Source organism: Gossypium hirsutum, chromosome D08 (assembly GCF_007990345.1).
Source record: "Gossypium hirsutum isolate 1008001.06 chromosome D08, Gossypium_hirsutum_v2.1, whole genome shotgun sequence".
NCBI lineage: Eukaryota > Viridiplantae > Streptophyta > Magnoliopsida > Malvales > Malvaceae > Gossypium > Gossypium hirsutum.
In genome coordinates this window covers 224,029-295,653 of record NC_053444.1, presented here as the reverse complement: position 1 = coordinate 295,653, position 71,625 = coordinate 224,029, and the positions used below count along the sequence as shown (strand labels likewise).

The following is a 71,625-nucleotide window of genomic DNA, read 5'->3' as shown; positions in this document are numbered from 1 at the left end:
CTCATTAGCCTATGCGGCTCCCGAAAGAATTTCTATGGTTAAAAAGATAAACCTGAGACTAATAATACGATAACTCCAACAATTCAATTGTTGAGTCAATTGATATCTGTAACAATTTTTAGAATAAAGAAAATAAGTGTTCAGTAAAACATTGCTTATTTCATTCATGTATTGGAATTTTTCAAATGAAAATGAAAAATTATTGTTTTCACCATTAATTTTTATGGCCTTTCGAAATGTAATGACTAGAAGACCTACCGATAATACTGATCCACGTAAAAGAGTTGCATAGCCTAATACCATCATATGGTAAATATATATTGAGATCTAATAATTCTAAATACACCTACTAGTCTAAAAAATAGAAAATATATAAATTTTAATCTAATGATATGATAAATTAATGTGCAATTTAATGTATGAATTTTGATTTACTGCAATATAATTATAAATATAAAATGATGTTATACTAATCATTGTTTTAATAATTTGTAAGGATTGTATTAAGTGGTTTGAGGGCTTAATTGGAAAAGATGTTAACAAGTCACTTTACTAGTTTTAGTTTCAAAATTAGGCATCAGCCACCAAATTGGATTTCACAAACTGGTGTTTTTAACCACCATTGACGATTTTGTTTATCTTGAAAATCTTTGAAAGTCACAAAAAGTATTAGATACATCAAAACAGATATAGATAAAATGAGTCGATGCGAACACAAAAATTTGAATCAACAAAAACTCGAAAAATACGACTCAAAATGAATTTGAGAAAACATGAATCCTCTCCGAAGACGTCCCTCGCAACAGAACCCTGAGATAATACACTGAGCAAAAATTATTATATGGGGAAAAAGAAAAAGGTGTCCGATGAAGAGAACAATGATGATGGATGTGGTGGGGAAGAATGAAGAGGGCTGGGGGTGGAGCAAGAAAAAATAGAGAGAGAAAATAAAAAATGTCATAAAACCTTATACTTTTATTAAATTTGAAATTTGGTCCCTATAATTTTATTTTCAAGAATTCAATCTCTCTATTTTTTAGATTTCAAAAGTCAGGTCCAATTGTTAAAAAGTATTTTGTTAAGTTTGTTGGTTGGATATTTTGAAATAATAAAAAAATACTCACTTAGTATCCATGTAACTAAAAAAAATAACATTGTGATGAACCAGAATTTAACAAAAATTTTAACAATGTTAACACAACAATTGCATCAGAATTTTGAAATCTAAAAAGTACGGGCTTAAATTCCTGAAAATAAAATTACATGTACCAAATTCCAAATTTTGTAAGAGTAGAGGGACTGATGCCATATTTTAACCTTACCCAAACTATACTAGGCTAGGCTAGATCAGTAGTTAAATGGATTGGGCTCTTGGAACAAAAAGCTTCTATAAAGAACCACCATGGCATCCCAAATCGGTTCATCTCTCCCCTAAAGGCCCACGACCCATTGATCTAAATTAAATAAATTAGAGTTTATAATTTTCTTATTCTCCACGTAACTCATACATAAATACCCAAATTCTGACCATATTTATGGCGGTGTAATAATTAGCTTTATATTGATATAATTATAACCTCTCAAGAACCAAAGTGAAAACCCTTGCAAGCAAAGACTGACGTGTAAGCATGGCAGAGATGGCGTCATCAAAAGTCTGTTGCTCATTGAAAATCTATGAAGCAAAGGTAAACTATCTATCTCCTGCTGCCGCTATCGCCCTCACCGGCAGTGCCGTTATTCAAATACGTATCAATTTAAGGTATCATCTTTTTGTCAAAGCCTACGGCATTGAGTTTTTGGTAGACGAAATCATTACCCCGGAATTTGTAACTCGTGTTGTCGTGCCGTTGGATTTTTTGTTGTCCGGGTTGAGCGCGATGATTGTCTCCGACGCGCTAGCGAACCTCAAGGTGGATGCTAGAGTGATTGATTACTCGAGTCCGAGGATCGCTAATTTCGTCGTCGATATGGCCAAACTTCGAGGCATAGCCATTTCAGATTTTATTACGGTGGCCGAAGTTTTGACCAATAAAATCGATTATATTGGCGAGGAAGAGTTTGATAGGATATCAAGGACGTTGAACTTAGAATATGTTCACGGTTCAATAGATAATTCATTGCTTGCGATGCAAAACGTGAAATCAGAGGACCAAAGTTCTTGATAAATTAGTCAATTTCTCTTTAAAAGGAGAGATTTTTTTTGAGAATGATTTTAATTTTCAACATGGTAACATTTAGTTTCTTGGAATGCAAGTTATTAGCATAAACATTGAAGTATTTGTTGGGTGCATCCCTCCTTGGAAATAAGGGAGGTGAACCTTATCGCAAGAGAGATGTATCACGTGTTTGGAGGATGAATCATCCACATTCACGCATGTTATTAGTTCAAAATTATATTTCTAAAATTCATCCATTTATGGTGGATTTGTCTAGATGCTATGAATGACATTTCAAATTTGAGTTTTCCGTGTCAATAAAATTCCATATATTCTTGTTGTCTTTAAATTTTATCTATTATTGTCCATTTCAAATAATATCACATAAAAGAGGGAATGAAATATTCTCTTACATACTCAGTTTTCCCAACAGTAGTAACACTAGTGGAGGTTAATTGTTGTAGATTATTGTATATGCGTTTAATCTCTTAATTTTGATGAGCTATAATGAAATTCACGAGTAACATGTGTCCAATTTTGCACTACTTTGGATAATCCCAAGCTGTTTAGCCACGAGTATAAAGGGGTAAAACGGTAAAGTCGAATGCCTTAGAAGTTGAAAAAGGATCTTTCAGAGTCTCAATTGAAGTAGAATTCTTCTTTTAACAGTTTGAGTTATAAAATCATTAGTGTACGTATAGATAAATATAATAAAGGAATTTGGATATTTCAAATTTATTAAGGAAAGGAAAAAAAATTACTTTATATATATTTTCCAATTTTAACCTTTACATAAATAATATACAATAACAAAATTAAATTAAATATTATAAAAAAATATCATTATTCTGCGTAAAATATTATAAAAAAATTAAAGACTCCTAATAATCTAACAAGTTTAAAAATAAAATAAGGTTGTTAAAATTTTTAAAGATAAATAGATAATGATCTAAAAATAAAATCTAATGATACGGTAATAATATATTTAAAAGAAATTAAAATTAATATTTTAAGTTCAAAGTTTTTAAAAATTAAGAGATAATAATATAAAATATAATGATACGTTAAAAAAAATAAAGATTCATATTTTTTTTAAGTTCGAAATTTAAATATTTAACAGGTTAAGGCAATAAAGAGTTTTTTTTTGTTGAAAATACACTTAAAAAATAAAGAGTTATTAAAAAAATGGTATTTTAAATATTGTAAAGTTGTTTATATTTTATTTCCTCTCATTTTCCACCAAATTAAGTTATTAAAAAATCAAGTAAAATTAAAGGAAGTAAAGGGTTTTTAAGTTATGTTTGTTTCACTGAAAATAGTTTCAGGAAAGTGATTTACTTTTTCTGGAAAAAGTTAATATTTTTTTATATTTTGATAAATAAACTATTTTTTGTTGTTTAGCAGATTTCTTGAAATATTTTATAAAATTTGTTTTCAATTAAACAAACATCCATTTGAGATTTTACTATCTCTCATTGTTTAATCGAGTTTATTTCATAAAACTTATTTATATTTTAGTTAATCATGTTTACTTAGTTAATTTTAATTATTAATTTTGTACATTAGGAAATACAAATTTATGTTTAATTAAGTTGAAAGTGGTAAATATTTATCTTGAATATTATTTGGATGAGTAAGTTGAAAATTGATTAAATTTGATAGAAATTGAAGTAAGGATCAAATTGTAAAATTTGTAAATTTTCAAATTCTAAGGGTTTGAGTAGTGAAATATGAAACATTGATGTAGTAACTAAATTAAATGATTTTGAAATATGAAATTTTGGAAAGTTGAGCATAAAATAGTAAAGTTTGAAACTATAGGGGTTAAATTGTAAAAATTTCAAAACTTGAGTTTTAGGAATAAGTTACATTATTTGATAATATAAAATTTTGAAAAATAGAATATGAAATTTTAACTGTTCAAATATCAAGGACTAATTTTTGAAAATTTTGACAATTTTAGTTGTAAAAACTAAATTATAAAATCAGGAAATTTTAGAAAAGAGACTAATAGCAAGATAAATTCGTATTTTTTATATATTTATTTTTTACTAATTATCAAATGAAATCCTATTAAACTTAGATTTTTCTTATTAGGAATGAAGTTGGTGTGTTAAATTCAAACTCTTCTAAAAAGTTTATATAAAGACCCACCATGGTATCCCAAACAAGCTCATCTCTCCCCTAAAGGCCTACGACCCATTGATCTAAATTAAATAAGTTATAGAGTTAATAATTTTCTAATTCTTCACGTAACTCATACATAAATACCCAATTTCTGACCATATTTATGGCGGTGTAATAATTAGCTTAATATCGATATAATTATAATCTCTCAAGAACCAAAGTGAAAACCCCTGCAAGCAAAGACTGACGCATGAGCATGGCAGAGATGGCGTCCTCAAAAGTCGGCTGCTCATTGAAAATCTATGAAGCAAAGGCAAACCATCTATCTCTCGCTGCCGTTGTTGCCCTCGCTGGCAGTGTCGTTATTCAAATACGTATCAATTTAAGGTATCAGCTTTTCGTCAAAGCCTACGGCATTGAGTTTTTGGTAGACAAAATCATTACCTCGGAATTTGTGACTCATGTCACCGTGCCGTTGGATTTTCTGTTGTCCGGGTTGAGCATGATGATCGTCTCTTACGCGACCTCAAGGTGGATGCTAAAGTGATTGATTACTCGAGTCCGAGGATCGCTAATTTTGTCGTCAATATGACCAAACTTCGAGGCATAGCCGTTTCAGATTTTATTACGGTTGCCGAAATTTTGACCAATAAAATCGATTATATTCGTGAGGAAGAGTTTGATAGGATATCAAGAACGTTGAACTTAGAAAACGTTCACAGTTCAATAGATAATTCATTGCTTGTGATGCAGAATGTGAAATCAGAGGACCAAAGTTCTTGATAAAATAGTCAATTTCTCTTTGAAAAGAGAGATTTCTTTCTTAGGAGCATGATTTTAATTTTCAATATGATAGCATTTAGTTTCTTGGAATGCAAGTTATCAGCATAAACATTGAAGTATTTGTTGGGTGCATCTCTCCCTGGAAATAAGGGAGATGAACCTTATCGCAAGAGGGATGTATTGCGTGTTTGGAGGATGAATCATCCACATTCAAGTACGTTATTAATTCAAAATTATGGTGGATTTGTCTAGATGCTATGAATGACTTTTCAAATTTGAGTTTTCCGGGTCAGCAAAATTCCATATGTTCTTTTTATCTATTATTGTCTATTTCAATTTCATAAGAGAGGGAATGAAATATTCTCTTACGTACTCAGTTTTCCCAACACTAGTACCTCCAGTGGAGGTTAATTATTGCAGGTTATTGACTCATCAGAGTCTCAGTTGAAGTAGAACTGTTCTTTTAACAGTTTGAGTTATAAAATCATTAGTCTATGTATAGATAAATATAATAAAGGAAAATATATATATTTATTGTTTGGATATTTCAAATTTATTAAGGAAAGGAAAAAGAATTATTTTGCATTTTTATTTATACGGTAATAATATATTTTTAAAAATTAAAATTAATATTTTAAGTTCAAAGTTTTTAAAAATAAAGAGATAATAATATAGAATATAATGATACGATAAAAAAAAATAAAGATTCATAATTTTTTTTAAGTTCGAAATTTAAATATTTAACAGGTTAAAGCAATAAAGAGTTAATTTTTTTTCGGTTGAAAATACACTTAAAAAATAAAGAGTTATTAAAAAATTATATTTTAAATATTGTAAAGTTGTTTATATTTTATTTCCTCTCATTTTCCACCAAATTAAGTTAGTAAAATTAAAGGAAGTAAATGATTCTTAGGTTATATTCGTTTCACTGAAAATGGTTTCCAGAAAATGATTTATGAAAAATAATTTACTTTTCTGAAAAAAAGCTAATATTTTTTTTATATTTGGATAAATCTATGTAAAATATTTTTTGTTGTTTAGCAGATTTCCTGAAAATTTCATAAAAATTGTTTTCAATGAAACAAACTTGCATTTAAGATTTTACTATCTTTCATTGTTTAATTGAGTTTATTTCATAAAAATTATTTATATTTTAGTTAATCATGTATCAATTTTAATTAATCTTAATTTACTTAATTAATTTTAATTATTAATTTTGTACATTAGGAAGTACAAATTTATGTTTAATTAAGTTGAAAGTGGTAAATATTTATTTTGAATATTATTTGGATGAGTAAGTTGAAAAATGATTAAACTTGATAAAAATTGAAGTAAGGATCAATTTGTAAAATTTGTAAATTTTCGAATTCTAAGGGTTTGAGTAGTGAAAAATGAAACATTGATGTAATAACTAAATTATAAGATATTGAAATATGAAAATTTGGAAAGTTGAGCATCAAATAGTAAAGTTTGAAATTATAGGGGTTAAATTGTAAAGATTTCAAAACTTGAGTTTTAGGAATAATTTATATTATTTGATCATATAAAATTTTGAAAAATAGACTATGAAATTTTAACTGTTCAAATATCAAGGACTAATTTTTGAAAATTTTGACAATTTTAGTTGTAAAGACTAAATTATAAAATCATGAAATTTTAGAAAAGAGATTGTTTTGCAAAATTGTACAAAACAAGGTTTAGGACTGAACTGTAGAATAAGAAAATCTATTTCTGAGGAATTAAATTGTAGACTAGTAAAATTTTGGATTTCAGGGACTAAATCATAAAAAAAATATAATATTGGAATATAAGGGGTTGTTTTCTTCGACGGTGAAGAGAGCTTCCCCTCTGTTGCTCTGAAAACTTTCCCTTTTTGTTTTTTTTTCAACAGTGAAGATAGTGAACAGAACTTTAACAGAACTTTATCAATTTAGAAAATGTCTTACGGGAAAAATAATTGGTAAGACACTTTTCTTAAAAAAAACATTGATATCCTCTTTTTAGAGAATGATTTCCTTTGATAATTTATTTTATACCAAATAAACACAGTAAAATAATGAAAATATTTTGCGAAAAATATTTTTATATATAAACAAATGAATCCTTAATTTGGATTCTTTTCCCTCTCATTATTAAAAATAATTTATCCAAACAAAAGAAAGGAATACCTTTCCTTCACTTGGCTTGGCTTTTCCTTTGTGTTTTTTCAATCCAAGAATGCTGGAGTTTTAGTTCAAGTGGAACTCTTGTTTTTTTTTTAGAAAATTAGTAGCTTTAGAATCATATATTTGATTTAGGACCTTTGAAAATATTGATGGGTTCCAATAAGTTTCAATTGGAAAAGCATTCTAGCTCTTTATTTCACAAAGTTTTAGTAGATCTAGAATTCTATTTCAATTAAGATTGTTGTAAATTTTGGTTGGTCCAATAATGCATGCTTAAATTAATGCTTAAAAGTGTTTTTATTTGGTTAGGGTTCATGTTTCCATTCACTTAGAGCAGGTGGCGAAATTAGAAAAAATTTTGGACGATATTAAATTGTATATTTTTACAACAGTAAAAGTGTATTTTTATCTTTTTAATAATTTATGTCTTTATAATCTTTAAAGGATTAAATTAAATTTTTATCATTTTTAGGAGGTCAAAGTATAATTTTACCACTGCTAATTTAAAATTTTATAAATATAGAAAGGAGACTATGACAAATTATGACCATTGTTCTGAATTGGTCTCTAAACTATTATTGTTATATCAATTAAGTCATGTCATTATTAAAACATGCCAAATATTACGTGGCATTGTAACAACTTGTTTTTTCACCGGTATAGAAAAATTCAGCTTCGAGATCGAATTGTTTAAACTGAAAATTTCCGAAAAATTAAACCAAGAAGTTTCCGGGGCTAGAATGAGAATTGAAATTACAAATAAACGCCACTAATGATGTTCCTTTATGGCGTTTTTAAAAAAATGCCACTAGATGTTAGGGTTTTTGCGGCGTTTTAGAATGAGCGCCGCTAATGCTCGATTATTAGCAACGTTTGTTTATCAAACGCCACAAAAGATGCCGCTAAAAGCCTGTTTTGGTGTAGTGTGAAAATTATTAAAGAAATTATTAAGTATAGTATAAAGACTAAATTGAAGAAGTAAACATTAGGTGGATTAGGTGAGTTATTAATCAAAGCTATGAGTCGGAGGCAGTAGTTAGTGGATGATATTGATTTTAGCCATTGAAGTCCACTAACATATTTATGAATCAATAATGGCCATTAGATTTATGATTAGAAAAAGGATTTATATTATTGTTATTATGAGAACATAAAAGGAAAGATGAAAGGACAGATTTGGTCATTCTCATCTCTCCCAGACGGCAAAGAAAGGAAGAAAGAACAAAGAAATTTTCTCTCCATGTCGTGAGTTCAATCCGAGAGGTTAGTGTTTCCTCATTTGAATTTTGATTGAATTATAGCTTTGGCTGTTACTTAAGAGTTAAGAACAAAACCTATTCAAGTGAATGTAGAAATTGGAAAGAAAATGTTAGAAAACCTAGAAATACCATAAAATGCTCAAATTCTGACATATTTATGGCGGTTTCTGTATCATTCGTACTGTGATAATAGCTTAATATCAATATAATCTCCCAAAGAACCAAAGTGAAACACCTGCAAGCAAAGAGCGACGCGTGAGCACGGCACGAATGGTGTCGTCTAACGTCTGCTGCTCATTGAAAATCTATGAAGCAAAGGCAAACTATGTATCTCCGACTGCCGGCGGCGGAGGCGGCAGTGCCGTTAGTCAAATGCCTATCAAATTAAGGTATCACATTTTCGTCAAAGCCTACGACGTTGAGTTTTTGGTAGAAGAAATCATTACCCCGGAATTTGTGACTGCCGTCTCCGTGTCGTTGGACTCTTTCTTGTCCGGTTCCAGCGTGATGATCGTCTCCAAAGTGATTGAATACTCGAGTCCGAAGGTCGCTAAGTTCGTCGTCGATATGGCCAAACGTCGGGGCGCAGCCGTTTCGGATTTTTTGACGGTGGTCGAGGTTTCTATCAATAAAACCGATTATATTCGTGAGAAAGAATTTGATAGGATATCAATCACATTGAGTTCAAAAGCTAAATCATCGCTTATGATGCAGAATCCGAAATCAGAGGAGCCGGATACTTGATGAATTTGTCAATTTCTCTTTGGGAAGGGTTTTTTTTTTAGCATTTTAATTTTCAATGTGATAATATTTAGTTTCTTGGAGTGCATGTGACATCCTAAAATTTTGGTGTTAGAAGTAGTAGTATTTGATTGAAAATAAGTGATTAATTCTCAAGAAAGTGAGGATTTTAAGCAAAAAAAAAAAGGTGTATAAGTATAGGGGCCAAAGTGAAATTTGACCATTAAAAAATCAATGGGAAATTAATTTATTATTCCATGTAAAAATAATATTGAAAATATATTGATAAAATCTAGGGTATAAGCTAAATTGTGAGATAATAAAAGTACATGTACTAAAAGTGAATTATACCATAGAGTGAAAAAAAAGAAGAAGGCACTAAATTACGATTATACCATGATTAGATAATATCTAAATGACCAAACTATCTTTATAATTAAAATAAAAAAATAAAGGATATTTTTGTTATTTCACAATTAAAGATTATTTAGAAGTTTATATTATAAAAAGTGATATTTTGATGAGAGGAATTATAATCATTAGAACCATTGATTTAATACATAAAAAGTAATTAAATATTTAAGAAAGTAAAAGGAAAAAGTGAGAAGTTAGTTGAAGAATTATGGTAAGTGGTTTGAATTATTATATAAAAGATAATTTATTTGTGCTAATTTTACAATTTCGTATATTTTTATATAAAGAGTAATTGATTTGATGATATTTAAATAAATAATGATGGATTAAAGTTCATTTAGCGAAATTAGATCCGTGTTCTAAATATGAAAAATTTGTTCAATCTTAATAAAGTTTTTATTACTCGGCCCCCTATTGTATATAGGGTTGTGATCTTTGTCGATTATTTGGACCCGTGCAAACCCCATCTATGATATCAAACTTGTTATAGATTTTACATTTGATTAAGGAAACCGACTTCCCTCTTTTGATGAGATTGGATTGAATCAAGTAAACTTGAAAGTATATCCTGAATATTGAAGACTTTATCCTGGAATTATTGAAGATATTATCAAAGTTGATTATCATGTTGCTTTAATGAGAATATTTATTGTAATTGATCTGGTATGTTAACAAATTTCGATTTCTTGTAGATTGAGAAGACTAGGTGATGTATTGTTTAGAGAGCACTTATTTCTATTCATCGAGGAACATTTCTCTAGAGTGCATTGAGTGTAAAATCAATAGTGATTTAGAACTTAGGTGAAAAAGTAAGATTTTGTAATTACTTGTTCTACGTAGTGTTAAAGTAGTGGATTATCTCTCAGGGTAAGATCCCATTGATGTAAAGAAACCGAATTGCTAAACATATTACTGTATTTTTTATCAATGCCCGAAGCAATTGACGGTATTTTTAGCACTACTCAAATTTCTCTCACAAAAGTCGTTTCAAATCTTTTAATATTTTATACTTAATTTATCAAAATGAAATAACTACGGATAATTTAATTTTTTAAGAATATTAATAAAATTTATAAATTTATTTAAAATATCAAAATTTAAAATTAATAATAGTATACATATTACAAAATAAATTTGTAAACAGCTATTGGTACTTGCATGGAAAATGTAACTTTGATTATGCCAATAAAAAAAATTACTATCACAGTAAATAAATTTGGAGCATATGAGCACTAATTAAAATAAAATTTTATTTTTTAGCAAATCGAGGTAAAATCCTAACTCTCTTGTTATTTATTGAAAAATAAATGAACGTATATATGTGGCTGCTGGGATTCGAGCCCAGGTCTCCACGGCCACAACGTGGAATTCTTACCACTAAACTACAGCCACATGATGGTTCATTATTGAGCAACAAAAGTATCTAATCTTTTTATAAAGTCCACAACCAAATAAGTCAAGGGAAGGCAGCTGTATTTTTATTTTTTTATTTTTTTCTGCGTAAAACAAACTGAAATAATCCAAAAGGTTTACATAGATGTGAATAAAGATCTCTTTTGCCGTTGTGAAAATTATGAAGAGCACTAATGTATCTTATCTCAGTGTTATAAGAGCACTAATGTATCTTAACAAACAATACACTGCTTAATGTAGTATTTGTCGTAAGTTTGTCAGCAATATTTAACTCTTTTTCAACATATAGACATTGGAGTGTAATTAAGTATGCAATTAGACATCTCAATGGGGCAATTTATATGGTGTTGTTTTTTTTTTCAAATGATGCATGGTCTCAATTAGTTAACTATGTTGATACTAGATTTTGACTGAATTTATATATAGGACGGTCTCAAATGAGATATTTATTTATGTGTGGAGGTACAATTGTACCATGGTGTTGGATAAAACAAGCATTAATTGTTGTCATTTTCAAATAATGCAAAAAATAATTGCAATGCTCGAGACTAGCTAAGAGAGTGTTTGTCTAAGGCTAATGACCTAAATATCTAGAAGATAAGTAATTACCTCTTCAGAAAAACACACTGTCTTATATGGAGCAAATGCAATATTTATAGCTCTATTAAAAAGATGATACATAAAAAGAGATAAAATGAAACATATTTCATCAACTTTATTATTCACTCGTAATTTTGAGAAGAAATGTGATGTTTAAGTATAATAAATTCCTTCTAGTGATAATTTAACGGATCAAATTACTGATGTGTTACCAATTACAACATTTGAAAGGCTAGTATATAAAATCGAAATGCACTTATTCAAAAATGTTAAGTGACATTGTCACTAAAGAGGGGTCAAAACATATTGTAGTAATTTCCTTTGGTCGATGTTTTGTCGGATTGGATTTTTTTGGTAAATATTTTTAACAAGACAAATTGCAATAAGAGATTGTGTATTATTTATCATTTATCAGGTTTTTATATTGTAGGGATAAATATCAAACTCTATATGAACTTTGGTCCAATATGCGTATTGAAACAATTATATTAATCTGATATGGAAATAAATACATGTATTAATTTATTTAAATATAAACATTTGAACAAAATTAAAGTTTCATATATGCATATGAACCGCAATTCAAATTTTATGAGTATAATTGCACAAAATCCAATACACATCTATCAGATTGCACATTAAAAAAATGTAAATATAAATTTAATATTTATCCCTTATATAATAGAACAGAGAAAATGATATTTCTTCACAAAAAATATATTAAATAAATAAATTTACAACTTGGGAAATTGATGCGGGCTAACATTCTTATAATACCTCATGATAAAAATACAGGCAAAAAAAATAAAGCATTTCTTTAATTTTATGAGATCGGTTAAAGATATAAGATTTTATATTTAAAAATTGTTTTAAAAAATTACATTTATTTGAATTTCAATAGGTTAATTCATAAATTAAAAAACTCTGTTTCAAATATTTTAAAATTTGTAAAACATTTTATAACTTTTCCACATTGTAATCTTATTTTTTTAATCAAATCCGTTATACTCATTTTTTTAAATAAATAAATAAATAAAAATAACTTTTTATTTTCTGAAAAAAATTAATTACCGGAATAATATGAACTAAGCATGAGAATACCAAATAATATGATAGTTGAGGATTTGAGTTTATGATTTTATCGTATTAAATTCTGACAGAATAAATGCATCATTGTCAATCCCAAATAGTTAGCCGCCATGTCATTTTTGAATTATCATACATGTTAGTTGGTGTGACCTGAAGAAATAAATATAATGAGAGAATAAGAGGATTTGTGGGTGTGAGAGGCCGAGGGCCGAGGTACGGATCATGTCGCACAAGTAGAATCCGTATAGAACTATACTTCTTCTATTTGACATTAATTAGAATATGATTTTTCAATCTTTAAATGGATGTAGTTGAAACTTTTTTGATACAATTCGTTTTTTAACATTAGTGAATTTATTTTCCCTTTGACCGTGATTTTTTTCTGAAAGAGTTTTTATGTAAAATATGTGTTCTTATTTTTCCATATTAATTAATTTTTTCTATATTATTCTATATTTTCAATCTAATAACACCTTTATTTTTTATTTTTAACTTTATATATTTAAACACGTGCAAACAAAAAACGGAAGCATTCCTTTTTAATTTGCGTTTGCCTCGTGTTTACCCTCTATCCGCGAAAACGAAATCAAAATAAACTCTAAAACATTTCTAGCCCGCCTAATTTAAATTCCCCAAAACATTCAAAAACGCAATCCGCGTCACATTCCATGTAAACAATATCAGCCGTCGATCACAATCCTATCTATGGCTCAGACATAACCCTTCCTTTTACACGCGGATCGAGAGTTACAGCCTTCGATAGAAACTAGAAACTTTAATCGCACATTCACTCCTTTAAATATCCCAGAATTCCAATCGTCAAGCATTCGCAACTGTTTTCCCTTTGCTCGTAATTCATTTCATCGTAAATTTGTTTCCGTAGTAATCATCAAATCTTTCGAAGATGTCAGGCAGAGGCAAGGGAGGCAAGGGGCTCGGCAAAGGAGGTGCCAAGAGGCATAGGAAGGTTTTAAGAGACAACATTCAGGGCATTACTAAGCCTGCCATTCGCCGTTTGGCTCGTCGAGGAGGTGTCAAGAGGATCAGTGGCTTGATCTATGAAGAAACCAGGGGAGTATTGAAGATTTTCTTGGAGAATGTGATTCGTGATGCTGTGACTTATACCGAGCACGCCAGGAGGAAGACCGTTACCGCTATGGATGTTGTTTATGCCTTGAAAAGGCAGGGCAGGACTCTCTATGGTTTTGGAGGTTAAGTTTAGGATCATTCTTAAGTTCGTAACTGTAATGCCTTTAGATCTTGACTCTAGATCTATATCGTTATGTACTTGTTTGTGTACTCTGAGTGATGTTATAATGATTTGTAACCTTAAGATTGATCGTATAATTTTCATTTGCAAAGCTTTCTTTGGGCATTCCTTTTGTTTCCTGCAAAACTTTGAAGCCATGGTTTGATTTTAGCTTGCATTTAACCAGCGAATGAGCTTGTTGAATGGTTTGTTGTTGGCAGTAGCTTGAATGAAACCATAGCTTGTAAGTTCTCAACTGTGACCACTTGTCTGCCCAGCCAGGCTTTACATTCTCCCATTGCCTCACAATTGAGTTAGTCTTGGGTTGTGACGCATACTGTTTCGCCCAATTATATGACCGTTTGATGATTCTTCTACACTCCATTACACTCTCTGAAAAATAAGAAAATTCATTTTGGCTATTTTGCAAATTAGTTGCAAGCCATTTCTCCAAGTCCCTGGAAAAGAACCAATCTTGCTTCTCTGTTGGAACAAGCTGCGACCAAACCTCTTTCGTTGGAGTATAATCTCCTACAGCATGCAAAATATCCTCCATAGTTGATCGACATATCAAACAATAATCATCATTTGCAATTCCACGCTTTAGTCTCTCCAGTTGTGTTAGTAGTCGTTGCTAGATGGCTAACCAAATGGAAGTCCGAATCCTTTGAGGTCCTTTGTACTTCCATGGTAAATTCCAAATGTCAAACCGCGAGTTCCACGAGTTTTCCTTGATCAACTTGTAGGCACTCTTGATAGAGAAGAATCCGTTGAGACATCCACCCAAGCAACTCTATCTGATCCGGCCGACTGGTGTGGTGGAGGGATACTAATAGTATGATTTAGGATCTCATCCGGCAACCATACACGGAATAGATCTAAATTCCATGTTCATTCCTCTGTTACCATATCTCGAAGGAGATAGTCCACATCAAGGTTATTTTGTGAAGGAATATGGTTCAACAAAGGGCCAACATCGGAGATCCAACTATCCATCCGGCATCTAATACTGTTACCGTTTCCAACTGACTAGATATTCTCACGAGGAAGGGGCCAAATCCTCGAAAGGGATTTCCAAAGATAGGAACAATTGCCTCTACTGATATCAATAGGTACACCTTTTTCTACCTTGTACTTTGACCTGATAACATGAACCCAGGGAAAATTAGTATTTTTTATTGTATGGTAAAATGGATGTGATTATTAGGGTATTTTATTTATTTATTAATAACATTGGCTTTAGATTGATTGGGTTCATTTTAAAAGGAAAATTATGGTAATTTCGTGTTTATATCATTTATATCATTTTAAGCAAATAAGTTGATTGAGTTTTAGCTCAAATGGTATGAATATGATTACCGATGTAGGAAGATAGTGAATTTGAGTCTGCTGTTTATCTTCTTATTTATGGATTAGGAAGGATATAGACAAAAAAAGGTTAGATACAATAAGAATTTATAATAAAATTGTTAAAAAACAAATAAAAATAATTTGGGTAAACTACAAAAATAGTCACTTTTGTTTGCTTCAGGTTACATTTTAGTCACTTATGTTATTATTTTGTTACGAAGTGATCACTCTTTCGTTATCTCCCTAACGGTAATCCTACTTGGCAGTCCAATTAGATTTTAAGTGCCAATTTGGATTTCCTAATGGGATGAGAATAGATTTTTAATTAAATAAATTTAATTAATTAAAAATTTTAAACCCTAAATTTTAGTTAAAAACCCGTTCATCTCCCCTTTTTTTTAGTTTTCTTTTTCAGTTGACTAATAAAGCTATTATCATCAGAATTTTTTATTCACCTACAAAAACAAAAGAGGATTCAATGGAGGGTTTAGGTATATCTTCTTTATCGACAAATTTATGTTCTAAGACTTAAAATCAAGTGGTTGTTGATAAATTTATGTAATAAGATGAACTGCAATGACTGCAGCATGTGAAAACCAAGCCAAAACCTGAAGAAGCAAAAGGTTGCCATTACACTATCTGGAGACTTTTCGAAAGAAAGTCCAGAGGCAATGGAACAGATCACCATGAGCATCAAGGTGAGTCCATAAACTCGTTTTCAACCTAATTTATCACCGAGCCAACCAAAGAAAAGTTGTCCAGCTAAAGTTCTGCAAAATGCCACACCATTAACAACAGTTGCAATATGAGGAGGCAAAGTTCTAGGCTTTTTAGAAAGTGCATCGAAGTAGTAAATACGACCGAGCAATTTTGTGATAAGAGAGATGCTAAAAAGGTCATAAGCGTCAGTGAATAAAGCCATTCCAACAATCACAATTGCAGTGAAATGGTACCATTGTGTCTTTGCTGCATCCAACGCATTAAGAACTCTAAGCTGGTTTGCCATTTTTGTCTTTTTTTACCTGGCCAGATCAAGTAGGAAATTAACAAAACATAGGAATTATGGGTTTTCTCTGAATAAACAATCCCATGTCAAATAAAAATGGAAAAAGCCCCAAGTTGAACAAAAGCCGGTTCAGCCATTAAAACAAACTGTTTTGGCTTTTCATTCTAGGATGTTAACTGGAACATCATTTTTTCACATGCTGCAGTCATTAAAGTTTATCTTATTACATAAATTTGTCGACAACCACTTGATTTTAAGTCTTAGAACATAAATTTTTCGGTGAAAAAAGACAGACCTGGACCCTCCATTGAATCCTCTTTTGTTTTTGTGGGTGAATAAAAAATTCTGATGATAATAGCTTTCTTAGTTAACTGAAAAAGAAAACTAAAATAAGGGGGAAGATGAACAGTTTTTAACTAAGATTTAGGGTTTAAAATTTTTAATTAATTAAATTTATTTAATTAAAAATTTATTCTCATCCCATTAGGAAATCCAAGTTGGCACTTAAAATCTAGTTGAAATGCCACGTAGGATTACCGTTAGGGAGATAACGGAACTTAACGGAAGAGTGATCACTTCGTAACAAAATAATAACATAAGTGACTAAAATGTAATCTGAGGCAAACAAAATTGACTATTTTTGTAGTTTACCCAAATAATTTAAAACTTGTTCTAAATTGTTGTTATGATACTTGTTATTATCGACTCAAAATCTGAATGGGACTCGAGTGGGTTCAGGTCGAATGCCATCGAGCTTACAAACCGAGCTTGCATGATAATAGCATACTGAGCTCACAGATCGAGCTCGTATAAGAATAGGTGTTTAGAGATGGGGTACTTATATTCTCCTATGAAGTGACATGTGAGATTGCGAAATGAACCATTTAAACACATGTTAAGTCTAGAGTAGGATATGTATTAATATACATAGAACCTATCTAATATGTCATATATGTGAATAATACCTATATCATATAGATAGGAAAGTCTCGTCATCATGTAAAAGAAAAAAAAAACTAAACAATTGTATTTTTTAAAATTTAATCGTATTTTGATTTCAAAAAGTTTCATTCTTAAATTATAGATTTAAAAATGCAACTTCTTCTAACTTTTTGTTCCATTGCATAATTTTTTTTATAGAATTATCAAAATTATTATTTTTTAATTTAAAATGTTACATCATTAATTTAATATTAAAATTGTATTTGTGTTACCTGATGATTATGTGTCCTTCCAAAGTTAATGATTAAAAAAGAAAAAAGTTGTGGATGTGTTTGCATTTTTCAATCACATGGCAAAATTATGCATAAGTTTTGTAACTTTGTGCCCTACCTGGATTTGAATAAGATTGTTGTTTGTTGGTTTCTTCTTTTATACATGTGCCATCGTAGAGGGCAAGTAGCCCATAATCGTGACTTTTGAAAACATCGTTGCCCCAACTGTGATTCTTTTCTGCTATTGAATTTAACTCATTCAATCACACTTCACATTTGTCATTCCTTTTTTATATTATTTTAGGTAAATTCCACTAAAACAACTTAGGCTCCATTTATTTGGTGGAAAATATTTTTCAGATTTTTTAACGTTTGTTTCGTGGAAAATAAATTTTTAAAGGAAAACATTTTACACGGACTTCGAAAACTTTACAAAATATCACTGAATTATTTTTCATTACGGAAAAAAGGAAAATGGACGGTGATTGCACAAATTACAAAAAAAAAAAAAATCTCATGTGAATCAAAGGAGAAGCCCAAAATGGTAAGCTGGTCCCACATTGGATGATCAAAGGGCCTTTGCAGTTTAAATCAATCCGTACCTAATCCATGTCATTGCTACTTACTTGATATAAAGGTAATTTATGAGCCATTTATTTAATTTTAAATAAATTAAAGTGAACAGTAATAGCGTTATTCTGATTGATATTATCAGTAATTATTATAAAATGGATAATAACCTTTTAAAGGTACAATTCATCTGTTCTTTGCTTATGAAAGTTGACAAGTTAGATTTTAATATATTTCAACAGAGTAAAATGATGTTGTGAATTGCTTCGTGAAGATAGTTACTGGATATCTAAATGCGATTTGCACTTTTATAGAGTTTTCAACGAGTGTTTAAGCATTGTTATTGACTGATCTTCAGCAACTCTGAATCAGGATACACTCACATTAGAGCTATATTGATGTTTATTTCTACCAAAAAAAAAAAATTTTCTTAGAATTTGATCAGCATACATTACAAAGACATAAACACTACTGAATTGCAGATTTTTTTTGGTTAAATTCTTGTATACAAGTTATTTAATTGTTGATTTTGAAGCTAAGAATTTAATTAGAAAACTTAACAATATAAACTATAATGGCTGATTTTCGGCTTGGATTGATTGAGGTCTACTAAAATTTTTAGAAAAAATTGAAATTGAATTATAAAAATTTTAGAGGTGGAAATATAATATTATCATTAGTTTATGATTATATATATTTTAAAATTCTTTTTTCATTTTTGAGGGTAAAAAATGCCCAAGTTTTATGAGAAGAGGGTTCCAGCGCACCTCTTTCGTTCATCCTTAGAGGTTATGAAAAAGCGATTATTGAAAGAGTAGAAGTGAACACGCTACAAGTGATGGACATTGGGAGTTAAAGAAATTAGAAGGTGGTGTTGTATATAAGGGAAAATGAGAGAGAAATGTTATAAGTATTACAAGAAAGTCGCGTTTAAGTTTGTTGGGGATCGACTTGTATATGTAACGAGAAAATAAAATTAAAAGTAGAGAATATCGAACACACAAATTTACGTAGAAAAATTTCTTCGAAGAAGAAGATGACAAAAAACTATGGGCAGAGGAGACTTCACTAAATGAGCAAAAATCGAAAGAGTATTAGATGAAGATAATCTCAAGAAATAAACTCTAAATCTCGAAAGAACAAAGTACTCTAGCTAAAACTCAAAATTCTACAAAACTCTCTCAATCTCAAAGATGATGAAGATGATTATTCTAGGTTACAACAGCCCCAAGCTAAATTCATAGATTAAACATGACTAAAATAACCTAGACTAATCAGAGTTTAACTGGGAAACAATAGCAAAGTTTAACTAGGAGAAGAAAACCCGTTTGAATTGGAGAACACATCACCACGTCGTAACGTCACATGTTCCTCGTCGAGATGTTGTTCTTCGCATCATCAGGATATGGCCAATCTTATTATCGAAATGTCGTGGTCGTCTTGTTGCAACGTCGACTCTTCCTCATCACAACACCGACTCGTAAATATGAGACACACTCCACAAAGTAATATCGTTTTTATATATAAAAAATTACTCGCGTGTTGAGAAGTAAACATACTATTTGTTTGATCAAAAAGAAAATATTTGTTTTCTAGAAAGAAGTTAAGAAATGATTTTTTTTTCAGTAATATTAGCATTCTGTGCATTTAAGTTAAGCTTTTAAAAATGGTATTTGAATGAAACAATGGTTAAAATTCTTATAAAACACATGCTTAATATAAATTCAAAGCATACTATCCCGTTCCTAATATTGTCTATATAACGATACTTTATAGTCTCTTTCCATAATTAAGGGTGAGTTTGGATGGGCGGTGCGTTTAGTGTAAAAACAACGGTGGCGGGGAGATTAAATATTGTAGTGATACTGTAGCGTGAGATAAAAAGTAAACTAAACGTACCGCACCGCACCCAATCGCCCATCCAAACTCACCCTAAGTCATGATAAATAAAAATTAAGTGTCTCATTTGAGTTAAAATCAATGTATGAAATTAATTGAACCCCTTTTTTGTTTTTATCTTCTTAAACCTTTATTAAACATTTTCGATAAAATTTAATCTTTTATTTTAATCATTTTAAAATATTATCAACAAGACTTCGGGTGAGTTTGGAAGGACGATTGGGTGCGGTGCGGTGCGTTTAGTTTACTTTTTATCTCACGCTACAGTATCACTACAGTATTTAATCTCACCGCCACCGTTGTTTTTACACTAACCGCTGGTAAATGCATCGCCCATCCAAACACACCTTCAATTATTGAACATTTGGGCTAATAATTTTTTCTATCTTCTCCGCCATTCCCATGCATATCAGTTTATGGCGTTGAGTTCCGCAATAGCGTGCAATTAATTGAAAAAGATTAAGGTAAAGATGATACGCAATGTCACATTCGCGTTTTGGCAACGTAATCAATGATATTATTTGATCCAAAGAGTAAATCCAAGAGTTGGGCAAACCAAAATTTTAACATAATTTTTTTAAAAAATTGTTAATGTATTATTATGAGTTAATTAAGTATGAATTTAATTTTAAAATTATCAAAACATCCCTAATAAAATTATAATTACTTTAGTTATTAATAGACATGTTTATGGGTTGAGTTATTCGTTCAAAATTTAGACAAAAATATTAGGCTAAAAAATAGATTTAGGTAAAAAATTTAGACCCGTTTAAAATATGGGTCAGGCTTGGGCTTGAGCATTCAATGTTCGAGTCCGGCTCGATCCAACCCGTTTTTATGTTTATAATATTTTATATTATATTAATTTTATATATTATGTAATTTAGAACACATTAAAAAAATAAATCTATACTAAATATATAATACTACTCTAATATAAATATTAAAATAATGTTAAAATGACTATATAAAAACTTTCAATAAATAAAAAATATAAACTTTTATTAAATATTAAAATAATATAATATAAATATTTTAAAAAAAATTAAAATATAATATGGATAGACCTAAAATGGGTTTGGGTTAGTGTTTTGTAAATATAGACGAATTTGGACAAAATTTTAAACCCATGTTTCGGGTCGAGTCGGGTTTGAACAAATATAAAGTATGTTAATATCATGTTTAAACCTAACCCGATCCATAAACACTTCTAGCTATGAACCAAGTTAATTAAAAAAATTATCAAAACACCCCAATAAAATATAGAAATATTTTTTCGAAAAATTAACATCTGCAATTTAAAGAACAAATCATATTCTGAAAAGTCACCCGGTAATAAACAAGTACAATTGAAAATCATTACTCACTTAGAAACTACTTCTTAAAAAATTAATTTATTTTACCAAAAATAATTAGAATATAATTATTTTCAACAAAAATAAAGAATATTGAACATGGGAAATATGATAAAAGTCTAAAGGCTAAACACTTCTGCTTGAATTAACTAAAGTCTAAACACTCAATTTAATGAGAGTGGTTATGTTTTGAAAGATTTTAATTTACCCCCCACCTACCCAACCCAATGAGCCTTGATTCAACGCCAAGTTTAAAGTCATCCAGAAATGGCGCTATTCTTCGTTCAATCCCCCGGGTTGACTGTTATTTAACTCAACTACCCCATAATAAATAAATTGTTCGTAAAAGTATTATGAAAGTCCTTATATTAATATTCAGATTGTATTTTATCTCTTTTACTAAAAATGAGTAAATTAATTCCTGTATGTTAAATCAAAAGGTAAATTGGTCATTTTTGTTAAAAAAATTATCCATTTGTACTCTTAAAAACTAACGTGACTAATAAAACAACCAAATAGTGAGATGTAGCATGCCATATGTACCTCGTGCTGATGTACATGAAATAGCTTTTAATAGTAGAAATTGAATGACGTTTTTAATACAAGGACAAGTTCACTTTTTGATCTAACGTATAGAGACTAATTTATTTATTTATTAATAGAGAAGACAAACTGTAATCTGACTATTAGTGCAAAAGCCTCCATGATACTTTTACCACTAACTCTCTCATTAAAAATTGAAAAAGTGAAAAGTTACATAAAAGTAATAAAATTGAGTAATTATTTATGTGTATAATTTTAGAAGATTTTTTAAAATACATGAATTTAGCTTTAATATTCAATTTGATACTTAGATTAAGTATTTAATTGAGACAAAGAAAAGCTTAATTATCAAATTGAACAGTTGAAATTAAATTTAAATACTTAATTGAAAAAGAATCAAAATTTGGAATCAAATTCAATAATAAAAAATAAATTAGAAAAATTCAAAGATGAGAATTACACGTGGTCCAGTAATTTAAATAATTAATAGCTGTAGTTTTACAATCTTCATTGGGATAGTGACTATATAATAATTTCACGATTCTGTTTATCTCAGTCTCACCTCCAAGAAAAAACCAAAAAACGCAGCGCATCCTAACACCAAAATCCTTCTCATCACTGTCCTTTTTTGCTTCTTCTCAACTCAGCTCAACTCGCCACCACGCTCTCTTTGCCTCTCCCCCACGCCAAATCCACTTTCGCTTGCAGTTCCCTTCGTTATTAAACAATTACTGTATATATTTATTTATCTAAATCCACTGCTTTTTGTACTCTCTGTTTGTCGGTATAGAGTTGAAACGGCTACTGCAATTCATTTAACGAAGAGAAGCTTTTGTTTCGTTGAGAAATAATCCAAACGCTTTTTCTCTGAGTTCGTTCGTTTCTTTTTTGTTTGGATCAAACTCGAAATTCAAAATTCTTCGCTCTCAAATTCATAGATCTTTTCTTTTCTTTTTCACTTTCAAGATCTTAACGTAGAAATGCAGCATCAACAAGAAGAAGCTTCTCCTAGGCGTCGAAGTTCCGCTTATCTCAACGCGCTCTCACTAGAAATCGAGAAAAGACTTCAGCGGGTGAGTTTTTTTTCTTCTCACCTCTTCTTTTTGTTTTCCTGTTTGTTTCTCGGGATAATGTAAGGAAGGACGAAATGATTTTTATCCTTTTTAGATTTTCTTTTTCTTTTCTTTTTCAAATGAATCTTATATTATTTTCCTTTTTCTTTTCTAAAACCGGGAAATGTATACGTGTGCGTTTAACTTTTTTTAGTAATCATTTAATGTTGACTAGCGCCAGAAAAGTAGTTATGAAATGTAATATAAGTAATTTTCTCTTTTTTTTTAAATAAAAATTTTCTACTGCTTAGAGCCTTTTGATCGATATATATATTCAATTTTTTTACAGGCATTAGCCTCTTCCTCTCAGAGACGCAACTCATTACAAGAATTATTTGCGGATCTAGCTTTGGAAATCGATGATCGAGCCAAAGGTTAGCTTAGATGCGGTCAACTTCCTGTCTTTTTCTCTCTCGGTTTTTTTTTTTGTTAGTTTTATTTTTCTTACTAAAATTTACATCAAATTAAACTTAAACTAGTTAGTGTTCAAATTCTTGTGCCTTTTAATTGATTAAGGGATGAATATATATATATGAATACTATTTACTCGGGCTTGAGGATTTGATGGATTTCTCTTATTGGTTTTTGTATTGAAATTGAAAAACAGATATAATTCTAAGTAGAGAAGATCTAATATCGTCTGCGGAGTACAGTGTTAATGATCGGTTATGCTTTTATGATGTCCTTGCTAATTACTATGTTCGAGTGCCCCTTCGTGGAAAACCTATCCTTGATTTGATTGTGCAAGTATGGAGCCAATCATTTGCATCCCACACTTTCGCCCTTTTATTCCATAAATGGGTAAGGAAGACTCATGATTACTTCATAGTTCTTTTGCTGTTTCAAATGAATCGTTTGTGAATACATTTGTGTGGGTGTTAGAAATGGTTGGTGGCTTTGCCATGTGCTAATTTGGAGTGAAAACTGTTCTGACTAATTGGAAACACCTTTTGGTTTTGAAAACAATCTACATTACATTATACAATACATTGTTCTTATTGTTTTGTTGGCTTTATTCCCTGTTTAAGCACATTTTTGGGTTAGTAGTGATATAGCAGTGCAGATATTCGTGAGTTCTCTGGATGAAAATGGCCATAAAAAGACCGGTCATGGCATTTTATTATATTTTCATATCAAACAGTGCTCGGTAGTTATAATAATTGCTTCGACTATATGTTCTAATTCAGATATCTTTGCATTCGGGATTCACCAATATTGTTTTAATCAGTGGATGATTTGCAATTTTTTTTTTCCTTCTGCAGTTGTTTGAAGTTGAACTGGATCATGCAGATGTACTACTTCGTTATTCCTCTGCACTTGTTCAGGGTGCAACAAATGTTCTCTGGTAGGAATACAAATTCCGATTCGTTGTACTTTCACAAAGTATTCTCGTCTGCCGCATATTCTAACATGGATATAGGGATATAATTCTTCAAAGATCTTCCAAAAACTTTTAAAAAACTGAATATACTTGTATATGACTTTCGCACCCTAGTCCAAGAAACATAGCTAGATTTTGAAGTTGACATTATTAATATACGGTCATCCTTAATGAAAGTAGTAGCATAACTCTTGGCCTGATAATGTTATCTGTTCAGTTAATTTTTGTGATTGTATGCAGGATTGATATCCAGTCAAACGCCAGGTGTTTCCAGTCTCTCTTTAAGGTAAACTAAAAGGACACATATTGGGGCTTTCTTTTATGGGTTAAATCAATTTTTGGGCCTGAACTTGGAAATTACTTTCACGTTGGGGCTTAAACTTATTGTTTCCATATTAAGGCCTGAACCTTTTTTTCTTGTTTCAAGTTAATCCCTAATATTTCATTGAAAACTCTAAAGTTCAACCCTAATGTGGGAACAAGTATCAAGTTTAAGGGCTAATTTGAACAAAAAAAAGTTTAGGCCCCAATGTGAGAAGAAATGCCTAGTTCAAGCTCCAATATAGAAACAATTACCAAGTTCAGGCCCCAACTAGTAATTTAACCTTTCTTTTATTAGTCTTTTTGAGAGAAACTATTTGTTGAACTTTTATCCTCCTATGGACTCAGTACCTTCTCGATGAAGTTGCATTGAAGCCTACACGGTTAAATAAAATTCCAGTACAGGTCAGTTATTTTTACTTTTATGTCAAGTTTTGCATGCTGACATATAACTACCATGTTTTACCCTCAAGACCTTTAATGTTTTGTTACTATTTACCATCAATAATTGTACCTTTCAGGCCCAAAGGGATCTTTACCTTTTACTTTCGAGGTTCATATTCTTTTATAACGCAGGTTGGGTTGCTTTTTCTTCCCTTTGAAACCTTGATTTTGAACAATAATGTACATAAATGGAATGTCCATTAATGATGTTGCACTCTATGTGCAGTTGAAAAACTTGAAAGCTTCTTGAAGCTATGCCCCACATTTCCAAATGCTATATTGGTTGGGGGACCAGCAGATATATTTGTGACTGAAGTAGCTGACCAGGTGAACTCCATTTTCATATTAAATAGGGTTGAATCTCAAAATTACACCTAACCTTTAATGTAGTATATTTATATAAATAGAACTTTGATTGTGGTTCAAATATATACATGGAACTTTAAGTTTGATTCAATCGCACATATTTAAATAAATACATAAGTTTATTTTTATATTGAATAAATATAATTATTTTTTCATGCAACATTGCATTAGTATAGAATGGTATAAAATCAGAGTCTATAACATTACACGTTAAACCAAAGTTCATATGTAATTTTAAGATTTTTCCGTATTAAATAATATACATTTTAATGATCTTGTTCTATGGCTAACATTATTGAAAAATTTGTATTAGCCAGCTTCAAAAATTAAAAGTGGAGCCAGTCCTGCTGCATTATCTTGTTCAGATTAAAGTTCTTGGGGGTATTATTACTACCAACTTGTTCTAGGTTTTTGGGATGGGTATTCAACTGCTTGATTATGAGCTTAGTGTCATTTTCTTTTGGCAGGAATGCAACTGAGAATTCCAACAAGTACGAGGTTGAAGACTTGTTTGTATAACTTTACCTCACCCGGTGGCCCAATGTATCCTACAAGGGCTGTGCGTCATGCAGCTTGGGATGCCTTGGATTTGCTGTATCCTGTGAGTATACCCTTTTTTAAAAGCAAATAACCAACTAAGAAAGTGGTCGACTTGAATCCAGCGTAACACTAACTATTTTGATTAAAATATTGACGATATTTTTAAAGAAAAACGCTTCTCTTAATAAAAAAAATTAGAAAACAAAGTCAATATTTTAATTGAAATCCATGATCCTTAAATTTTTTTTAAAAAATTCTCATTTAGCCTTCTAAATTTTTTCAAAGTTCTAAGTAGACTTAACAATATTTTTTTTTAGAATTTTTTTAGTCTGAACCATTGAACCAAATTAGAGTATAGTGGAAAGAGTAAAACTATTGACTTTTTTTCTTTTGTAAGTCTGATCGGATATAAAAATCCGTTCAAATTTATATAAAAACATTCTTTTATTTAAATGAGTGGTAATCCCAGCTGATTGGATGGACATGAATTGATACACGATTGAAATGTGCAGGTTGGACGTTACCCTCGACATCTTATAAGCATGTTCTTTAGATTATTAAATCCCTGGTATTGGCCATCTTCATGTTGGAACTTCATATTGTGTTACATCAAGGCCCTGTTTTATTGCTTGTTGAGGTTGATATTCTCTAGTTGGGGTAAGCTTAGAGAGCCTAAAAGAGCCTAACCAAAATACGAGGATTGGAGCTAATTTTTAAATCCATTACTTTATAATCTACTAATTCATTATTGTGTAATAGAATCAATATATGAATTATGCTGTATTGTATAATAATGGATAAAAAAGTAATTGAGAAATGCTTAACCTAATTTTTATATTTCTATTGAAATATTATTGATAAAAAATAATGTGTTATAGCTCATTATTAATAGATTTGAATATGAAATATATATTTAAAATATTATTAAAATATTTAAAATATAAAAACAATTTATTATAACACACACTAATAATATTTTGTTATATTAAATATACATTTTAAATACTTTTAAGCAATTAACATTGTTTATTTCTTATATTTAATTCTGAATGTATAAATTACATTTTAAATATTAATATAATATAACCATCACAAATTCAAATGTATAATGTTATATATTTGAAATATATCAATAAAAATATAAATGTAAAAACCAATATAAATATTACATAAAATGCATTCAAAAAAATTTTTTTATTTTTATTTTTTTCAGATGCAAAAGCTAAAAATTATAGCTTTCGTGTTTACGTTCAAAAGCACTTTGTAATGACAAAACTGTATGTTTAGTATTTGCTTATGCTTAAGACTCGAAAATGTTATTAACCCCAAAAACACTTGAAAAAGCAATATGAAAACAAAGCCTAAATCAATCAGCAAAATCTGATAATACAAAACGGTCCTTTTTAACTTTTTTGATTCGATTCCAACAAAGATAACGATAAATTATAATGCGCACTTTCCAGTTTCATGAATTGTTTTCAACTCATGTTTACCAAAACGTAAACAAATTGAACCAACTTGAAATGCATGAGAAAAAAGAACATACAGAAATAAGTATACTGCTCAAAATTAACACATAATTTATCTGACCTGGATCTTACATGGATGAGATGCATTTTTAACTTGGTAAAAGAGAAAATCCATATGCACTAAAATCTATGATTAGCATTCAATGACATAAATGCTGGAAGTCGATTAAGAGCAGCACTAGGTCAAAACTTGTATATCAGTAAAGAAAAGATAAGGGACCGGCAACTCACTAACCTGATGGTCCGAATGTTCCGGCTAACTCATAAGGAGATGGCAACCATAAGAAGAACCAATACCATCGCAAATAAGCGTGTTCTCTTTACCATAGCCTGGAGCTAAAGCCATTTGCTCCTAGAAATAGCATAGCAAGCTCACGGAACGAAATTAAACATTATGTAAATTCAACCATTTTTCAATCTTAGCTCTTGACCTAGTATAAAAGAGGTTAAGAGCAAGGGTACACGTTCTAGCTGACCCCAAATAAAAAAGCAGTCATATGCTGAGACTTTGAGACTTCAGACACCTTTTTTTCACCATCGAGAAGCCAACTGGATGAACTGAACCAGAGAGATTCTACAACAATTGACTACAGTAAGCCACATCAGCAGCCACAATAGATAAAGGAGAAAGCATATTCCATTCGCAAACAATATAACAAAGTGAAGTAACTTTTAATACCTAAGTGCCTAAACAGGGAAAGGAATTGCATCACTGACAACACAAAAGATGAAATCCAGAACAGCTAATAAAGAATCCATAAGAGAAAGATCATAAAGAAATCTACCTCACTTACGATCTCCCTGGTTTTGCAATGCAGGAGCAACCAAAAGGCAATGCAGCTCGGGGCAACGGCAACATTAATCCTCCCACAGCATGCAGCCAATGTTCCCTTAACATATGGAAAACCAAGAGAAAAAGTTGCCTTTTGATCCCAATGTCGAAACCCTTTTTTTGAAAACAAAAAATTTTAGTTATCGACTTTAAAAAACAAAAATTGGAGTCGCCACCGATCCTTGATTAAGGTGTGACCGGCCCACCTTAAAAAAATATTTTGGTCTACGAATTTTGAAAACAGGTTCGGGAGTCAGTTACGCACGAGGAAGGGTTAGCACCCTCGTAACGCCCAAAAATCGGTACCAAATTGACTATTAGATGTCTTAGTGTCGTAAGTTTAGAAAAGAATTTTAAAATAAGTTTGAATGAAGAAATTGGCAAAATGATAACCAATTGTTCAAGTCATGTAAAGAAATCGAGTCCCAATACGTTAGGGTACAATTCCTCATAATCCCCGAACTTTAGATATCTCTCTTATTCTATACGAAAATCTTCATTTCGAGAAAGTAACATGCCACACCCAATACGTTAGGGCACAACAAGTTAAGTTTCCAAAAATGATTTTTATGCATTTTGAATAAAAACTATTCTCGGTCATTTAGGATTGACGAAGAAAATCGGAACCCAATACGTTAGGGCTCAATTTCCCTCGAAAATCCCATACTTCCAAAAATGCTTTTATTCAAAAAAAACCTTTAAATCAAGAAAATAATTTTGATGAAGGATTAAAACCAAAATATATTTTCAAGAGGGTATGTTAAAGAGCTAATATACAATATGATACAGATCCTTTAATTTTCAACATACACGAATAAATATTTACAAATACAAATATAATATAACAATAAAGTTACAAATATATGTACACATATATGCATATACATATTTATTTATAAAAACTACGAGAGCAGAGTATATAAAAATATATGAAATATGTGCATAAAAACTAAAATATGTATGCATATATAAATATATATGAATGTAAAATCGTGGGAATAAAATAAAATATAAAGCATGTGGATGTGTATATGTTTTAGAAAAATGTAAAAATACATATATAAAATATAAGGTAAAAAAAAAGGAAGATAAAATAAAAAAAATGTGTAAATCATACAAAAACATATGCATGCATCTTTAGAGCTTAAGAATATATATATACTAAAAAAGGGTTATATGTTTGTAAAAGTAAAAAAATGAATCCGAAAGTATATATGTACATGAAAATAATGAATAATATTAATAATAATATGCAATAATAGTAATAATAAACAAATAATAGTATCATAAAATAATAAAAAAATTAAAATAGTTTTAAAAAAAATGGATCAAATTGAGTTAAAAAACAATGAAAAAAATTTTTTGTTTTCAAAAAAACGGTTTCGACAGCTACAAATAACACAAATCTCGATTTTTGTAACACCTTTAAGCCTTATCTGTAACCGAAACAGGGTTACAGAGCATTACTGAACTTTGCGAATTAAATACGGACATTTCATAACCTTTGTTACACATATTAAGAATCATTCATGTAACACTCATATTGTCCATTAGATAGACCATCGAGGCCTAATATTCACCTTAGAAGTGAATCGAGACTAAACTGGGTACTTAGGGAATTTTTCCCAAAATTTCAAAAAAAAAAATAGAAGCAAGGGACACACACCTGTGTGGCTCGTACGGCCAGGAGACACGTCCGTCTCTTAGGCCGTGTGGGCATTCAATATGAGGCACACAACCATGTCCTTACCTGTGTAACTCCCTGACTTGGGTCACACGGCAAACCACAAGCCCGTGTGCTAGGCCGTATGTAAAAACTTGGGCATTCTGTTTGAATTTTTAAGGTGCAAGGGACACACAGCCAAACCACACACCCATGTGTTAGACCGTGTGTCACACACGGCTGAGACACACGCCTGTGTCTCTGCCCGTGTGGACAAAAATAGGCCATTTTAAAGCCACTTTTCTCACCCATTTTGACATTAATTTGCACTTAACATCCACATACACCAGTATATCCCAACCAAGTGTGTTCTCAACATGACATAAACATCACAAATATTTCAATTACTTATGCTTACCTATTTAACTCATTTCATTGATTTATCAAATTCTACTACTAATTACATACAAACAAACATTTAAGATACACAACCACAATTCAAACTATTTCATTGTCAAACCAACCCTATACATGCCATATAAACCAAAATTTACATTGCAAAAACTACTGGATTAAACTGGATAGTATAGCTTGATGTGTTGATCCGATATTCGTATTACACGTTAATCTACAAAAATATTAAACAACACGAGTAAGCTTAATGAAGCTTAGTAAGTTCAATAGGTTAAACATTGATCTTACCAAACTTAATATAATAAATTAAATTGTAAATAAATCATACATTTTTCTTTGTCAAATACAATAAAATCAATAAACACACTTCCTTCAAATCAATATCAATAATACTTTATAAATCTTTCAATTCAATTACATAAGTTTCTTACCATTTCTTACTGAATCGAATAACGGCTTACGGATATAAGTACATCATTCTTTTTGTGCCATAGTCTAACTATGGTCTTACATTTAAACATTTCCATGGTCCAATCATGGTCTTATCCGTCAATTCATTCTTTGCCATGAAACGATCGTACTTAATCCTACGTTATACTCATTTTAAACATTCAATTCAATTTTCATACTTTTAATTTCAACAACAAAATATGAATAAATATATTATACCATTCCTAAATTAACAAATAATCTTGGAAGTTTAATCATATGAACTTACCTGGGTTGGATTGTAAAATTGGTAATAGTTCAGAGACTACTCGCCTATTTACCTTTTTCTCGTTTATCTACGAGCTCTTGATCTAGAATGTAAAATTTTTCATTCACTAGCATATATTTAAATTTCAGTCAAATTCACAATTTATACCCTTCAATTTTCAAAATTACACAATTACCTAACTTTTACAATTTTTGCAATTTAGTCCCTTAGCAAATATCCCATCAATTAAGCTAATTTTTCTCAATTGAAAATTTATCTAATTATTCTAGGCTATCTTACAGCCTTTGATATATACAAATTTAATATAAACCCTAATTCTTTAGTTATTCACAATTTAGTCCTAAAATTAATTTCTTTTAAAATCACTTGATAAAATCATCATAAAACAAAATTAAAGCTTCAATTCCATTTTAATTCATCATAAACATCTATCACTCATCCATGGTGACTTTAAAATTTACCCATAAAATCAAAAACTAATGAAATAGATATTTGGACCTAGTTGTAAAAGTCTTAAAAACACAAAAATTTCAAGAAAAGAGTAAGAATTGAACTCATATGTAGAAAAATATGAAATTTAGCTTCTTGAGGGTTCTTAAATGGTGTTTTTGGCTGAGAAAGTGAGAATTATGAAGAAATGTCTAGATATTCAATTAATTCCTATTTTTAACTATTAAGTTTTATTTCATTTCCAATTTTACCCCTTGCTCACACTAATTTAATGATTTTTCTACACTCATGCCGTCCAGCCTCTTATTTTGGGCCTATTTACCCTTCAAGTCCTTCCTCATTTAACATTTAGGCTATTTTATCACTCTAGTAAGTTTTGCACCTTTTTCAAATTAGTCCTTTTTAATTAATTAGCTATCAAAACGTTAAAATTTTCTAACGAAATCTTAATACTAACTTAATGACACTCTGTAAATATTTATAAAAATATTTATGACTCGGTTTATGAAATTGAGATATCAATACGTCGTTTCGGGACCACTAAACCTAATAAATTATTTTAAAACACAAATCACTAATTCAAAAATATTTATACAATCACACTTAACTCATAAATAATAAATAATAAAATTTTCTAACTCACTTGTCGGATTTAGTGGTCTCTAACCACTGTTTTCGACACCACTGAAAATTGGGCTATAACAGTTTTAGAAAAAAAAAATCACCATGCAACAACACATGTTTTCTAAACTATATTTTTTTCAACACTTAAAAGGGATATATTATCATGCTTCTTTAATCATAAATGCTCCACAATGCAAAGCAACCTTTTAGGCATGTCACAACATATAGGAACAACACAATATCTAGAAAACACGCTCAAGGTTTGATGTGAGTAATGGTAAAAATATATCTACATAAGATTATGAATGGTTATGTTTGGCTGATTGTAAACAATGAAAGAAAAAAAAAAGGAGCTTGTTTGATTAATAAATGGTGAAAGCTACACGCTTAATCCCAATAAGGAAGATAACATTATTTGACACAATACCAAATATGTGAACTATATGGTCAAATTTGGTTATGCTTTTATATAGATGTTAAATAAAAGGTGAAAAATGTTAAGATTTTAGAAATATTACAAGGAATTTTAGTTAGGATGTTTTATATGACGATTCCTAAAACAATGAAACTTCTTTTTTATTTTCATGCCATCAACTCTAAGTTATTTCAAGGGCTTTGAAGTTTTGTCATGCATCACCACCATAAGGTTTTGGATCATGTGCTAATTGGTGAAAAGCTATAGTGGAATATTCAATAGCTCAAACCAAAGGGATGATCTCAGCTTGATAACGAAGAATTGTTAGGAAATTTGGCTGGTGACAAATATAAAAGTGTTTAAAGGTAGAAGCACTAATGTGAAATATTTTCATGATCAATTATTGTTTTTGAATAGGACTATGTTTCACCCCAAAGTCTCTACCAAAAAAAAAAAATGGTCAAATGGCTTCGCCAAATAAAGTTATTAAAATTTGATATCAATGTTTCGTTTGACTTTAAAACACACATGACAACTTTTGCAGTTATTGCCAAAGGCCATGTATGAAATATTATTAACATTTTGTGGCTTAAGTTTATAACCAAACTATACTTCAAATGATGCCAACTTCTATAATGCTTTTGTTGGCAAATTGTTTAACAAATGTATTATTAGTTATGCAACTTCTGTTTAGAAGCTCTTCGACAAACCTTTCTTGTGCTAAAGACATTGTCAACTACAAGGTGTGCAATGAGTTGGTGATCAATACATGCATCTTCACATTACTTGTTGATATTTTTAAAAGTGTATTTTTCTTCGCTGTGAAACGATATATCATTGATCATGCATTCACTTCGATTTTCAACCACATCCTTATATATATGCAAAAGACATTAGAAACTCCAAACTTGTAGTTAAGGAAATAAGTCCACCAAAAAATTGTAAAATTTTTAATAAATGCAATGCTTACTCCCCATAACGGATGGCATATTCTAAGGTTCACCAACATCAATACGATCCAATTGTAATTTCTAGTTTGTTCTCCAAACTATTTTTTGCGAAGAGGATGTTTCTTTTACTTCTTATATAGGAAGTTATTATTCCAAGTTAGGGAGCACCATTAATATATATATATATTTGTTCATATTATGATGAAAATGCTCACGTCATCTAAGTTAGATCATTATATTGCTCTCATGTTGCGACACAACAACTTGCTCATATTTTCATTATGAAATTACATGGAGGAAAACTAATGGCCGTATATATGGCCTTTAATATGTTTAACGAGCAATGCCTTCAAAAATTCCGAAATCCAAGAGCGGGAAACCAACAATTATTTGTAAATGGCGCCCAACGAGAAAAAAATTGAAAAAAAAGAGTGAAAGCTTGTTTCTCATTGGTTGTTTCAAAATCACGCGGATCGGCAAAAACTAAATTTGAACCGTCGAATAAGTTCCCATCTAACGGCACTCATTCCTGGCTCGCTCCACACCATCTCTCCGAAATCCACCGTTATAAAACACCAATACCTCGTCTTCGTCGTTCATCTCCCCTGTACCAATCGGTATCCTCTAATTTTAAACCTAAGAGTTTTAAGTTAACGAAGCATTTGGGTCGTTTCGAAGTAATGGAAACTTCAGGAAAAGTAAAGAAGGGAGCCGGAGGAAGGAAAGGCGGTGGCCCGAAGAAGAAGCCCGTTTCAAGGTCCGTCAAAGCCGGTCTCCAGTTCCCCGTTGGTAGGATCGGCCGTTATTTGAAGAAAGGAAGGTATTCACAGCGGGTCGGAACCGGAGCCCCAGTTTACTTGGCTGCAGTTCTTGAGTACTTGGCGGCTGAGGTATATCAAATTAAAATCAAATCCTTTAACTGTGTTTGCGTGTACTTAAATTTCGTGATTCTCAATTTGGGTTTGGATACAGGTTTTGGAATTGGCTGGGAACGCTGCACGTGACAACAAGAAAAACAGGATCATCCCAAGGCACGTGCTACTCGCCGTGAGGAACGACGAAGAATTAGGGAAGCTTCTCGCCGGCGTAACCATCGCTCATGGTGGTGTGTTGCCGAACATCAACCCAGTTCTTTTGCCGAAGAAGACTGAAAAGGCCGCCGGCAAAGAACCCAAATCTCCATCAAAGGCTACCAAGTCTCCTAAGAAAGCTTAATTTGATTGTTAAGAAAGTTAGTTTAATAGGGCTTTATTTTTCTTAGTTGTATTTCCTTTGGGATGTTTTAAGCAAACTGGAAGAAGTGTTAGAATCCCATTATCATGTACGTTACTTTAATGGAAATGAAACATCTAGTTTCTATTCTTGATAATTTATCATGTGGTTTGTACAACCAATACTCACATGATAGCTTCTAAGGGTTCTTTTGATTAGTTGTTGAAGTTATTGTTGGCGTTAAATTTTAGTTGGGGGAATGAAATAGGATTGTAATAGAATAAAAATGAAATTAGTAATGCAGTTGTTTAATTAAATAGAATGAAATATATCTGTAATAATATTCTTGTGTTTGATTGAATGTAATATGAGTTGTAATAATATAAGGAAAATGGCTTAAATGATCAAACTACCCTTAGCAGGATTTTGTATTAGGTAAATGATTATTTTTATTGTTATTAAATTTTAATAAGGTTATTATTAAATATAATTTAATAAAAATAAAAATAAATAATTTATTCATATTTTAACATAATTATTAATAATATTTCAATGCATAATATATTTGCTTCAATCTAGCCTCTCACCTATTCTCTTACAAATAGGTTACAATCACGAGTATAAAAATGGGTTTTACATACATTATGATAATCCTCTAATAACATTGTATTTTAATAGTCAATTTTAATAGAAGGCAAATTTGTTATATTTTATTTTATACTTTATAATAGCATGGCAACAACAATTAATTATAAATTATACTCTTTAATAAAAACCTTCAAATTTTACATGAAAATTACTAAATTTTAGTAACATTAGTTCTTTTCATATGTGAAATAAAAAATCAAAGCTTATAGTTCTTTATGTTATTCAAAAACCATAGTCCTTCATTTTAAGTTATTAAAAAATTCATAGTTCTTTATATTATTAAAAAATATGAAGAAAACTAAACATAAATACAAAAGGAGTTTGAGATCCGTAATCCCTTTGTCTCAAAAACCATTCCTCATTTCATTCTAAAGAATGCAGCTTCATATTACATCAAATGTATTATTGCCTTACAAAATCTCAATATCTTTAACTTAATAGCTAAAACGTTACATGGTTTATCCATCGTTGAAAAAACCAAATAGAAGGTTGAATCGGTTGGACTATCTATTTTTTATTTTTTCTAGATCAAGTCTCTAAAATTTTCCAATTCAACTTATAAATTTTCCAAATCAATAGATTCTTGGTTCAACCTGTTGAATTAGCCAATCTGATTTTTAAAGCCATGGTTTTATCTAAAAAACTAAAATATATTAAGGGTCAATGATGCAACATTAACCTGGATAACAAACCTCATTACTAACTAGCTGATAAGCACACAAATATGAAAAGATAAAATGAGTGAATCTACATCGATACAACCTTTATGCTTGTCAACACCAAGTCCTAAACTACAAAATGTAATGAATTTTCAAACATCTATTCCACGTATCCTTGGATAGTACTAGGACAAACATGTACAGACAATACGAAGAATTACAACAGCTAAATCAATCAATAAGAATCAAACAGTAAAGAAACTAAAAAAACATAAAGAAACCCATTCAAATTTGAACCATTTTCAAACCAGTCAATGTGTATACCTTAAGGAAAAACCCACCAAGATCATAACACATAACGTAAATTTTATCAGCAGCAAGCTCATGTTGTTCATCCCACATTGCTTATTGCTTTTGTGGATCCTTCACAAAACTCACTCGAAGTTGAAACACCTATCATTTCAACAATTACCCAACAATAAAAAACTATCAAATTAACAACAAGAAGAATAATCAAAAGAAGGAGAAGATAAAGAAGGGAACTTATAGCCCGTATAAATATCAATTGCTCGAACCCAGAATTGAAATGAACGATGCCAAGGTCTTAAAAGAAGAGAAACCTTGTCTTGAATCGCTTTGAAATCAAAACCAGAAGCTAATGTGTTCTTCAATTGAGTCTAGATTTTTTTCCTTGCTGAAGATTTTGCCCTTATTTGAGAAATTTCTACGATCTCGATTCCTATGAGGAAAAGATTGAAAAAATTGGTGAGGGGCAATGGTGTTTAGGGCTTTATAAATGGAGAAGGTAATGAATGTAGAGGCTGTAGTTGAAACTGCATAAATGATGACGATGAAAAATGAGGGTAAAAATGAAAAAAAAAAGTAATCTCCCAGCATTCCTACCGTGCTTTGAATGGCAATTCAAAGGGTGAGGCAAAGAATGCTACTCATCCTCTATTCAGTGATGAGCGGGAATAGAAAACCAAACAGCAACGCCTGTAATACACATTCCATTGAACCAATCAAGGGTTTGTGGTGGGCCCATAGAATTAAGTTGTAATGGCACAGGCTGTAAGTTCAAACATGAATAATATTTTATTATTTATTTATAGGTAAAAAATATTGTAAATTATACCAATAGTCACTAAACTTTTAAAAAATAATAAAGTATTCCTATTAAACAATTTTTGTTACAAACGTAATGGTAAATTGGCGTGGTATTTAACTGACCAAGTTAGAGTTTATGTTGTCATTTAAACAACCCTATCAGGATTGAGGTTTAATTTTTATACGTTGTTGTTTGATTTTTTTTATCTTTAATTCCTTTTTACTTAATGGATAACAAATATAATCATCGTGGCTTGGTGGTAAAGCTTAACGAGTATGATAAAACTCAACCATTTAACTTCAAAATCAAATTCTACCAACAGGGGCGAAACCAGGGGGATAGCAGAGGCCTCGGCCCGACCCCTCCTAAAATGAAAAATTCATTTATGCCATTTTGAAATTTTAAAAATTTTAAATTAGAAAATATAAAATTACAAATTACCCCCTAAAAATATAAAAAACTAATTTAATCCTTTAAATTATAAAGATAGTGACTATTAAAATGATGAAATTGCATTTTTACTGTTGTAAAAATTACAATTTAATTTCGACCCTCCCTAAAACAATTTCCTAGCTTTGCTCTTGTCTACCAAGTGAGATTATTCTAGATATAGAACACAAAAACAAAAAGAAAAAATATGAAGAAAATGAGGGAAAAGAAAGAAGGGACCGATTTTAGAAGAAGGAGAAGACTCTTTCGCTCCTCATGTCCAACAGTCATTTAATTTTCATTTCAATAATAAAATAGACACTCAACTTTCAAAAAATAACAAATCAGTCATATTAACCATTTTCTGTTACAAACGTAACGACAAATTGACATGGCATTTAAACAGCCATGTTGGAGCCGATATTGTCATTTAAACAACCCCGATAAAAAACCCTAATTGGATAGTATAAGAAGAAGGGAAAAAAAATTCCAAGTTGAGTGACAGTTACCAAAACTTAAAATTATTTTTAATTTATTTGTTTGTCTTTCTCTGTTATATTTTTCTCATATTTTTCTCCCTTTAGAACAATCCACTCAATGCAATTGTTAACAAATCCTAAAAAGACGAAGATAAGGTTTCTTCCAACGATGAAAGAGAGAAAATAGAGGGGAAATTCAGGTATTATTTTATTTTTTTCCCTAATTTTAATCCTTTAATTTTATGAAAGCTATATTTTTTCCGTTTGCTTATTTGTCTCTTTGCTTATTTGTTTTGTAACAAACAATTATTTTTACCTCCTTATTTCCTTTCTCGTTTGGAAAAACCATTAATGGTTTCATTTATCTTTTGATTATTTGACTTCTTTCTTGATATTAAAGCGACTTATTTCAGATTTGGGGTTTAATTTTTATGGGTTGTTGTTTGATTTTTTATATTTAATTTCTTTTTGCTTAATGGATAATGAGTATAATGGTCCTTGTTTGGTGGTAAAGCTTAACGAGTATGACAAAACCCAAACCCAAACTTTCAACTTCAAAATCAAATTCTATGAAGAAAATAGGGGAAAAGAAAGAAGGGTCGTTTTAGAAAATGAAGAAGACCCTTCCGCTCCTCATGTCCAACAGTTGTTTAATTTTGATTCCAATGATAAAACAGCCAATCAACATTCAAAAAACAACAAATCGGTCCTACTAACCATTTTCTGTTACAAACGTTACGATAAATTGGCGCGGCATTTAACTAGCCACGTTGGAGTCTATGTTAGGGTTTTTTTTTTCTCTTCTTCTTCTAATGTCTAGTTAGGGTTTTTATTGGAGTTGTTTAAATGACAAGTTGAGTGACAGTTACCAAAAATTAAAATTATTTTCAACCTCTTTGTTTATCTTTCTCTGTTGTATTTTTCTCTCTTTAGAACAATCCCTTTATGTAAAAATTCAATACAATTGTTAACAAATCCTGAAAAGATGAAGTTTTTTCCAACTATCAAAGAGAGAAAATAGAGGGGAAATTCAGGTATTATTTTCTTTTTTTCCCCAATTTTAATCATTTGATTTCATGAAAGCTGTATTTTCTCTTGTTTGTTTATTGGTCTCTTTGCCTTTTTGTTTTGTATCAAATAATTATTTTTACCTCATTATTTTCTTTCTCTTCTAGAAAGGAATTTAAGGGTTTCACGTGTCTTCACTTCTTACTTAAAATTGAAGTGATTGATTTCAGAATTAAGGTTTAATTTTTATGAGTTGTTTGATTTTTGATCTTTAATTTCTCTTTGCTCAATGGATAACGAGTACAATCGCTTTGGTTTGGTGGTAAAGCTTAACGAGTATGATAAAACTCAAACCTAAACCTTCAACTTATGAATCTAATTCTACCAATTTACATTAGATCAAATAGTAAATTGGTTATTTTATTAATTTTTTAATCTATTTTTACTCTTAAAAATTGGTCTCTGTACATTAACATAATATACATGTGGCACATCAAGAATTACTATCTAGTTATTCTATCAGTGACGTCAAATTTTATATGTAGAGTTTAAAAAACTCTTGTCACATTGTATTAAATAATTACGAATAATTATAATTTTATTTTTTAGTTAATTAAATTAATTCAACTTTCAACCTGAAAATTCTAAAATGACGAACAAATATGTTTAACCACAAATGCATTCAAAAAACCAGAAATTCAGAAGCGGGAAACCAAAAAATATTTGTAAATGGCGCCCAACTTACTTCAGAATGAGATAAAAATTCAAAAAATTGATAGCTTGTTTCTCATTGGTTGTTTCGAGATCGCACGGATCGCCAAAATCTAAATTTGAACCGTCGAATAAGTTCCCATCTAACGGCACTCATTCCTCGCCCGCTTCACACCATCTCCCCCAAATCCACTGCTATAAAATACCGAGTCGTCCCTTCCACCCTTCAGTTCTCCTGTACCAATCAATACCCTCTAATTTTAAAGCTAAGAGATTTAAGTTAACGAAGCATTTGGTCGGTTCGAAGTAATGGAAACTACCGGAAAAGTAAAGAAGGGAGCCGGAGGAAGGAAAGGTGGTGGCCCGAAGAAGAAGCCCGTTTCAAGGTCTGTCAAAGCCGGTCTCCAGTTCCCAGTTGGTAGGATCGGCCGTTACTTGAAGAAAGGAAGGTATTCACAGCGGGTCGGGACCGGAGCCCCGGTTTACTTGGCTGCAGTTCTTGAGTACTTGGCCGCTGAGGTATATCAAATTAAAATCAAATCCTTTAACTGTGTTTTCGTTTACTTGAATTTCGTGTTTCTTAATCTGAATTTGGATTCAGGTTCTGGAATTGGCTGGGAACGCTGCACGTGACAACAAGAAAAACAGGATCATCCCAAGGCACGTGCTACTTGCCGTGAGGAACGACGAAGAATTAGGGAAGCTTCTCGCCGGCGTAACCATCGCTCACGGTGGTGTGTTGCCGAACATTAACCCAGTTCTTTTGCCGAAGAAGACTGAAAAGGCCGCCGGCAAAGAACCCAAATCTCCATCAAAGGCCACCAAGTCTCCTAAGAAAGCTTAAATTGATTTAACAAAACTAGATCCACAGGGCTTTATTTTTCTTAGTTGTATGTCCTTTTGGGGGGATTGTTTTCACAGTGCAGGGGGAGACTGCTTTAAGCAAAATGGAAGCATTGTTAGAATCTCATTATGATGTATGTTACTTTAATGGAAATGAAACATCTAGTTTCTTTGAAAAGCACAATTTTGTTTTGCTTGTTACAATTCAATAAGCATCGTATCAAATAAATACAATATTAAAAATGAAACCTTCGAGATTACTTTAGCAGAAGGGCGTAACAACAGAAGATGCCTTTGAGATTCCTTGTGGAAACCACTCAATTGGCACGGGCATTGTGCGACCAATGTCTGTAAACAGGTTTTATTGGTTGCAAGCACACAAAAAGAAAAAAAGATTACCTCTCCGAAAAAAAAAATTCAATTCTTCCTCAATCAAAATTCAGTATCCGTTATCGTTTGGGACTTCTTGTTGCCGCTGCTTGCCTCAGTGATCTTCTCCGGTGACGAGGCACACAAAAACTCTCCTCTGTTGCTTTTCATCTCAAATCTCAAGTCAGTTTGGTGTGAATTGGTCATAAACTCTTCAAATCTTTCCCTGAAATTAGGACTGAATGTCTTTCAATCTCCTTAGACTGTCCGATTGCCTGGTTTGGAGGTATGGTGGTCTTCATAGCATTGTCGCCCAATCTATTTTTCGAATTTGGAAGGAGACCAGTGGAGGCTCCGATTCTATTAGATGTGTTTTCTGTTCTCTTTATAATTTTTCTTCATTCTCTTTTCTGACTAGGGTGAGTTTGGATGGGTGATTGGATGCGGTGCGGTGCGGTGCGGTGCGGTGCGTTTAGCTTACTTTTTATCTCACGCTATAGTATCGCTACAGTATCTAATCTCACCGCCACCGCTGTTTTACACTAACCACAAGTAAACGCACCGCCCAACCAAACTCGCTCGTATTCTGTTTTTTTGTTTTTCAACTTTCGGTTGGGGTTTTTTTATTTTTAGTGAGTGGTAGGGATTTGGATTGTAGGGACTTCGGACAGTAGCGTAACGTGGTTATGTTTAGGTTGATTTAAGGTGGTTATGGGTCTTGACATTGGGTTTGATAGTGTAGGAAATGTAGTAATGATGTGAAGGGCACAGTGAAGAATGGTAGCGATGGTGGAGGCTAATGGTGGTTTAGCTGTTGGCTAGTGTGGTGGTCGAGATGATAATAAATTATAGATGATCATCTGTATAGATTATCTTAAATTTTAAATAGAAATTAAATCGATTTATTCAATACAACCATTTATAATTTTCTCCTTTACTATAACTAATAAAAGATCTTTCAGCTGATAAAAATATCCACAATATAAGATGAAAAAAATCAATAGATAAATGGTTTGCATATACTAAAATACCTTTTTCTAGTGATGAGTTGTTTTATTGACTTTCCTACAAGTCCATTGAAAATATATATGCTAGAAATTATGATTTCAACTGCAAAATTAGAAATGTAAGAATTATGTGCGAGTTTAGAGCATTATTTACCTTCAACTAGTCCGACTCCACAACGACAATGTTCAATACCTAAACACTTCAACGAAGAAAATGCTTCAATTACATGTGGCTCTAGAGTAAACTGAAAATGCCCCGCAATGATCCTTTAATATTGTGGCATCCTTGTTACACTTGGTTCATCCAGTCACCTCTGTGTGGCCAACTCCAAGCAAGTGTAACAAGGATGAACCAAGAAAATGCTTCGTTGAAGTAATTGAAGTAATTGAAGCATTTTCTTGAAGTGTTTAGCTGAATTTTTTTAGTACCGATTTAGTACTTGAATTTGAAGAAAATGCTTCAATTACTTGAATTTTTAACTCAAGTTTTTAGCTGAATTTTTTTAGTACCGATTTAGTACTTGAATTTGAAATCTCTCACGCATATTGTTTTACTTCGTTAACAACATAATTTTTTAAGGGTTAATGCATGGTTTGTCCTTCTAAATTTGTCCAAAAAAATTATATTTAAAAAATTTAATTTATATATTTTAATGATTTTTAATTTATGTTGATCACATGTTATACTGAGAGGTTTATTATGTGTCACCATCAAATTGACTATAAAAAATATGTTAGCACAAACTAACGATGTTAGTGTGAAGATAACACTTTGAGTAATGAAATACATGTACCAACTAGATATTTTTAAATAAGTTTAGAAGACAAACTATATATAATCTATCTAATACGTTACGAACTATTCTAATCATCCAACAATTTTCTATACACAAAGGTTATGGACCTCTCAAAGAGGATTTCTTGGTATCTCCTTTGGTAGCTTGTATAAAAGGGCCTCATCAACTATCAATAGAACTTTCAACTTTCTTTCTCTTTTCGTTATTTAAATCTCACATTGATTCTAAATTAATTCAAATATACAGACCGTTATATTCAGGAGTAGGAAGCATTGTTACCGAAAAAGAAAAACGAAACATTACGAGTAAAATAATAATTACGTAAATTACATCCAAAATTACTCAATAAATTTTAAAAAATTATTAAAATATTTGAATTTTTTATTTAACTTAATGTGCTGTTAAAATTATTATTTTATGACCTTATTTGTTGATATCTCTTGTATCAATAAAAAAACTCTTTTCATTTTTTTTTCACAAATAAAATTTATCTTCATAAAATAACTTTCAACAATAAATTTTTTAATCAAAATCAAAATAATTTTCTTTTTCAAGATTTCATAAATACCGATCTATTATACTAATTGCTTTACCAATAGTTGAGATCCAGTTAGGAGACATTTTGACATATATTTCTACTAATATGATTTCTATTATAGATAGACAAATATTCTCATCCATTGATCTATTCAATGCTGGAATCAGACTTACTATTAATGTCGATTTACAAAATAAGATTGTGACTTAAATTAAAGCTATAAAACAATTCATTGGTAAATCAAAATTGAAATTGATCCAATTCGTCGAATTGAAAGCCTTTGTACTATTTACTTCTAATATTGATAAAGCTACTCAGAATCAATTGGCACTAGATAATAACGATAACTACTATTCATAACAGAACGAACTGCTAACTTGATAAGATAGCATTAAAAATTGGACAAGAAAGAAAATCTTGATATGTCACATAAAATTCACTAATCAGATTCCTATTTTAAATTAATAAATAATATTTAAATTTACTATATGAATAAAGATAATCCTAACAACATCCCTAGCTAACGATATAGGTAAAACCCTCCTTCACAACATCACACCTCTAAAAGCTAGGGAAGAAGGATTCTTCCATCATCAGCTAAAATTGTTTGTTCGTATACCACACATTTACTTACAACACAATCTGATAATAACCCAATCAAAGATTCCATTTGTAACTTCAAAACCCAATGGATCAACATTCGAAGAATAGAACTGAAAAGGGGAAAAAAAAACCCATCGTTTTATCATTCAAGCCCCCCTAATTCATGTTAATCAGTGAGGCATGTGCAATTCTGACACTTATGGTCGAATTCCAATGCTTTGGTGTTAAAGTGCTCTGTTAAATTTTCCAAGAAAATACGCTAAATTTTAGTATTTAATTGCATTCAATTCTAACATGTTCAAATCAGGATCGAGCAGATCCATCTTCAAGATACACACGGAATCATATAACAGAAGAGCAGAATGATTCACAACGGAAGAGAAAAACAACGCGATCTACTTTTAAAATGAAAACCCTAACCCTAACCACAAATCACATTTTTCAAGAAGATGTAAACTTGGTAACGGCCTTGGTCCCTTCAGAAACGGCGTGTTTCGCAAGCTCACCGGGAAGTACAAGCCTAACAGCGGTCTGGATTTCCCTGGAAGTGATGGTAGGCTTCTTGTTGTACCTTGCGAGCCTAGACGATTCTTGGGCAAGCTTTTCAAAGATATCATTGATGAAGCTGTTCATGATTCCCATAGCCTTGCTTGAGATACCGATATCAGGGTGAACTTGCTTCAAGACCTTGAAGATGTAGATCTTGTAGGTCTCAGTACTCTTCTTGACCCTCTTCTTCTTCTTGTCTCCGGCCGCAGCTCCGCCTTCCTTGGGAAGCTTTTTGCCTGCCTTTGGCTTCTTCTCAGCGGGGGCTTTCTCAGCTACCGTCTTCTTCTCCTCCGCTGGCTTCTTCTCAGCTGGCTTCTTCTCAGCTTTTGGTGCCATTTTCTTGTTCTTAGAGTTTGTCTGGGTCCCGGGAAAAGAATGAGAGAATACTGAAATCCGAAGGAAAATAAGATTTGATATTTGCGATGAAAAGCTAGGCGGTCATTATAAAAACAGTAGTGGAGCGGTAATTGGATTTTCAAGATTCACGGGGATCGATGACGTGGTACATTTGAACCGTTGAATGGAGTTGAGTACTCAGAGTGAGTTGACGGTGGAGATGGTTCGGATGTTTTGTGATCCCATTTTCGAGACGCGGATTGCTGACTTGGCGTTGTGTTTGCGTCTTTGGATTATGGTTGACGAAAAGGGAAAATGGACGGATGAGATTTGAATTTTGATTTATAAATATTGACTGGGATGGTTGACGTGGCAGGAAAGCGAAGGTTGATGACATCAGATAGGCGCCGTTGCGCGGGAGACGGGCGGCTTTCCGCAACCTCCAAAATTTTCAGTATAATTATAAAAAAATATATTATCTTTCCAGTATCACGGTTTAAAAGAATCGACATAATTTAGCTTTTATTTAGACAAATAACAAATTTTTATATCGAGGACAAACAACATAGTTTTGCTGATTATTATGCACTCCACTTCACTTGGTCTTAAAGCGCGCCACATCAAATAAGTGCTTCTTTTTTCCTTTAACGTTAAATGCCACTTGACCGCTTGCCTATGGTAACTTCTTTGGTAAATTTTATTAAAGAGTTATGGTCTGTTTGATTGCCCGTAAAATATTTTTCGTAAAATGATTTTGGAAAAATATTTTACTTTTCTGTAAAATGATTTATTGGAAAATATTTTCTGGTGTTTGATTGAATCTGTGTAAAATATTTTCGGCTGTTTGGGCGATTTCCTGGAAATATTTTTCGAAAAAATTGTTTTTCAATATATTGATATATATTAATAAATTTTTATATTTTAAATTATTTTTACATATATTGCAATGATTTATTTATAATAATACTCAATTATTAAGCTACAATATTAATCGTTATAAATTGAAAAAAATTAATATCAAATAAATTATTTGTAATTGTGTTTAAAAAACAAGTATTGAATAATTAAAAAAACAAGTTACTAGAAAATCGATAAACAGAAACAATTTTCTACCAGAAATGAAGGAAGGAATGAAGGAGGCGGTAGAGAGGAGAGCACGGAAAATGTCTTACGGAAATTGAAAGGGTAAGACATTTTCCCTAAAATGTAACTCATTTTCTCTTGTTTTGGAGTTCATTTTCCAAATGGAAAATGTTTTCCGCCAATCAAACGCTGGAAAAGTTGGAAATAATTTTCCGGAAAATCAATTCCTTCAATCAAACAGACCCTTAAATTTAATTTTAATTTTATTTAAAAATAAATAAATAAATAAATTTATTTATTTATTAAAATTTCATTTACTTCGTCGTATATTAAAGTTTTTTCAATTTTTTTTGATAAAATTCTATTCATTTTATTTAAATTAGTCATTCCAAGTCAATATTAGATACACATGACATGTTTCATTGTTTGTTTTGCTCTTTCTACCACGTAAGTATTTAATAGTAAAAATAGATAAAATTTTAACTAATTAATTTGCTATTTAATCTAACATACAAAGATTAATTTACTTACTTTTAATAGATGAAACAAACTACAATCTAATTTTTAATTTAGGGATCTCCATGATACTTTTACCAATTTTATTCAACACCACAAATATAATTCCAAGATGTTCACACACTTCATAAAAAATTCGGAACTTTAGATAGATGTAAAAATATTATTTATCAACTAGTATGAAAGTAAGATATATTGTATTTCTAAAGAAAGAGTGTAAATTCAATTTTTGAAAACATTATTGAAACTAAGTTTAGGTGTAGATAGATAGTGCAGGGCAATGTATTTAGTTTATTTTTTGTCTCACGTTATAATATCGTTAAAATATCTAATCTCAACGCCACCGTTGTTTTTACACTAACCACAGGTAAACACACTGCCCACCCAAACCAACCCTAACATGAAGGAATAGGAGGAAAAGAAGAAGCTGAAGCTAGCTTTGGAGCACTGAATCATCATTACCAATATATATATGTCAAAACAAGTCAATTAAAAGTGAAAACTCATCAAGTTGGATTTTAAGCATGGCTACAATCTTTAAGAGCTAAAACTAAAACTCAATGTTCAAAAGTCTCAAAATAACTGCATAATTACTCTTTTGAACAAAAACAAAATTAAATGCTCGAAACAAGGCAGCTAGATACAGAACGATAACACGCTTAGATAATTCCGATTTTGTTTGCCACGTCCAAGGCATCGTAATCAGGTGTCAACCTAACGTATGCCTTCTTCGTACCATCAGGCCTGGATTCATAAGAAACACGACAATAACGATTAACGGCCGCAAAGCATGAAAGAAGACTACTAGAATTCCAATAACAGGCATAAGCAATGTATCATTGTTTTGAATAACTTACTGGTCTACAACTGCGTGCGAACAAATGATAATATCAAACGATAGAACATCCTGAGCTATGAAACAAAAGACAGGGAATAAAAACTTTTACCTGATCAAGGTGTTTACTTTCTTGGCTTGAATATCGTACATCTTCTTTACAGCATCCTTTATCTTCTTCTTGTCAGCACGAATGTCAACAATGAAAACCAAAGTGTTATTGTCTTCAATCTTCTTCATTGCTGACTCAGTTGTGAGGGGAAATTTGAGGATCTGATAATGATCAAGCTTGTTCCTCGGTGGAGCACTAATGCGAGGATATTTAGGGTTCCTGTCTTTCTTCAAGGTCTTTGGCCTATGGAATGTAACCTTTGTTCGGATCTTCTTTGCTTTCTTCTTAAAAGTGACACCGGATTTCACTGCTTTTGCAGCTTTCAAGGCTTGTGCCTTCGGATCTCCTTTCTTCTCGACTGCGTAATAAACAACAACCGGTGTAATTTACGAACAGAAGCTATGAATACCAATGTTACTTCAACTCTATCACACATGGATATAGGCATATGACCCTCAGATAATTCTCTAAATCCACGAAAATGGCTTTAAAAAAACTGCAAATATCTATGTCGTACACATACTCGCACCTGACACACCTGAGATAAACACGGGCGGATACCAATGGGCAGGCAGGGGCTCTGGCCCCCAAAATTGGAAAATTTCAATTCTAACCCCTTACATATGATCACATTATAAATCAAAATAAAGGAAAATTATGCTTTGGCTCCCTCAAAAACTGAAAAAAAAAAGTATACTTAATCCTTTCAAAAATTATAAAATCATAACCTAATACATGATAAAATCTATATTTGACATCCCAGAAAATTATCATTCAATTTTCGCCCCTAAAATAAATTCTGGATTCGCCCCTGCATAGACAAATGCCATAGCAAAAATAATATCCAACACAAATCACTTCAAAAGATATTGTAACTGGCTGGCCTCTAGTGATATTCAAAGAGGGTAGCAACTACATATTCCAATAAAAAACAATGAACCATAATAAACCCAAAATACAACTTTTAAAACTATAAAAACAATGAACCAGTAATATAAACTTTTAGCTTTGATGCATTTTGCTTGAGAGACATCATCGAGTTAATAATTACATCCAATGAAACTAAAGTTAACTTTGAGCTCATTTTGAATTTTCCCATGAAGCACAATAGTAAAGAAGAAAACTCATATTTAGTGAGAGCGAAAGTAATTCAAAATCAGTAAAAGCTAAAATCCAAATCCAAATACCTTTTGGGGCCATTGCTTGCTGCTTCCTCAAACCCTTCTAAATTCTAAACAATAAATGAATTGCAGACAAAAAAAGTTTAGAAATTTTGTTTTTAAAGAAACAATCGAAAGAGGAGAGAAATGAGAAGCACCTGACAATGGAGAAGCTAATGAGCCGTCTAGAGTTAGCTCTCGATGGGAAGAGTGGGGAAGATGAGGCGATTAGGGTTCTCGAACTTACTTTAATGTCCAATGGGCGCTGCTAACCTGGGTTCATTTCGTATGGGCCTGATTTTCTTTCAGTAAATATGTTTTGGTAAGCTATACCTAATGTCATTAAATTGTTAATAAATTTATGTTTTGGTTATTTAATTTTTTAAAATTACAAAAGGGTCACTAAATGATTCAAAAGTTTTTATTTAAGTCAATAGATTATTAAAATCATCGTTGTATGACCTTTGTTCGTATCACCTATACCAATCGAAAGCTCTTCTCTATTTTTTTTACAATTCTTTTTTTTAATGAAACAACTTTAAATGTCACGAATTTACGTACCAAAATCTAAATAGCTTTTTTCTTTGATCTTTGATACTAATTGCCAGATCAACTTAGGTCTAATGCATGTTATTTTACTTGTCGATAGTTACTAATCTATCGTGCCAATTGTCGAATAATCGATTGGAACTTACTAGCCAAACTTTAAAAAAGAAAAAAAAAACTTAACAGTCCAATGACTTGAATAAAAACTTTTAAATAGTTTAGTGACTTAAATAAAAAATTTTAAATTATTCAATTACCCTTTTCTAATTTTTTGAAGTTGAGTCACCAAATAGTAATTTTACTAATAGTTTAGCCCAACCATTGCCGACGACGAATGGGTTGAAAGAGAGCAAAATATGGAAAGGATTTTTTGCTGTCAGCGGAATCATGGTTACTCTTGTTATCTATGGAATTTTACAGGTTCAGTGTTTTTTTTTCTCCCGAAAGAAAAATCAATTAAATCTTTATAAGCTGTAAGCAAGTTGATCATTATAAGGCCTAGTCGGAGGTGTGCCTAAAAGACATACTATAAAATGTTGACTATGGTAGTAACGCCATGATCGTCCTTCGAGGAAGAGCTGTGTAAATACTTATTAACATCTGTTTTTCCAGTCATGTTTGGTGCATGTAGATTGGTTTCTTCTGTTGAAAGTGTTAATGGAAGTTTACTTTCAAGCAGGAAAAGATCATGACTCATGAGAGTCCCGTATGCGGTAACCAATGAATATTTTAAGTACTCATTATTTCTCTTTTTCTGCAACCGCATCACGCCATCTGCTGTCTCTACTGGTTCTTTACTGGTATGTAAACTGCTATAGGCAAGTTGCTCCGACTATTTATGCTATCCATTTCACTTTTTGGCTAAAATATTGCCTTATGCCCTTGTGAAATAGCCAAGAAACGAACCATATTGCATAAAAGATGGCAAGATTGGCTGACATATTCTAATATTTTGATTTTCCCCTCTTTAGTCTATAAGTACGGCCTTATATCAGTATAAAATATCCTAACCACAACATGTATGAGGTAAAATTGTACAAGTGTATAAAACTATGATGTTGCACTGCACGGTAAATTTTAATCATCTCAGCATTTGTATTTGAATATAAAATTTTTGAAAAAGAACCTTTAGATATCGCGCTTGTATGATAGTTTTAATGATGACATCCCTGTGATCCAGGCCCTCGAGTAGTCAGCTTTCTTGTCCAGACTCTTGCTAAATGTGCAAAAATGATATTCTGAAATGGTTCTGTAAGTTTCGGGATGCATGTGTTACATCCAATGGATGGTTAATGTCAGTCCCCCTTATTTGTTGTTACGGTTTTAAGTGGCAAACTGTTCTTATAAATCTCTCTCTCTGGTGCAGATTTGGGGCACTTTCATCATGCAGGAGACCTTTAAGGGCTTTGACTATTTGGTGGCTTTTTTGGTAACCCTAGGTTGCTCAATATTTATACTATTTCCGGTAAAACTCTGGTCTTTGTCAGCAGTGCTCATTTTGTTTACATGATTTACTTTTGTTTATGCTTTATATAAGAGTTTGAATAGTGGAAGGGGCTACTTTTGGATATATAATATATTTTTGAGTTGAACCATACTACTTAGCATGCTCTATTTCATGGTTGCTGTCATACATGATGCATTGCTATGGATGAAGGGATTCTTCTATTTGGTGGTTGCTGTCGTAGATGATCATCTGTTCTATAGTTTCGCCTTTAGCTCTGATTTGTTTGCCTTGCATTTTTTATGGATTATTGTGATAAACTGATAACATGTTAATTTGCATGACATTTTGTGTTTAATTCGGTTTATTTCTTAATTGATCCCTGTTAAATTAGTGTTTTTATGTTTTAATCTTGTCAGAGATGCAATTGAGACGCTAAGAGACAAAAACGAACAGAAAAAAACTAAATTAAAACACAATCAATGAAATGGGGCCGAATAAAAAATGTGGAGAAGGCCAAGCACTTATCAAATTTTTTGACTTTGTAAAAGCCAAAAATAGAAAAAAAATCTTATTTTATTTTTTATTTAATTTTATGTTAAATTAATTAAGCTAAAATTAATAAATTCTATGTATATAAATAGGTACTTAATGTTATTAGGAAACACCTAATTTTACATTTGATTTCAATTTGAAATTGAATAGCCATTATTGTTTTTCATTCAAATTGGGGGGAGCATTCTGATTCCATTTCTTTATTCTTTCAAATTGGTCTAATTGCTTTCCAAGTATTTTTCTTTCCTATTCTTCACCACCATCATCCAATCACCTTTCAATTCTATAAAGCATAAATTCTGATAACGACTTTTGCCACGACTTTCGACATGACAAAAAATTCTGATCACAAGTTAAACATGGAAGTTGATTATAACATCCAATCTCTGTGGAGTCGACCCTAGTATCACTCTCTACTACTATTTAAAATTATTTTGTAAGAATTATTTTTGGTGGTTTCGACGCCCATCATAAACTTTTCGTGGTTTTGTTTAGCTCTTGTATTACAGGTGTTAACATTATGATTAATGGCAGACAATTTTAATGGAAAACAATCCAAGTGGTGCAAGTTTAGCACCCTAAAGTTGACTTTGAAAAAGTGGCATGGGATAATTTTTTTTGGTCCTTGAGATAATGGACTATTTATTGTTTGGTCCTTAAACCTCAACTATAAATAGGCTTTCTCATTTCTCATTTCAATTCATCCCAACCAATCTTTCTCTCTTAGTTTTCTCTCTTCTCTCATTTGAGAATTCTTAAGGAATTCTATTTGTTTATAATATCTTGGAGATAGTAAAGTTATCATCTGGTGTTAGTGCCCGAGGACGTAGGTATAATTTACCGAACCTCGTTAAAACTCTTGTGTTCTTTCTTGTCCTATTTTTCTTTCAATATTTGAGGGTATAATAGTAGTATTTAATTGTGCTATTAAATTACTATAAAAGGGATATTCTGACTAAGGAAAGACTTGGTATTTAAGAGATCCTTGTGATCCACCTCTCTTCCCTGGGAATTGAACTTTGTGTGATTTTTTAGTACAATAATTTACACGCTTCCGACCCTATTGGAACAACAAGTGGTATCAAGAGCCGAAGGTTAATCGTAGTATGCTCTGTGGTTGCAGTTTAAACTGATCTTCCACATCAGAAAAGATTTCCTTAGGTATATTGAAAGATTATGGAGAAAACGGTCGGTGTAGGAGCTTCAACATCGTCCATGTGGACAAGACCGACAATTGCAAATGCAAGATTGGCCGTGGAGATCTTTGATGGCACGGGCCATTTTGGTATGTGGCAAAGTAAGGTTCTAGATGCCCTTTTTCAGCAGGGTCTAAACATTGCCATTGATGAAGAGAAACCAGATGATGTACAGGAGAAAGATTGGAATGTGATCAATCGGTTGGCATGTGGCACAATTCGATCATGCCTTTCTCGAGAGCAGAGGTATGCTTTTTCAAAGGAGACTTCTGCAAATAAGTTGTGGGTGGCACTTGAAGAAAAATTTTTGAAGAAAAACAGTCAAAATAAGCTCCACTTGAAGAAAAGACTGTTTCGCTTCACATACGTCCCAAGTACCACAATGAATGATCACATCACCAAATTTAATCAGTTAGTCACTGATTTGCTGAATATGGATGAGACATTCAAAGATGAAGATTTGGCTTTGATGCTGTTGGGGTCACTTCCTGAGGAGTTTGAGTTCCTAGAAACTACTCTACTTCATGGCAGGAGTGATATATCTCTGAGCGAAGTCTGTGCGGCCTTATACAGTTATGAACAGAGAAAGAAGGACAAACAGAAAAACTCAATCAGAGATACAGAAGCTTTAGTAGTCCGAGGTCGTTCATACACTCGGAAGAAAACTCAAAAGGGGAGATCAAAGTCAAAGTTCAGACTCGGGAAAGATGAATGTGCTTTTTGTCATGAGAAAGGCCACTGGAAGAAAAATTGTTCAAAGCTGAAGAATAAGGGAAAAGCTGCTGTAGATGCTTGTGTTGCTAAGCATGATACTAGTGACTCTGAACTATCACTGGTTGCATCATCATCGTCGTTCCATTCAGATGAGTGGATATTGGATTCGGGTTGTACCTATCATATGTCTCCTAACCGGGAGTGGTTCTCTGATTTAGTAGAACTAAATGGAGGAGTTGTTTATATGGGCAATGACAATGCCTATAAAACTGTTGGGATAGGTTCAATCCAATTAAAGAATAAAGATGGATCAACCAGAGTTCTGACTGATGTTCGGTACGTGCCCAGTTTGAAGAAAAATCTCATCTCATTGGGAGCCTTGGAATCCAATGGTTCAGTTGTTACTATGAGAGATGGGGTTTTGAAAGTGACATCTGGCGCACTTGTGATATTGAAGGGCATCAGGAAAAATAACTTGTATTACTACCAAGGTAGTACAGTTATTGGAGCAGTCGCTGCAGCTTCTGGCAACAAAGAATTGGACTCAATACAGTTCTGGCATATGAAATTGGGACATGCCAGCGAAAAATCCTTGCAAATTCTGGCAAAGCAAGGATTGTTGAAAGGTGCAAAGGCTTGCAAATTAAAATTTTGCGAGCATTGTGTTCTGGGAAAGCAAAAGAGAGTGAAATTCGGTACTGCTATCCATAATACAAAAGGTATTTTGGAATATGTTCACTCAGATGTGTGGGGGCCTTCCAAGACACCTTCATTGCGAGGAAAACACTACTTTGTTACTTTTGTTGATGACTTTTCCAGAATAGTTTGGGTGTATACCATGAGAACTAAGGATGAAGTGCTTAGAGTTTTTCTTAAATGGAAAACTATGATTGAAAACCAGACTGGCAAGAAAATCAAGCGGCTTAGGACGGACAATGGAGGGGAATATAAAAGTGATCCGTTCTTCGATGTGTGCCAAGAGTATGGTATTGTTCGACACTTCACAGTTAGGGATACACCACAGCAGAATGGATTGGCAGAGCGTATGAATCGAACATTGCTGGAGAAAGTTCGATGTATGTTGTCCAATGCTGGGTTGGGCAAGCAATTTTGGGCTGAGGCTGTGACATACGCTGGCCATCTTGTTAATCGTTTGCCATCATCTGCATTAGAAAGAAAAACTCCTATGGAGGTATGGTCTGGAAAACCGGCTACAGATTATGATTCCTTACATGTGTTTGGAACCACTGCATATTACCATGTGAAGGAGTCAAAGTTAGATCCAAGGGCAAAAAAAGCTCTCTTTATGGGAATCACTTCTGGAGTGAAGGGATTTCGTCTTTGGTGCTTAAGCACAAAGAAAATGATCTGTAGCAGAGATGTTACCTTTGATGAATCTGCCACATTGAAAAAGGTAGCAGATAAAGATATTCAGACGAGCAATACTCCACAGCAGGTGGAGTGTACTCCAAAACAGGTGGAGTTTGAGCAGATGGGGATTTGCCCAGTTAATAAGCCTAATTCTCCAACCACAATGGAGGAATTAGAGGTTGAAGAGGTTCTGACCCAAGAACCACTAAGTACACCAGAACCAGTTGCAGTTGCAAGGCCACGGAGAGAAATTCGTAAACCTGCTCGATTTACTGATATGGTGGCCTACGCCCTTCCCGTTGTTGATGATATTCCTATCACTTATCAAGAAGCAATGCAAAGCTTAGAAAGTGATAAATGGAAAAGCGCCATGGATGAAGAAATGCAGTCTCTCCGGAAGAACAATACTTGGGAGTTGGCGCAATTACCGAAAGGTAAAAGGGCAATCGGATGCAAGTGGGTATTCGCAAAGAAAGATGGATCTCCTAGCAAGAAGGATATTCGCTACAAGGCAAGATTGGTAGCTAAAGGCTACGCTCAGAAGGAGGGAATTGACTACAATGATGTATTTTCCCCTGTTGTGAAGCATTCCTCCATTAGAATTTTGTTGGCCTTGGTAGCACAGTTGAATTTGGAGCTAGCTCAACTTGATGTTAAGACGGCTTTCTTGCATAGTGAGTTAGAAGAGGAGATCTATATGACTCAGCCAGAAGGATACACAGATGCTGGTGGTAGAAATTGGGTTTGTAAGCTTAACAAATCGCTATATGGATTGAAGCAATCCCCGAGGCAGTGGTACAAGCGATTTGATAGCTTTATGAGAAGGCAGAAGTACACAAGAAGCAAATATGACAATTGTGTATATTTGCAGAAGCTGCATGACGGATCTTTCATTTATCTACTCTTGTATGTTGATGATATGTTAATCGCTTCGAAGAGCCAAAATGAGATAGATAAGCTGAAGGCTCAGTTGAATCAAGAGTTCGAGATGAAAGATCTAGGTGAGGCCAAGAAGATTCTCGGCATGGAGATAAGTAGAGATAGACCGAGAGGCAAGCTCTGTTTAAATCAGAAGCAATATCTGAAAAATGTATTACAATGTTTTGGTGTAAATGAAAACACAAAACATGTAAGTACCCCACTTGCTTCTCATTTGAAACTTAGTGCTCAATTATCTCCGAAGACTAAAGATGAAAGAGAATATATGGCGAAAGTCCCATATGCTAATGCAGTTGGGAGTTTGATGTATGCGATGGTGTGTACGAGGCCTGACATTTCACAAGCTGTTGGAGTTGTGAGCAGGTATATGCATTATCCTGGAAAAGGACATTGGCAAGCTGTGAAATGGATTCTACGGTATCTTCGAAAAACCGTAGATGTTGGTTTAATTTTTGAACAGGATGAAGCACTTGGTCAGTTTGTAGTTGGATATGTTGATTCCGACTTTGCTGGTGATTTAGATAAACGTCGTTCAACTACGGGGTATCTGTTTACTTTTGCGAAAGCCCCAGTGAGTTGGAAGTCTACCTTACAGTCTACAGTAGCTGTGTCTACTACAGAGGCAGAATATATGGCAGTTACAGAAGCTGTTAAGGAGGCTATTTGGCTTAATGGATTGTTGAAAGACTTAGGAGTTGTTCAAAGTCACATAAGTTTATATTGTGACAGTCAGAGCGCTATTCATTTAGCGAAAAATCAAGTCTATCATTCAAGAACCAAACATATCGACGTAAGATATCACTTTGTGCGGGAAGTCTTTGAAAAAGGAAAAATTCTACTTCAGAAGATTCCAACAGCAGATAATCCCGCAGATATGATGACCAAGGTGGTAACAACAATCAAGTTTAATCATTGTTTGAACTTGATTAACATCCTGAGAATTTGAGCACCTTCAGGTGTATGGCGCTCGAGAGTGCATTTGGAGGCACTACAAAAGATAGCTTTATCAAATTTGGGGAGTTGAAGAAAGTGTGTGAAGATGTGATTATCCTAATCAAATCTTCAAGGTGGAGATTGTTAACATTATGATTAATGGAAGACAATTTTAATGGAAAACAATCCAAGTGGTGCAAGTTTAGCACCCTAAAGTTGACTTTGAAAAAGTGGTATGGGATAATTTTTTTTGGTCCTTGAGATAATGCGCTATTTATTGTTTGGTCCTTAAACCTCAACTATAAATAGGCCTTCTCATTTCTCATTTCAATTCATCCCAACCAATCTTTCTCTCTTAGTTTTCTCTCTTCTCTCATTTGAGAATTCTTAAGGAATTCTATTTGTTTATAATATCTTGGAGATAGTAAAGTTATCATCTGGTGTTAGTGCCCGAGGACGTAGGTATAATTTACCGAACCTCGTTAAAACTCTTGTGTTCTTTCTTGTCCTATTTTTCTTTCAATATTTGAGGGTATAATAGTAGTATTTAATTGTGCTATTAAATTACTATAAAATGGATATTCTGACTAAGGAAAGACTTGGTATTTAAGAGATCCTTGTGATCCACCTCTCTTCCCTGGGAATTGAACTTTGTGTGATTTTTTAGTACAATAATTTACACGCTTCCGACCCTATTGGAACAACAACAGGGACATTTACTTCCAGCTTGATATTGCTCTACTTTCCACTGTTAGTAATTGGATAGGCTTAAACCGATGATAGGATCATCAGTTTCGAATTCCAGAACAGCCAGTCAATTCTTTATTTCTTATACGATCCGTACATTCGGTGCCCTCACGTTTGCTGCCATAATGAGACAAGACAAGTATCATCCAAAGTTCATTTTTTCGTTTCTCGTAATGCTATATTTTCTGACGGATGGTAATTCCTCAACTCCGTTGTTTAAGCTGGTGAGCGTCATGTTTTCATATGTGTGGTTCGGCCATCCCCTTAGTTGGGAACAATGGATTGGAGCGGTAAGTCTCGACAAACATCTCGTTCTACATTCTTGTCTATTTCCAAAGCATGATGGTATATCCAAATGCATTGTCAGGCCATTGTGTTTGGCTCTTGTATACGAAGAACTTGAAAAATACATGAAACCCCCTCCTCCACAACAAACACAAATGGAGCTTCTTGTACAGTGAAAAAGATTGCTTAATATCTTCAGGTCCGATTTCACACCAATTACCACATCTGATTCTTTTGTGATTCGAGTTTGCTAATGGATTAAGAGAAATCCAGCTGCAGCATCGAATATGAAGGAATCGAAATTTTTTGGGGAAGAGGAATTATTCTTGAAGGCTATGGATAGATAGGCTCATTGTCCACCCTACACCACTTTCATTTATGTGTGTTTTGTTTACAAAAGGAATGTACGTGCAACTGCTCCGGCATATGAATTTAGGGTTTAGCTAAGTTGACTATACAAGTTATTCTTTAGATAACATATCCCACAACTTCGGGTTCAGACCTAGCATTTATTAGAGTTTTATTTGCTTGAGTGATATGTTGTTGCCTTTCATCCAATAAATACCAACTTATAAAATGTTTTCAATTATAAAAAGTTACAAAACGGTCATTTGATTATTTTTTTTATCCTAACAACATAAGTGCAATGGTAAAGCGTATTGCACTATCTGAAAAAAAATGCATGTTTGAATCTTGGAAATATGGACAGTAAAAACCCTAAACATGAACCGTAAAACAGACATACAAGTTACCATTTTTTTTCAAGGGTAAACTACAGTAGAGGTTACTCAATTATGAAAAGTTACAATATGGTTATTTAGACTAACGTAAAAATGGAAACACCCAAAAGTCCAAGATAATTGGGTGACCAAAAAAGATAAAATTGAATAGTTGAGCAATTATTTTGTAAATTTTCATAATTAAGTGATAAAAAAGAAAAAAATTATAGTTAAATGATTACCGGTATAGTTTTCCTTTTTTCTATGGACTAGTTAAATCTTAGATATATTATGGGCTTAAGTCCACCTTTAATTTCCATCTGCATTTTGGGTTCTTCAGTTTGTTTCTTTTACAACCAATTTGGACATTAAAAGCCATAAAAGAGATAGGCTTTTTATGAACCCAGAACAATATTCAAAGCCCAAGAATAAAATTTAAAGTAGCCTTCACACATCTGATGCAAATTAGGGTTTTCTGGGAAGCCGATATTAAAGCCTTCATCGCTGCACTTTCACACCTTCTTCACTTCACAGAGAAAACAGAGGCAGGCAGCCATGGGTAAACATCAATTACAGAAATCCCATTATTTGTCAATGTTTATTATTTTTAATCTATTGTTTCATTGTTTATAGCAAGGATCAAGGTGCACGAGTTAAGGAGCAAATCAAAGACAGAGCTGTTGACTCAGCTCAAGGATTTAAAAGCCGAACTTTCTCTCCTTCGTGTTGCCAAGGTCACTGGTGGTGCCCCCAATAAGCTCTCCAAGATGTAACTCAATTCCTTCTTTTTCCTTATCATTTTTTCATTGTTTTATTATGGGTTTTGATCTGTTCTTTGTGGGTTTTATCTTTTTAGTAAGGTGGTGAGGCTATCCATTGCTCAAGTATTGACGGTGATATCCCAAAAACAGAAGGCTGCTTTGAGGGAAGCTTATACGAAGAAGAAGTTTTTGCCTCTTGATCTCCGTCCCAAGAAGACCAGAGCTATTCGCCGCCGCCTTACCAAGCACCAGGTTGGCTATAGTTTACTTAGCTTAACAGCTTTTGTTACTTAATTTATTGGCATTTCATGATTTAATAACTATGTTTATTTTTGCATATGAACTCAAGGTTTTTGATTTTGTTGTTATGGACATTTTTGTATGCTTTTATTTTAGCTATTTTAGTTGGGAATTTTCTCCTCTTACAAATGAAGGAAAACACTCGTAAAAGTGAAATAATCTTGGATTGGTACTATGTTTAATGATCAAATTAAAACTGGTCAAATTGCATTAAAGGTCCCTGTACTCTGAGATTTGGTTTAGCCCTCTATTATAATTCAATCATTTTTAATCATTCTAGTTTTCGAAATGTGGATTTTCAGTCTCGAGGTTAACTTTGTTTCATGGTTTATTTAATTTAAAATATATGGTGAGGTGATGCATATCCTTTGCATTGTTTTGTATAGTTTGACGATTATTGTACATTCCTTAAGGGGGTATATGTTATGTCATCACGTTTGATTGATTTAATCGAATGAGTTGGCTACTTGGTTTTAGGATTGAAAATACATATTTTGAGAATTAGATGTACTAGAAATGATCAAATTATAGTAAGAATCAATCTGCCAAAAATGTATGGTACAGTAACCTTCTATAGAATTTGACCATTAAAAGCTTATTTATGTTTTTTTATCAAGAACATGTTTGTTTTCTCCAAGTCTCTTTAAAATTTTGTATATTGCTCCTTGCTTTCTCCTATACTAAATCGATCAACCTTCATAACTGCATGTCATTACACATTTTTTATTTGGTCACTAGATTTCCACAATAGTTATATCTGTTGCTTTTGATATTGACCTCTTATGTTTTGTTGTACGCAGCAATCTTTGAAAACCGAGCGGGAGAAAAAGAAGGAGATGTACTTTCCGATGAGGAAGTATGCCATTAAGGTATAAGCTTGAAATTTGACTTAGGATGGATACCTTTATGTTAGTTTCAAAGTGACTATTCGAGGTTATTGTTTAAGTTTTGTGTTGTTGAATTTTCGTTTTCTTAATAACATTCCCTATTATGTTTGAGTTTCTCACAATTATGAATTATGGAATATAAAGAGTTTTGGTTAGGCCTTTCTTTTATAATTCTATGGCTTATTATTGCTTTTATCATGCTTGGTCGAGGAAGATTGAAGGGTTAGTGCCCGCTCGAGTACTAGTAATGCTAACCTTAGAGATTTTTATACTAACTCTTAAAGCAGAAAATATTGTGCAAAGTGTACAGTCTTGAAAGATTATTGTAGATGAAGTAGAACGCATTCATTAGATCTTATGAATCTCACATATTTCAACTAAATGGTGGACAATGATCGATTGATAAGCTAAATGAATGTTACTCTAGACTCGAGTGTGAATATTGGATACAGGTACGAATAGGAATGCCTAGTTTTTCTTTTGTGGGCCATTTTTAAGTGTAGGAGACGAGTAATTCAAGGGAAACGAAGTGATAGTAACATGGGGTAAATTCCCTCTTGCCATAAGCCTAAAGTCTAAATATAAAGAATTTGAGCAGCATGGGCTACATTCCCTCTTATAAGCGATATTTATGGCAGTCGCTATGTAAACCGAAGTGTTAAAATGTAGTGCCGTAAAAGAAATAGGCTTAAATGAATGTTGATGTTGGTTTATTTATTTTTAAAATTGTTTTTCTTAAACACAAATAATTAAAAATATGTTTATGAATAATAACAAATAAATCATAATTTAACATATTTCTTATTTTTAGATAAAAAATAAGCGCAAAATTTAATGGTTATATTATTAATAAAATAAAATAAACGCAAACAATAATAATTTTAATCATATGATAATCATTTTATACGGTTTTAAACAGTGTGACTCTCATTTTCATCCTTGATAATATATAAGAAACGATTTATTAAACAAATATAAGCGAACTAAATATATTTTCTGTGTTTAGTGTATTTAAATAAACAATCTTCTAGAATCTTGTTTGTGTTTGTATATTTAACTTGATAAATGAATAAAAATCGAAATCATTTGTTTAAAAGCTCATTTATGTTTATTTATTTAACTTGGTAAATGAAAAAAAACCAATGGTTATTCATTTAGGGCATTATTAGGGGGCTTGGACCAAAAGAGATTTACACAGTCTATCTTTGTCTCCTAATAATGCAGATTTTCTGTCAGTGACAGCAAAACCAAATGATTCATGGGTATGCAGAAATGGTATGGAGATACATAGCTCCTATATGGTGGCACTAATAGTTTATATTTTACTATATTACTTGTGTTACTCGGATTTGTACATATATATATTTTACATATATCCAAGCTAGAGCTACAAAATTTTATTACAATTACCCACTAGCTAGGTTCCTTTGTACGTGAATAAAAAGGCATAAATTCTGTACAAGACATTTATAAGATAAAGCATGTCTCCAATTCCAATCAATAATACAAAAATTGCCAGTTGCTTTCAAGTTTTTTGACCATTAAAATGGCCCTTTCTAGCTCCCACCACTCCCTACTAGCAGTAGCTACACCTATTTCATATTGGGTGAGTCAATGATCAACAAAAACCCGCCCATTCACTAAGGACTACAACACTGGATCCTTTTCGATATGATCATACTCATTGTATGTATTATATATATTTAGAATATAATGATCTTATAATCGCATATATTTGGAAAAAAAATGAAAAATAGGAATAAGATAATTGATATCTATATGACTTTTGAAAATAGAAAAAGAATGACATCAACATGTGGTAGAGCATAGTGATTTAAAGAAAGACACACTTGTCTGGGAACATTCATTTTTAAGCCATGTGAATAGCTACTAGGGGTGGTGGCTTTTGTTTTGGACTTTACTTACCATGCTTGCTTCGCCTCCACGTGACTTCAATTCTATTGTTTACCTTCTTTTTGTCTCGCGGATATTTGATACTCATATTATACTCGGATTAATTTGTAGTGTAGTCGGGATAAAGTTTTCCTAACACTATTTTTTTAATTCATAAAATTTAAATTTGAAAGTTCGTTTTAAGAGATCAAACTTTTTATCAGTTAACTCCGTGCTTGTAAGGTCAGCTAATTTTAAGGATAAAGCCTTGAAGTATAAAGCTTTTCTTGCTTCCTTCAATGTTAAGTACTCCTTTTTTTTTTTTTCAGTTTTGATTGTAATAAAAATAAATAACAAAATGGGTTAATATAATATTTGGGTTAGTGGCAACAAATCTCCATGTATTTTAACAATATTATTAATGTATTACATGTACTTTCAGTTTGTCCAATATGATACTTGAACTTTTATCCCGTTTATTGATTTGATACTTAATTTTAACGATATTAAATATTGACATTATTTGAAAAGTGATCTAATCTGGGATGCTACATGGCACTACATAAAAAAAAACCCATCAGTCAAAGCAAGGGGCTTCAAAACTTTTAACAAAAAAATTTAATAAATTTCATTCCCATAACCTAAACTCTCTAAACGTTTCTGATCTTTTTGTTTCTGCCGCCTAGTTTTGTCTCTAAACTTTTCATTTTTTTGACCTCTCTTTACCGAAATGATCCTTTACTTCCCATTTTCCTTTTTATCAGACTGATTCAAAGGATTCACGGAGAACTACCTCAATCCATCGATTTTGCCATATGATTGTCACATCACTTCGGTCGTAGCTTCTTCATGGCTAGACACGCCTCTTCACTGTTGAGATCGTTTGTGTGAAGGCTAAAAATTCAACAGCTATTTTTTCATGTACATGATACAAAAGAATAAATTGACAGGGAACAAAAGGGAAAATGAGAGAAGAAGAAAGAAATAGGTTTTCTGATATTTTCCTTGGATGATCAACGACTAACTCATGTCAGCCTTAAATAACCAATCAAAGGAGGCTGTTACAAAATGGATTTCCAAGTCATTACTAAAGGTTGTTATAACAACCAAGTGATACGCACCATATCACCTAAGTTTTAATATGCCCAAAACGGGCCGTATCATTTAACCTTACTCTCAGACTAAAACATACCATTTCATTAATAATTATTATTAATAAAATTTAACTACTTTTTAATCTCGCAACAATTACTCCTTCATTTAAAACATTCTTACTTTTTAATCTCGCAGCAATTACTCCTTCATTTAAAACATTCTTCTCCTCAATGATGAAAAGAAGGAAACCTCCTCTAAAGCTCCATCAAGTTCTCCCAAGTGGCATCCTTTGGAAAAGTGTTTGTCTACTCAATCAAGACCTAATTCGCTGCCCTGTGTCCTTTCTTCACCATACGACAATCAATGATTCATATAGGCTCCTTAACCATGGCTCTATCAGTGCCTACAATAGGCAAGTCAGATTGAACAACTAAGTTCCCTACATGTTTCTTAACTTAAGCTGACTTACATGAAAAGTGGGATGAATGCATGATCATGTAGGTAAGGTTAACTCGTAAGCCATTTTTTCCACTCGAGACTTCACAAACATGGTCCAAAGAACTTAAGAGCAAGTTTCTTGTATCACCCCTTACCCGTATCCAACACCGGAATAGGGTACGAGGCATTACCAAAACACATACACTTGTAAACGTATTTAACCGAGTTATAAAATTTCATCAAAATTAAAACTTTCAAAATAATTAACATGTTTCTATAACTTTTCACAATATATCCTCAAAATATTATAGTCATAATAATTAGGGCCTGCGAGACCCGATACATACTCATGCAATTTAATGCTTCATTTCCATTTCATTCAATTCGCAATTTCTCATGCTCATAATTTAAATCATATCACTAGCAATTTCCATTTAATTCACGTACAATTCAATAACATCAAATTCAAAACTAATACGTATTTACCATTTAACTCAATGTTTATTGATTATACCATTCAATAACACATTTATGTAATTCTCAATTTAGCAATGAAAATATCACTTTAGCTTGAATAACAACATCGTCCCGATATAAATACACTACCACTTATCCATTTACTTTAATTCTTTTGGGCCCATTTGTCACTTACCATCCTTAATCAAATTACGGAACGGTCACAGAAAATTGAGTACTTCACTTTCACTTTGCCATAGTATAACTATGGTCTTACGTATGATCACTTATCACTTGTCCCTGATCAGATAAGTGTAGCCACCTATCACTTTGTTTCTTGATCAGATAAGTGTAGCCACTTATCACTTTGTTTCTTGATCAGATAAGTGTAGCCACTTATCACTTTGTCTCTTGATCAGATAAGTATAGCCGAAGCTATCACTTATCACTTTTCACTTGTCACTTGATCAGATAAGTGTAGCCGAAGCTATCACTTATCACTTTGTCACTTGATCAGATAAGTATAGCCGAAGCTATTACTTATCACTTTCCACTTGTCACTTGATCAGATAAGTGTAGCTAAAGCTACCACTTATCACTTTGTCACTTGATCAGAAGTACTCAAATCCGGCGTTCCGCTCAATTTGATCATTTATTCATATATCAGGCTTACCAACATGTGTTAATTCATAAACCATTCATGGTATTATTTCATGCCAAATCATATATTGAATATACCATACACACATACTATGAAACTTTATTTTCACACATGAGCTTAAACCATGACCAATAATGCACAAAAATAAGCATCATTCATATTTCATCGTTTATGAGTTATAATCAAACATATGACCATTTATACACGAATCATTCATATATTTCCCAATTTTCCTCCTCCTCCTCCTCTCCATTCCACATCCTTAATGTGTATAACACACTTAAACAACATTAACCATAATTTCAATATTCACTAACATGTATATTCAAAGCTGTTTATCCGAGTCAGAGTCACTAAATTATTTTTATCCGGAGCTAAAGAGCTCCAAATTAAGATCCGTTAATTTTCCCTGAAACTAGACTCACATATCTTCATACCATAAAATTTTCATAATTTTTGGTTCAGCCAAATAGTACAGTTTATTCTTTAAAGTTTCCCCTGTTTCACTGTCTGACAGTTCCGACCACTCTTCACTAAAAATTAATTATCTCATTGTACAGAATTCGGATGATGTTTTAGCTTGTTTCTTCTAAAAATAGACTCATTAAGGATTCTAACCATATAAACTATAACTCATAATCATTTTTGTACAATTTTTAATGATTTTCCAAAGTCAGAACAGGGGAACCCGAATTCATTCTGACCTTGTCTCACAAAATCTATTATATCTCATGATTTACAATTCCATTGCTCACATCATTTCTTTTATAAGAAACTAGACTCAATAAGCTTTAGTTTCATATTTTATTCATCCTCTAATTCAATCTCTACAATTTTTGGTGATTTTTCAAAGTTACACTACTGCTGCTGTCCAAAACTGCTTTAGTGCAAAATGTTGATTTCCATTTTGCCCCAAATTTCACAGTTTATACAATTCGGTCCTTTCTCAATTAACCCCTCAATTAATCTAATTTTCTCAATTAGTACTTTACTAGACATTATAAGTTGTTACACAACTATTGAAATTCAGAATTTCCACATATAACTCTATCTTCAAACTCTTTTACTATTAGGTCCCAAACATTCACTTTCTATTCAATTCTTTCAATAAAATCAGCATATGAACAATTTAAAACTCTAATTTCATGCTAAATCATCATATACTTCCAGCACATATTCATATCAACTTTCAACTTCTTTCATAAAATCAAAAACTAATGGATTTAACAAGTGGGCCTAGTTGTAAAAGTCATAAAAATACAAAAATTTCAAGAAATAGTCAAGAATTGAACTTACTTGTAATAAAAATATGAAGAACCAGCTTGAAGAAGCCCTTCCATGGTGTTTTAGCTGATGAGAATTCAGAAAAATGAAGAGAAATCTAGATAATTACACTTGGGTCCTAACTTTATTAAGCAAATTTTGCAATTTTTCCAATTTTGCCCTTAATTCTCCTTACTTTCTTGCTGATTTCATGCCTCTGCCGTCCAGCCCAAATAGACCTTGGGTCTATTTGCCTTTTAAGCCCTCTTCCTTTTATCATTTAAGCTATTTAATTATTTCCCAAAATTTTGCATTTGTTACAATTTAGTCCTTTTTGTTCAATTAATTATCGGAACTTTAAAATTTCTTAACGAAACTTTAATACTAACTTTTTAACACTCCATAAATATTTATAAAAATATTTATGGCTCAGTTTAAAATCCCCGAGGTCTTGATACCTCATTTCGATTCTAATTATTTTAATATTTATTTCTAGTGCACTATTCACTATTTCAAAAATTTTCCTAACTTCATATTTAACTTATACTTACTAAATTAATAATATTTTCTACCCATTTGTCGAATTTAGTGATCTCGAATCACCGTTCTGACACCTCTGAAAATTCAAGCCATTACATTTTTTTTTCGTCGGATTTGTGGTCCCGAAACCACTGTTCCGACTAAGCCTAAAATCGGGCTATTACATTTCTGGTTCCAAGTCTTCCTCACAGTATGTTGCCTATATGGTTGAAGTTTAAGGTACACCAAATTTCCCACATCAAAGACCTTATCACTTCTTCTTCAATCAACCAAGTGCTTCATTCTATTTCAAGCCCTTTGAAGGTGGAATTTCAACATTTGTCTAGCTACTTCCCGATGTTGAAGGCTCCTATCTACAGTAGCTACACTTGACATTCCAGAAAAGTAAGGGAGATGTATAGGAGGGCCTTGCCCATAAAGGGCTTCATATAGAGTGGTTCCAATTGTTGAACAATAATAACCATAGAATTGATAGAAAAGATCTGGTTCAAAAATGGTTTTCTTCTACAGCGAAAAATTAAAATTTTGAAAACCGAGTCTGTTTGTGATATTTATAGTAATAAACCCTTTACCAAAATCACACTTTTGTTTTTGGCTAGACGGATTCTTGTCGTTCCCAACTTTCAACTGAAAAACTTTCTCCACTATTCTTGTACTACGAATTGCTTCGAATGTGGGCTGCAATGAATTCGAATCAAACATATAATAAGAAATTATTTACTTTAATTTCAGTGGAAAAGCGAATCTCTCTTCAATAGAAACTGGTAGAATTGTTATTTTGAAAAATAGAATTTATACTTAGAAAATAAATTCTCACTATTTTCGAATAGAATAAAAATATCTTAAAGTTGTGTTTTTAGCCTTATCGGTGCTATCTATTTACAGGGAGAAGAAGTGAAACCCTTGTTGAATTAGTAGAAGTCCTACCTCCTTACTAAGAACTCGTAGTGGCCTTCATGGGTTCTAAAGGTTGTTTTGTGAACGTCAGACTCCCACATCCTTATTTGATAATAACCTGTTCTCAAATCCAGTTTGGAGAAATTGGTAGCTTGCCTCAATTCATCCAACAGTTCTTCTATCAAAAGGACAAGCAATTTATCCTTGATAGTAAGTTGGTTTAACTACCTATAGTCAATCTTAACCTCCATGATCCATCTTTCTTCTTTACCATAACAATTGGAGAAGCAAAAAAACTTTTGCTATCTCAAATGATTCCAACCTGCAACATCTCCTAAACACCTTTTCAACCTCAGTCTTTTGAACAACAAGATACCTAAGGTTTTAGCTTCACCATTTGGTTTTCATTCTTCAAGGGAATTCCATGATCTTGCAATTTGGAAGGAGGTAGGTCTATTGGTTTGTTAAAAATATCATCAAAGTCTTCCAGAAGAAGCTTTAAATCTGTCTGAAGTGAATGCTTGATTTTTGGTAGCCATGACTAAAGTGCTAAAACCCAACTCCTTCCATACTAAAGATAGGCATCTCAAAACTTGTTTTTCTTTGTAACATATAGATGGTACCAAGTGCAATGCCCTGAAGAAAACAAGTAATGCGCTCGTGTTGAAATTGCATAGTTAGACTAGAATCTTGTAGCCAAACGTAGTACGAAATTGGGACAAAGAAAAACTCAAGTACCAAATTAAACTTTAAAACCAAAATTAGATACCAAATGGTACATTAACCCTAACAAAATTGTATCTTATGCTAATTACACCGGCTTTTTCAACCAGATATACTAATTAATTTATTATGCTTCCACTCATTTCCATACCACACAAATCATTTTCCACTCCACTTATAATTAAATGGACTTTGAATTATATATTTTCATAATTTTAAATCAAACTAAAACAAAGACCCATTCTAGAACCTCATCAACTCTCAAAATTTGTTTATTTTAATTATTATTTCTTTCTTATTTAGATTTGGCTTTGACCTTTTCACTCCTTTGCTTCTTAATTTCTATCATTTAAATATATTATATGATATATGCTAGAAAAAAACTATATAGTAAATGCTTAATTTGTCTAAAAGCCATCGGCATGTTACATGCTACTATCAAATAATTAACACAAAAATTTTAAAAATTAAATTTAATATAAATTGCTTGATAATGACATGAATATGATCACCTTAATTCGTACAAAAAAAAATTTAATTCTATGGTCTTTGTACCCACTAAAAAAATCTCTCCATTTAGTCACACAAAAAAATTAAAAATAAATTTAAAAAAATCATCTGTCAACATATGTTTCAAATTAAAATAATATTTTTTTGATAATTATTAGAAAAAAAATATTAATGAAAGTTTTAAGGGCACATTTTAAATGTTACTATATAATAAATATATTAATAATTAAGCTTGCATTTTTAAATCTAAAAAAAATAGAAAGATTAAATTTTAAAAATATGAAGAATACAGGGACTCGGAGCAAATTTTAACCAATTGATATAAAGATATTACTTTTATTAACAAGCATGTTTAGAAGTTAAAAGCTGATTATCATTTGTAATTATATAAAAAGTAGGTTTAAATAATATTGAAGGAACATGATAAATTAGAGTTTTAAATGTAATTTCCTAAAATCAAGGCAACATTATCCTCTGCAGTTATCCATTAATTGGATAAATTTCATATGGGGTGTCTCAATATTTGTCTGGGGCATTTGTAAGGACAAAGGTGCACTACCAAGGGCGCGTAGGTTCCAGCTTAATTTGGAAAAATTTTTATACTAAATAGATTGAAAAAGAGAGAGTAAAAAAACACTAAATTAGTTTGCTTATTATTTTATTTTATGGACATTTTTTTTTTATTTCAAACTAAATGATAAAACTGTCAATATTAAATTTATACACTTTTATTTAGAGGTGCTCATGGCCGGGTCGGGTTGGGTTCGGGCAAGGTCTAAATATGGTATTAACATATTTTATGCTTATTTAGGCTCGACTCGACTTGAAATATGGACTTAAAATTTTACTCAGATCCGTCCATATTATTTTTTAATTTTTTTAAAATATTTATATTATATTACTTTAATATTTAATAATTTTATACGAAAATTTTATATAATCATCTTAACATTAATGTGTTCTAAATTACATAATATAAAATATTATAAACTTAAAAACGGGTTGAGCCTTGAATGTTTAAGCCTAAGCACGACCCATATTTTGAACGAGACTAATTTTTTACCAAAACCCATTTCTCAGGCAGAATATTTTTACCAAGACCCTCTCAAATTTTGGGCGGGCCCATGTCTATTTTTATTATTTAATAACTTAAAATAATTTTAGTCACATGAAAATTTAGATTAAATATTTTATAACCAATAAAAATATAATTGAATAAAATGTTCTAACTTAAAAGTTTTTTTTATCAGTACAGATTAGCCTTAGTGATTAAGCATGCACAATGCCTTTCTGCATTTAATACACCTACCATTTTGATTAAATAAGTGGCTATCATATTTGGTAGGTTTGGTTTTAGTGTAGAATTTTGGTAACAAAATCTTATTTTAATTATTATTTTAGATGGTATATTTCTTAACATACTAAATAAATTTCATGATAAATTACAATTAATTTCTTTTCATAATTTCATTCGACGTGAATATTTATAAAAAATATTTAATATTATAAATTTAAATAAAAATGGGGAAAAATACAGTCTAATGTAAAAACTTAGCAACACCTAATTATACAAATAAATGACATTACTAATTCAAACGATATGAAAGGCGCGTGGCTTCTGTTAATTTCCGTTGGTTTCATAATCCACATCGCTCTGGTTTCGTGGTCTTGCTTTAGCTGGTTTTTTTTTTGTTGCCGTTCATGTTTTTTTTCTTCCGATTCTAAGCCAGAAAAAAGAAGAATCTTTTCTTTTTTCTTTTTACATTGTTAAGAACCGATGATCATTACAAAAGCCTCCATTTTATTGGTTAGATTATATTTTTTTTTTATAATTTCCGGGCTGGGACGGGTTTTAGATTCGAATAAAGTTGGAAATACATGTGCTTTTTATGTTTATAAAGCCAAAAAACTGTTTTTCTATTTCCTGTTCCATTTTCTTCTTCATAAACGAAGTTTTTTTTTTCTCCCTTTTTTTTGGTGTTGTGATTGGTAACCGAGAAAATTTCAATTAAAAACGGCTTTCTTACTTATATGGGTGCTTTTGGTTTTTTTGATGGATGAGAGAAAAAATAGCTCCTTCATTCAAACTCGGGTAATTATTAGCCACCATACTTTTCCCTTTCTTCATTTTCTTGTTCTTTAGTTCAAAATTATTTTTTTCTTTTTGCAAAAATGGAGTATGAACAAATGAAATAAAGTTTCCTTTTTTGTTAGCTTTTGGTTTCTGGGATTGTTTATTTTTATGCTTTAGATTGGTTTTTCATTGAATGAAACCTCTGTTTGGTGATATAGGAAAGCCTTTGATGCAAAGAGACAGTACAGAACCAGATACTGAAGAATCTCATTTCATTAGTTGTGTGTTTTTTTGGACCAAAAATACCAATTTTGATCTGGGATTTTGGTGCCAGATGAAGAACAATAGACATTTCAATTCATAAACAAAGTTAGGGAAAGAAGAATACTGATTTTGATATTGATTTTTATTACAATGGAGGCACCAGCAACCGAGCAGCCATCTGTTCCTGCTCGTAGGAAAAAGATGACGAAACAGTTAACTGGGAAACGTGATGATACGAACCTACATGCTGCTGCAAGAGCTGGAAATCTTGCTGCCGTGTCTGAAATATTGAAAAACACTGGGCCGGATGAACTTAAAGAACTGTTGCCTAAACAGAACCAATCCGGCGAAACCGCCTTATATGTCGCCGCTGAATACGGTTATGTCGATTTGGTCGAGGAGATGATTAACTATTATGATCTTACAGATGCTGCGATCAAAGCTAGAAATGGTTTTGATGCTTTTCACATTGCTGCTAAACAAGGAGATTTAGGTATGTTTTTCTTATTACATATGACTTTATGTGTTGGTGGTGAATAACTGAATATGATGTTTTTGAGGTTGGCATTGTTGCAGAGATTTTGAAACTGCTGTTGGGGGTGCATCCGGAATTGGCAATGACGGTTGATTTATCAAACACTACTGCATTGCACACAGCTGCAACACAAGGCCATATAGAGATTGTGAATTTTTTATTAGAGGCAGGTAGTGGTTTGGCTA

The 71,625-nt window shown here is 31.9% G+C and overlaps 8 protein-coding genes, 1 long non-coding RNA gene and 1 other non-coding gene across 11 annotated transcripts in view; 6 read left to right on the top strand and 4 right to left on the bottom strand.

Annotated features, from left to right (window-relative positions):
- Positions 1-10,965: 10,965 nt before the first annotated feature.
- TRNAH-GUG (transfer RNA histidin (anticodon GUG)) lies at positions 10,966-11,037 on the bottom strand. Its single transcript has one exon. It is a non-coding gene; the product is annotated as a tRNA-His (tRNA).
- A 2,285-nt stretch (positions 11,038-13,322) lies between these two features.
- LOC107932463 (histone H4) lies at positions 13,323-14,094 on the top strand. Its single transcript, XM_016864451.2, has one exon. The coding sequence runs from the start codon at positions 13,652-13,654 to the stop codon at positions 13,961-13,963; it is 312 nt and encodes a 103-aa protein (XP_016719940.1). The 5' UTR covers positions 13,323-13,651; the 3' UTR covers positions 13,964-14,094.
- Positions 14,095-22,477: 8,383 nt separating this feature from the next.
- LOC107932417 (uncharacterized) lies at positions 22,478-26,934 on the top strand. Its single transcript, XM_041099325.1, has 12 exons — positions 22,478-22,804; positions 22,900-23,006; positions 23,335-23,419; positions 23,653-23,846; positions 24,308-24,390; positions 24,667-24,712; positions 25,096-25,152; positions 25,269-25,323; positions 25,418-25,518; positions 25,875-25,938; positions 26,025-26,158; positions 26,610-26,934. Exons 2-12 carry the CDS (start codon positions 22,914-22,916, stop codon positions 26,781-26,783), a joined length of 1,086 nt encoding a protein of 361 aa, XP_040955259.1. The 5' UTR covers positions 22,478-22,804; positions 22,900-22,913; the 3' UTR covers positions 26,784-26,934.
- Positions 26,935-34,042: 7,108 nt separating this feature from the next.
- On the top strand, positions 34,043-35,061 carry LOC107932491 (histone H2A). The gene is made up of 2 exons (XM_016864507.2): positions 34,043-34,582; positions 34,665-35,061. Exons 1-2 carry the CDS (start codon positions 34,373-34,375, stop codon positions 34,905-34,907), a joined length of 453 nt encoding a protein of 150 aa, XP_016719996.1. The 5' UTR covers positions 34,043-34,372; the 3' UTR covers positions 34,908-35,061.
- A 1,120-nt stretch (positions 35,062-36,181) lies between these two features.
- LOC107932492 (uncharacterized) lies at positions 36,182-37,220 on the bottom strand. The gene is made up of 2 exons (XR_001693421.2): positions 36,832-37,220; positions 36,182-36,664 (listed from the first exon to the last, which is right to left on the bottom strand). It is a non-coding gene; the product is annotated as an uncharacterized lncRNA (long non-coding RNA).
- Positions 37,221-40,099: 2,879 nt separating this feature from the next.
- LOC107932490 (histone H2A) lies at positions 40,100-40,967 on the top strand. The gene is made up of 2 exons (XM_016864506.2): positions 40,100-40,465; positions 40,548-40,967. Exons 1-2 carry the CDS (start codon positions 40,256-40,258, stop codon positions 40,788-40,790), a joined length of 453 nt encoding a protein of 150 aa, XP_016719995.1. The 5' UTR covers positions 40,100-40,255; the 3' UTR covers positions 40,791-40,967.
- Positions 40,968-44,358: 3,391 nt separating this feature from the next.
- On the bottom strand, positions 44,359-45,454 carry LOC107932495 (histone H2B). Its single transcript, XM_016864513.2, has one exon. It carries the CDS (start codon positions 44,986-44,988, stop codon positions 44,545-44,547), a length of 444 nt encoding a protein of 147 aa, XP_016720002.1. The 5' UTR covers positions 44,989-45,454; the 3' UTR covers positions 44,359-44,544.
- A 1,604-nt stretch (positions 45,455-47,058) lies between these two features.
- LOC107932494 (60S ribosomal protein L23A) lies at positions 47,059-49,010 on the bottom strand. Its single transcript, XM_016864512.2, has 4 exons — positions 48,853-49,010; positions 48,722-48,765; positions 47,535-47,892; positions 47,059-47,331 (listed from the first exon to the last, which is right to left on the bottom strand). The coding sequence occupies exons 2-4, from the start codon at positions 48,732-48,734 to the stop codon at positions 47,247-47,249; spliced, it is 456 nt and encodes a 151-aa protein (XP_016720001.1). The 5' UTR covers positions 48,735-48,765; positions 48,853-49,010; the 3' UTR covers positions 47,059-47,246.
- A 9,518-nt stretch (positions 49,011-58,528) lies between these two features.
- On the top strand, positions 58,529-60,246 carry LOC107932419 (60S ribosomal protein L35). Its single transcript, XM_016864399.2, has 4 exons — positions 58,529-58,702; positions 58,777-58,912; positions 59,000-59,156; positions 60,005-60,246. Exons 1-4 carry the CDS (start codon positions 58,699-58,701, stop codon positions 60,077-60,079), a joined length of 372 nt encoding a protein of 123 aa, XP_016719888.1. The 5' UTR covers positions 58,529-58,698; the 3' UTR covers positions 60,080-60,246.
- A 9,863-nt stretch (positions 60,247-70,109) lies between these two features.
- The window catches only part of LOC107932525 (ankyrin repeat-containing protein At5g02620), a 2,833-nt gene continuing 1,317 nt past the window's right edge, over positions 70,110-71,625 (top strand). Inside the window, exons 1-3 of one of the 2 annotated variants that reach the window (XM_016864566.2) lie at positions 70,110-70,374; positions 70,860-71,398; positions 71,482-71,625. The exon at positions 71,482-71,625 is cut by the window's right edge and continues 269 nt beyond it. In XM_016864566.2, coding sequence (XP_016720055.2) covers positions 71,056-71,398; positions 71,482-71,625 — 487 coding nt within the window. In that variant the 5' untranslated portion in view covers positions 70,110-70,374; positions 70,860-71,055. Of the gene's footprint in view, positions 70,660-70,859; positions 71,399-71,481 lie in introns of both variants that reach the window. The other variant, XM_016864564.2, reaches the window with a different exon arrangement.

Bases quoted from the DNA above. Each gene is read 5' to 3' on its own strand.
- LOC107932419 (XM_016864399.2), top strand. The intron at 58,913-58,999 runs GTAACTCAATTC...TTATCTTTTTAG, and splicing joins CCCAATAAGCTCTCCAAGAT to TAAGGTGGTGAGGCTATCCA. The intron at 59,157-60,004 runs GTTGGCTATAGT...TGTTGTACGCAG, and splicing joins GCCGCCTTACCAAGCACCAG to CAATCTTTGAAAACCGAGCG.
- LOC107932417 (XM_041099325.1), top strand. From the start codon at position 22,914: ATGCAGCATCAACAAGAAGAAGCTTCTCCTAGGCGTCGAAGTTCCGCT. The intron at 24,391-24,666 runs GTAGGAATACAA...GATTGTATGCAG, and splicing joins GGTGCAACAAATGTTCTCTG to GATTGATATCCAGTCAAACG. The intron at 24,713-25,095 runs GTAAACTAAAAG...CTATGGACTCAG, and splicing joins GTTTCCAGTCTCTCTTTAAG to TACCTTCTCGATGAAGTTGC.
- LOC107932463 (XM_016864451.2), top strand. From the start codon at position 13,652: ATGTCAGGCAGAGGCAAGGGAGGCAAGGGGCTCGGCAAAGGAGGTGCC.
- LOC107932495 (XM_016864513.2), bottom strand. From the start codon at position 44,988: ATGGCACCAAAAGCTGAGAAGAAGCCAGCTGAGAAGAAGCCAGCGGAG.
- LOC107932490 (XM_016864506.2), top strand. From the start codon at position 40,256: ATGGAAACTACCGGAAAAGTAAAGAAGGGAGCCGGAGGAAGGAAAGGT. The intron at 40,466-40,547 runs GTATATCAAATT...ATTTGGATTCAG, and splicing joins TTGAGTACTTGGCCGCTGAG to GTTCTGGAATTGGCTGGGAA.
- LOC107932491 (XM_016864507.2), top strand. From the start codon at position 34,373: ATGGAAACTTCAGGAAAAGTAAAGAAGGGAGCCGGAGGAAGGAAAGGC. The intron at 34,583-34,664 runs GTATATCAAATT...GTTTGGATACAG, and splicing joins TTGAGTACTTGGCGGCTGAG to GTTTTGGAATTGGCTGGGAA.
- LOC107932494 (XM_016864512.2), bottom strand. The intron at 47,332-47,534 runs GTAAAAGTTTTT...TTATGAATCCAG, and splicing joins AAAGTAAACACCTTGATCAG to GCCTGATGGTACGAAGAAGG.